Source organism: Catharus ustulatus, chromosome 3, assembly GCF_009819885.2.
Source record: "Catharus ustulatus isolate bCatUst1 chromosome 3, bCatUst1.pri.v2, whole genome shotgun sequence".
Lineage (NCBI taxonomy): Eukaryota > Metazoa > Chordata > Aves > Passeriformes > Turdidae > Catharus > Catharus ustulatus.
The window spans coordinates 40,377,150-40,449,238 of NC_046223.1; the positions used below are offsets into that span (position 1 = coordinate 40,377,150).

Consider the following 72,089-nt stretch of genomic DNA (forward strand, 5'->3'; position numbering starts at 1 on the left):
ATAGCATTGGTTTGAGGTGCCGGTGGCATCTATCCCAGCTAGGGAATATTGTGTTATATCTAGGGAGTGAAGGGAAGTACAGTCAAGGTCATTAATTCCATCAGATTTTGTATACAGGCTGTATAAAGTAGGCTTATTAGGACTGTGAAGTGCTGTATCACTGTTACCATTTCATCACAGTTCAACATCTTAAAACTGGAAATTTAGACCTGTCTCTGCATTATCCCTGGGGTCAGCACTGACATATTTATTCTCTTTTAATTAGTCACAGCCAGCTCCAGGCTGGGTCAGGGGAGGCTAGATGGGAGAATCTCAGAATGAACAGTTAAATCTTTCCTTACTGCAAGGGGATGAACAGAAGGGTATCTTTGACTCTCTGACCTCCAACACTGTGTGGACTCTCCTAAGCATGAATTCCCACTACAGCATTTGCTACAAAGGAATAGACACATATAACTCTCAGAGAGAGAAGGGCAGTCTGGGAGTGACAACAGATCATGTATGTATTTTTATTTTGGTTTCAGAAAAGATAGGCCAGGCAGGGTGTGGATACACTGCCCCTTCCCAATCCCACTATTTTCATGGGAGGCCCCCTCACACAGCCAGGCACAGTTCCACTCACAGATTTGTGCAGGTGCAGAGGTCTTGAGGCTCCTCTCAGTCAGTGCCACACAGCTCCCTCACCTCAACATGCCTGCAGTGAGGAACCACAGCACACACAGGACATGAAGGGGAGCAGTCTCTTCAGCTGGCACAGTAGGTGCTGAAAAGGCCATTTTACTTACATTATTGCATTCATTATAAGGTCATCCCCAATAATGATGTCATATGCAGCAGATTCACACTCTGGTGGAGGGGAAAGGACAGGGGAGCACATAAAAGATACTGAAATCCTCTATGAATTTCTGTTAGGTGTGGCAAGGAGGGAACTAAGTGGAAATTTCCCTCTGTGCTTTCCTCTGCACAGAGATAACTTTAAAAAAAAAATATAAATTATGCACTACAATGATTTGCAAAGGTAATTAGAACATGGTTTTGGTTTATGTCCTCAAAAAATAACTAGAATAGGAATTTTTCACCAGTTGGAGGAAGATGATAATGAACTATTGCAGTTGTCTGAAAAGAACTGACAAAGATTTTTTCAGTTTTTTTTAACTGACAGTGTTTCTGTCCATTTTATGTTTGCTGCTTATAAATATTCTGGCAGAAAAAATTACTGTCAAGAATGTACTTCAGTACAGTCAATATTTAAAGTTTTTACTGATAGCTGATTTCTTTCACAGACACATAATTATTCAGTAGAGGCACAGAAATACCATGTGACTACCACATTAAATCCAAACTGTTTTGATTGATTTATCTTTTTTTATTTATTTATGTATTTATTTATTATACATTTGAAAACCTCCAGAAAGATGCTCACAAACAACCAGCACTTTTTGGAAATTATTCTCAGAGTAAGTTAAAATGAAAAACAAGGAAGGAATATTCAAGCAGATTTGTGGACAGCAACGCAATGGACTACATATCGAAGTTAACTATTTAAATTTTTATTGCTGGAAATTTAGATACTAAATTTACTGATAACTGTAAATCCATCCATATACCAATGTGCTGTGTATTTTGAAATTATTCTTCCTAGTGTTTACCAGAGAGACTTTTTTCACTTAAAAAGAAATGTTATAAACAAATATAGGTGAAAAAAAATTAACCCCCATAACCATTTTAGTGACACTATTTTTTCATAATTTAGAACAGTGACTTCTAAGCTACACTTTTTCTATAGTTATGTTACCATTAAACCACCTTATCACTGCTATTCCACATGCACTGGACAGCCCACACTCTCTGTGGGTTTTCCCTGACCTTACGTGGCTTCCAGTGGTGCAGTTCTGTCATTAATCTCTTATCTCGTAACTGAGTGCAACTCACAATAGCAGTGCTTCCTTCAGCAAACTATTGATCATGTTCGTCTCTTCTCCCTTCCTCCCCATTCCCTTCATCTTTCTAACCTTTTTACCAACTTATTTGTTCCTTCTTTCTACTGTATTAAAACAAGGTTGAGCCATTGATTTCTCTTTCTTATTTTATGACTCTTCCTGTTGAGCCGGAAAGTCTTGACAATGTATGAAGAGCTACTTCAGGTGAAGAGAGGCTTCTGTGCATAATAGCACATCATGCCATTTGTGCCACAGAAGCTCTTTGGGCCCTCTGCAATGTAGCTTCTGACAGATTATGTAAAACAAACATGGCAAACAACATACAGAATTCTAAAACACATGTGGCTTGCACTTCAGTTAAATTAATTCACCTAAGTAAATTAATAATTGAAGCTGCGAATTTCAATAAATATTTAGAAATTTGAAAAATTAAAACATCAGTTTTAGCTTCCCACACATTTCATAAATGCAGGCACCTTTACACTTTATCATATGTATTGCATGCTACTTTTCTGGCAAATAGCCTGGAATTTAAAATAATTTGTGAGCTGCTAATTAATTTTAGGTACTACAGATCCATTTAGGGGATTGGCTATTGAAACACTGCTCTTATCCATCCAGTCTGTAACTAAACTGATTAGCTGTGTACAGTGCAGACAATGACAGCACTGAACACTATGAATTTAAAGAAGTAGCCTATTTCATAGCAAAAATTGTGGAAGTGAGCTGATACAGCTTTGGGATGGATAGCAGGAATTTATGTGATTTCTGGTCTGAAAATTTTTCTGACTATTGAAGTTCTTTGTGCTTTTCTGCAGGTTACCAAATCGACAAAAACTTCGAACAAAAGTTCATGCTCTGTTTGACTTCCTCTCTTAAAACAAGAAAACCAAACTTTTTTCAGTTTCACATTGTACTGCACACTTTGGTGTGAATTTGCCCCTCCCCACAGTCCTGTCCTTGTCTCTGTGTGATTTGGCCTGGGCGTGGAGGGGTTAGAGAAACAACTTGAAAAGAAAACCTTAGGTAAGCCAGAAAACATTGTACTGCCCCAAATAAATTCTGTGCCCCTTCTCCACAGAGACACATTGAAGGGCAGAAAAAGAAAAGTTTCTCCTGCTTTTCACAGGAAAGGATCATAGAATAATTTAGTTTAGAAAAGAACTTTACGATCATGGAGTCCAAGCACAAATGGAATACTGTCAAGTCTGTCACTAAACCATGTCTCAAAGGACCACACCTATATGTCTTTTAAATACCTCCAGGAATGGTGACTCAGCCACTTCCCAGGGAAGCCTGTTCCACTGCTTGACAACAATTTCAGTGAAGATTTTTTTTTCCTAATATCAAAACTAAATCTCCACAGGTGCAACTTGAGCTGTTTCTTCTCATTCTTTCGTTTGTCACTTAGCAGAAGAGATTGTCCCCCCTGACTACAACCTCCTTTCAGGCAGTTGCATGGTATGGCAAGACTTCCCTAAGCCTTCTTTTCTTCAGGCTAAACAGCCTTCGATTCCTCAGCCACACCTCATAAAAACTGTGCTCCAGATGCTTCTGCAGCTATGCTGCCCTCCTCTAGACTCACTCCAGAATCTCAATGTCTTTCTGGCAGTGAAGGATGCAAAATTGAACACAGAATTCAAGATGTGGCCTCACCAATGTTGAATACAGGGGGATGATCACTGCCCTGGTCCTGCTGGCCACACTGTTCTTGATACAGGCCAGGATGCCATTGGCTTCTTGGCCACCTGAACACCTTCTGGCTTATAGTCGGTGGCTGTCAATCAGCTCCTCCAGGTCCTTTTCCACCAGGCAGCTCTCTTCCTCAAGCCTATATTGCTGTACAGGGTTGTTGTGACCCAAAGTGTCTCATCTTACTGGACCTCATGCAATTGGCTTTGGCCCATTGATCCAGCCTATCCAGATCCCTCTGCAGAGCCTTCCTGCACTCCAGCTGATCAACGCTCCTAGTGCTATCTGCAAACTGGCTGAGGGCACACCTGATCCCCTCACCAAAATCACAGATCACAGATAAAAGTATTTAACAGTCATGGCTCCAGAAGGAGCCTGGGGAGCACCACCAGTGACTAGCTGGATTTAACCACATTTACCATAATTCTCTGGACCAGGCCATCCGGGCAGGGTTTTACTCAGAGAAGAATATACCCATCTAAACTATGAGCAGCCAGCTTTTCTGGGAGAATACTGTGGGAAACCATGGCAAAAGCTCTACTAAAGTCCAGGTAAACAAATCTTTCCCTCATTCAAGTGGGTTACCTTTTCATAGGAGACCAAGTTAGCCCAACAGGATCTGACTTTTTTCCTTCTCTCCAAAGTGGGTTGTTGCCTCTTGTCTTTTTGACAACAAAATTAATTAATTAATTAATTAATTAATTAATTCAGAGCCTGATCTCCTACCATATTGCAGGTAGGAATGAGAGCTCAAATACTTCCTAATTGTCCTCAATTGATCTCTGGTTCTCTTGTTGGAAAGCTTTTATTTCCATAGATAATGTTACGGTTGACTTACTCCTGCCACTAGTCCAAGGCTTCCACAATCTCCCGTGCCACAGAATTCAATAGGAGCTTTGCTATCAAATGAGCTGCAAGCCGGAGGCAATCTATAATTAGTGAACTCCAATTGCTACATGGAACTGAATTATTATTCTCTGCTAATCTGTATCTTACTAAAGACTCGGATAGAGTATTCCCAAACACTTCCTGATCCCAGGGAGGTTCATCAAATCACAATTGCTGCTTTTTTATGTTAGAAAAACCCACAAAACTTAGCTGAATACCAGGTCTAAAAAAGACAAAACCATGGATGGGTGTCTGCTGTGGCCAGCACAGAGTCAGTAGCACCAAGGCTATCCACACATTTAGCAAGAGGAGCAGCAGCAGCTCAGAACTCCTCCATACCCCCCTGCTGCCACAGCACTGTCTGATCACCTGCTGCCTGCATCACATCTGACTAACAGCCAGCTGCCTCAGCCCTGCGCTCAGAAACACTGGCCAAAAATTCATTTAAACCAAATGGGCCCTCATTACTCTTAGAGTCCTCTCGCTGCAGCACAGCATGACGCTGGGACTAGGTATTATTTTGTTTTAATCAGTGTTGCTGATATTTGAGAGAGAAGGAGAGAGAGCATGAGAGGATTTCACTGCAGCCTTTAATGTGGCTCTAGTGAGATGCTGTTATATATTGGGCTGTGTCTCAGTATAGGGGCTTGTTTGACAGGCCCTGTCATCATCTACCTCCAAGATTATCATTCATGCTGCTGGAAAGACAACTTTATTGGACTAAATATTGGCATACGTCTGTGTGGCCCACACAGGTAAAGACTCTCCCTGGGCCGTGTGTCTGAGTCACTGTGCGTGGGTGTAACAACTGCACTAGTTATTATTAATCTCTCTGAAACCTCTTTACAGTGATTAAGGGAGTACTGTATGAAAGCAATCTGCTTTGTGGGCTCTCGCCAAGGAAGACCCACTAAGCAGATTTTGTTGGATCCTTCAGCCAAACTGCTCTTTTCTTGGCAACTGAAATGTGCATCAACATAGATGTAATGTCAATTTCCAGCATTTTTGTAATGTACTTTATTCAGATTATTTGGATGCTACACAAACCACTAATTCAAATCACAGTATTTAACATTGCCAGTCACTTTTCTGATGTGCCAATGTATATAAATAAACCTGAGCAGGAGACAAAAGGTCATATTTAAAAGATATCTAGAAGGGGAATACAGTGTTTTCTTTTTGCCTCCAACCCCCTTTTTGTGAATAAGAGACTTGAGTGAGGGATTTCAACATGAGCTGAATGGCAGGTATATGTCAGCAGGTGATGGACTCCCTGCAAACCATGGCCAAAACAGCTCAGCAAATTGCCAGGGATCTGCTCAGCTTTTCTCCAAATGGAGCAACTGGGGATGAGACAAGCCAAGCTCTCACTGATAAAGCCATGAAGCTGAGATCATGTGACAATGGCCTGTAGCTGCATGGAAGTTCTGGTAATCCTGTTTTTGGATGAAAATAATGATGACTCAGAAAGCTTTAACTTAATGTACATTACTAAACATGAAAGACTCTAGTAGATATCACCTGACCCATTTTCTTTGAGCTGTGGAATCTTCTGTTTACTCCTGCAAAGAGTCATATATATACATATATGATATATATATTTCTTTTAGAAAAGCTCAACCTTTTTCTCTCTTTCCACATTCATTTCTAGCAATAGATCAAAGCCTGGGTTTACTATTCTACTATGCGCCTCATGATATCTTGAGCTCACATACCAGAAAGTGTCTGTCTCTAAAGCAACTAAGCAACTTTAAGAGGCTAAGCAAAGCAGAGTAAAATAACAGCAAACTGAAGTTTTTCTATCTTTGTTTGTCCCAGGAGGGTTAGGCTGAAGAAAACCAACTCTGAAGGAAGCAAAAAAACAAGAATGAAAAAGAAACCAGTCTCAAGAAGGGAGGGGAAAAAAGAATATAACCTTAAGAAGAATGTCAAATAGATATTTGGAGTTCAGAGTGCTACACCAACCTGACTATACTTAACTTTGACCAACTACAGCAGGTTTTATGTCATCAGCTTTTGTCATTAAGTAATGAATGTTGAGGTGATGTGCCATTTTCTTCCCCATAACTTGCATTCACTACACATCATATGGTCATAATTTCAGTTTCTGTTGCATTAAAGTACGTAACAGAAGTCAGTTCCTTTCTGACTTCATAAATTCAGTGTACATGGGTTGTGTTTTGGGTATTTTTGGGTTGGGTTTTTGGGTATTTCCAGAGAGCAAGTGATCCAAAATACCTAGGTAGCCTCTTAAACACATTTCTTCCATCCAGAAGACAAACAAGCTTACCCTTAAGAAAACCGGAAAGAACACACAGAAAACTCTTTACTAGCTTAATAAGCTCCATGTCATAGTATCACAGAATCATAGAATAACGGAATGGTTTGGGTTGGAAGAGACCTTAACCATCATCCTGTTCCAACCCTCCTGTCATGGACAGGGACAACTTCACTAGACCAGAGAGCCCCCTCCAACCTGACCTTAAACACTTGTTGGGATATTGGCAACTTCTCTGGGAAACCCATCCAGTGCCATGTTCTTGTAAACAGACACTCTCCTCCAGTCTTGTGGGCTCCCATCAGGTAGTGGAAGGCCACAGAGAGGTCACCCTGATAGGTCTCTTCTCCAGGCTGAGCAGTACAAATTCTTTTCCCCTTTCCTCACAGGAGAGGTGCTTCTTTCCTCTGGTCTTCTTAGTGGCCCTCTTCTGGATTCACTCCAACAAGTCAATGTCTGTCCTTGCTGAGAGCCCCAAAGCTGGGTGCAGCACTGCAGATGGGGTCTCATGAGAGCAGAGCAGAGAGACAAAATCCCCTCCCTGATTTTGATGCAGCCCAGGGTATGATTGGTTTTCTGGGCTGCAAGTGCACACTGCCAGGCCATGTCCAGCCTCTCATCCACCTTCTTGTCAGGCTCTTGATCTGTTCATCCCCAGTCTGTATTGATAGTGCAGGTTGCCCTGATCCATGTGCAGCACCTTCAACTTGGTCTTAAATCTCCTGAGATTCCCATGCAACCACTTCTGGAGCTTGTCCACGTCCCTCTGGATGGCATCTCATCCTTCAGGTGTGTAAACCATAGCACTCAACTTGGTGTCTGAGGGTGCACTTAGTGATGTCATATTCTTCTGCCTTTGTGTGCATAACCATAAAATGACACTGACTAAATACATTTACATAAGGAGGGGTATTTGGCCGTATAAAACTGTGCATCCTTGAGGGATTTTCAAAGGGAGTTAATGTAGGCAGATATCAGCCTGCATCTACAGCAGCAGAGGAGCTATCCTTGCTTTACCACATTTGATATGGTGCCAGTTATCCCGTTTTAGTTCCATCTGTTTTGTCAATCTGCATCAAGAGGCTGCCTGGTGAAGATCTTGCCCCTCTCTACTGCCCACAAAGTGATATATAATCATTGGTGCAGCAGGGTAAAACAGCTTGTCCATTGTGGCTCTGGTCCTTGCAATAGCAAGCAAAACAATTTTGGGCAAGCCTCCTTTCTTCCTCCTAGAACACCTGCAATGTCTAAAACCAGTAAGGTCTGTTACTGGAGCTTTGAGCTGATGATATTTAAATGAAAGACAATTTCTAAACTTCAAATACTGTTAAAGAAATAGATGATGAAGATTTGGCTGGAGGAAAAAGCCCAAATAGAGGTATGTGCATTAATGAAATAATAGAATCCAACACCAGACCTTGATGAGTTTGCCTGTTAATGGTGGAGGAGCAGGGGAAGTGTTAATGACCCCTCGACCTCCCCAGTAAATCCACACTTGAAAGGAAGAGGATTAAAATGTCTCAAAAATCATGTGCTAGAAACTGAGAGAGCTTAAAATTTTCCTTATGCTGATGTCAGATGACTTTCCCAACCCCTACATCAGTTATACATAACTCCATCAGGTTAAAACAAGTACATGAGTGCTGGTATGTTAAGGTAAGTGTTCTTGTCAAAAACTTTAGGTGTCTTGACTTGGCTTGGCTCCACCTTACTGCTTTGTCCACAGGACTGCTATGGAACACCTGAATTGTCTACACAGATTATCATGATCCTCTTCTCCATTTTCACCAATTTTCCTTTTTGTGAGAGTGGGAGCACATGAACATGTGATCATCCCAGTGGAGAAGGTCCTTCCAGCTTCACAGACCACTTGTACTGGGCTCAGTCCTGAAAATGCAGTAAGAATTCATCCAAATTACTGGCTCTGCTTAGCAGTATGAAAACAAAATTAAAAGAGGAAATACAGGCATAGCTGTAACCTACCTGGTGAAAAAGGAGAAATAGAAAACTCTACCAAAGAGCATAAAGAAAAAGAAGTTCAGTGTGGTAAAAAGGAGAAGATATAATAATCAAGATGCTAAAATTATAAGGAAATATTTTATAAGATTCAACAAAAATAAAATAAAAAATAGATGTTCAATTTATCTAAACCCATAATCTCTCAAGACCAAATCCTTTTGCATGTTAATAGCAAATGTCTTTGTGACACCAGTAAAACCTTGTCTGATATTACAATAAATATGAAGAGGAAAAAGCATTACCCCAAAACATCAGCAATCTGCCTCTGTTCCTGTAATAAAGTTATTACTTCTGTGACTAACACAAACGACTGAAGATTTTTACAGCCACTCTGTCTGCAGAACACTCAGCTGCAATGAAATTGCCTTCTTACTCTAGAGAGGCACAAAATTTAACTTGTAGCCATCTGAGAGCTGCTTGCACAGTGCCACATTTGTACTGGGGAGAAAACAAAAGAACCAAACCAGGCTCACATTTTTTGTTCACATGCTTTCAATTCTTGTAAAATTATATCCGCCAAAGCTTGGAATTGTAATATATATACACAAATATATATATATATATATGTATAATAATGATACTGTAGTTATTATATAAGTACAAATAAATTATAAAATTGATTGCTGGAGAAACCCCTCCATTACCATCCACTGAGTCTAAAACCAACTGCTGCTTTCTCACCAAACTGGAGGCAGATTCAAATCTTGGTTGCCCTAAACATATTTCCAAAGTAGCACTAACTACTCAAAAGCCTTTTGGGGAATCCATAGCACATGTTTCTCCCTTATGCTGTATACAATGGTATATCAGCCTGTGGGCTGTTATGGCTCACTGAATGGTACTTCTGCTGTCCGTAGTCACCTTGAATGGCATCTCACTGTATGAATATTCTCCTGATGGAAAAGCAACCACCTGGAGGCTCTGGAGCAGGTTTGCAGAAAACCAGCATGATTTCTTCCTGGTGGGGGACCTGAGCACTCAGCCACCATGGGTGCTCACCAGCACACTTAGAGGAGCACTTTTTGTTCAAAGCCTGGCTGCAGAGTTTGAACCAGAAAAGGCTATGGGGCTGAGGCTGCATTGTGAAAAACGACTGTGCATGTCAACAGCTTAGAAGACTAAACAAAAGCTGGTTATATTTTATGCTCAAACTTTTGAGTTTGCTTTAAAAGCTGTTTCGTTCAATTAGTCTATTTACTCTTTTTAGTGGGGGGTCAAAATATTTTCAATAGAAAAGTTAGCTTCCTAACAGAAAAGTTATTTATCCCTTTGATATCTACAAGGTGTTTGCACTTCTGAATAATGCACTATAATATATATGTCAGAAGCGGTACACGTCTCAGTAAAGCTTCAGTACAACAGGTGGATGAATTCTTCAAATCAATCTAGAGATCATTTTTAGGATGCTAAATATTTTTCCAGTTTGAAAACTCATTATGTTTTCCCATTTGTGCAAGGGAGATGAGGGACTAATAATGGTTTAATAGCCACATTTTTGACAAAAAGCCTTTATCAACAACAGGAAAAAAAGAAAAAAACAAACTATACAGCACCTTAAAGACTAGCACTACTGTAAACTGTACATTTAACAAAATGGAAAGTAATTGTGTCTCTTTGACAACCAGCCATTTCAGTATTAATAATTCTTGAAAAGTCATGCAGAAGTGGTTTATCTGCAATTCCTTTGAACCAATTCTCTACTGTCTTCCCACATAAAACTTGGCCCACTCTGCTATGAAAGCACAGAGCATCAGTGAGGAAATTGGTATTGCTTTCATTTCTTTGTGTGCTGACATCACTGCCTAGTGATAGTCTTCTCTTTACTCAAAGGCATATGCATCTTACTTCCCCAAAAAAATCATATTACAACAGGACTTAATTTAAATAAAACAAGACACCCTCTTTAACTGAGCAAAATGAAGCCCCATTTGGAAGGCACTCAAATGTCCAAAGATTTGAGGAGTGGCTCCTGCAGACTGTGTGAAGCTTGAAAGAGTGTCTTAGGGCAGCCTCTCTGAAAGAAGGATGGGGACAGCCCTGGAGCACTGGATTGTGTGCAGCCCAGAAGGCACCAGCTCCATTTCTTCCCCTGCTTGCTGGTGAGGAGGGAACAAGAGCACCCCACAGGTAAAGCAAAACATGACAGAGATGATGTTTTAATGCTGTGAGCACAGACAAGGCATGCAGAACCTCTTTATGCCCCATACCCTGCTCTACACTAGTGCCCAGATTCAGCTCCCTTTCACCTCTCCCTCTTGCAGCACACAGTAGCTGTGAGAAAAAGTGGAGGACCCTGCAGGATGTAAGCACCCCTGCTCCTAGTCTGGGTTATGAAAGCAGCCAGGAGTTGTTCTTTCCAACCTGAGGGAGATACAACATTGTATTGGAAAATAATTATAGAAGACCCTTCCAGCTACAAAATTTTAAAAAACCTCATAGGCCTTCCAACTGTTTTTGTTATTTATTTTCTCTGAATTTCTAGCTTTGTTCTCAGACTATTGCTATAATCCTATATAAAATAATCTGTTCAAGTCTCTTGCTGTATTTCATTTGCAGCTGTACAGTGTACATAGCAATTAGCTGCTGATGTATGCTGTTATCTGGTCTCTAGTCTTTAGCATTCTTTATTGTACTTTTCACTCTCCATATGCCATAGAAAGTCAGTCAAAGCCCTAATCCCCTCACACAAAACCCAGCTTTGAATTGTGGGGCCTAACACATACTGAAATGCCTGATGAACTTTCTGTGCACTTGTCTCTGGTGTGTGAGTGTTTGTGCATGTGTGCACGTGTGTGTGTGTGTGTGTGTGTGTGTGTGTGCCTGTGAGAGGTCAAGAGAGGGAAAGCACTCTTTCAAATCCACCTGAACAATACAGGAGAACATACTGTTAGACATTTTAGCAAATATACTAAAATATACTGAAGAAACAAATTTGGTTTGTATCTGCAAACAATTACCTCTTTCGGAAGGTGAGTTTTCATAATGAGTATGCATATCTTCCACAGCAATGTAAGCCAACACCAGCAGAGCCCCAGCCTTGCCTTAATTATTGTGATACGTTTTTGTGCCTTGTAAACAACTATTTACTGCCACGTTTAGATCAAGAAAGTGGTAACACAGAACTGTGACTTATTAAAAATTTCAAAAATTAGGAAAAAGTAATATTAGAATTTTAATAATGAAGAATATGGACAACAGAATGACTTTCATGAAAAAGGTTCTAGAGAAAAATATAATATTCAAACAGACACATGCTCAGTAATTTGGATGGACTCCTGATCTTGCTAAAGCAAGTAGTAAAATTAATTTTCTAAAGTGACATGTAAATAAATACAAGGAAGCTGCAGTGAAATATGTATTTGGACAATAATTTTTTTAAGAGGGTTTCAGTAAACTTAATGCTTTTTGGCAAAATTAAAACCTTTCTCTTACAACACAACCTGAAAATAGATAAAGGTTTGCTGGAATCCTAGATTTTCCTGTGTGATAGAGATGAATGTACAGTAATTTCACGATTACAAGCCGCACTGACTATAAGTCGCATCTCCAGGTGCCAGCAACTTTTCGTTCTTTGTCCATATATAAGCTGCACCTGATTATAAGCCGCACGTTACAATACAGAGTGTGATAAAAGGTATCTATTCTAACACCATCTGTTGAGGGTGGGGGCACTGATCCTTATCTCCGTGGGAGGTATTCTGCTAATGGGCCATCCATTGAAACCAGGCAGGGCATTGTTCTTTATCTTTTCACAACCCATCCTTCCTCCAGGGAGTCATTTTCTGCTAATGGCCATTGAGTCCTACTGTGGGACTGATAAAATTACTGCATCCCATTGGAAGTTGCTCCAGCCAGCGCAAAGAGCCCAACATTTCTTACCAAGATAAAAACAGAGGTTTTGGGACACTAAGGGAGCCCCTTTCTCCACTGGACTCCAGAGGAAAACCGGATTTCTCCACATCACCACTGGAACTCTGGAGGGAAACTGCACCTTCTGCAGGAGCACTGCTCCAACTGAATCACATCTGTCACTGCAGGAGGATGCAGCCACCATTTAATGGGACTGCTACCAACACCCTGCCTGACGGGGTGTCAGGTTGTACTCTGACTTTGTCAGGGTTTGGAGTTTGTTTCTTTGTAGTACTGTATTTCTATTTGAATTTCCCTAGAAAAGAACTGTTATTCCTAATTCCCATATTTTTGCCTGAAAGCCCCTTGATTTCAAAATTACAATAATTTGGAGGGAGGGGGTTTACATTCTCCATTTCAAAGAGAACCTCCTGCCTTTCTGAGCAGACACCTGTCCTCCAAACTAAAACAGCAACTTTTCATTCTTTGTCCATATATAAGCCGCACCTGATTATAAGCCACACTTCAAGTTTGGACCAAAATTTTAGTCAAAATGGTGCAGCTTATAATCGTGAAATTACTGTAAACAAAGTAAAGGAATTTCAATAAAAAGGAATTAAAAAGACATTTTGCATCAAACTGTCTTTCCATTTTCTCCCTTGTCAATAATTTCACAATGCCTTTACTTTCTGCTAGTGTATGACTGTGACTTCTCTTGAGGGACTGCAGCATCCAGATAGGCTGACATTTCAGTGCTGTGTTTTGTGCAACAAACCATCTACTTCATGCCCATGTTACTAACAATTCATGACAAAGATGAGGCAGTGGAGGTGCCCCCTGTGTTCCTCATGAGCAGAGGTGCCAGTGCCAGAGGAGCTCCTCCCTGGCAGCCTTTGGAGGGCAGCTCATCATGCTCACAGATTGATAAGCATTACCAAACTGTTGTCACCTCCCCATGTAGATGCCATGCAAGCATTACAGTATTTAGGTTTCACAACCTCTCTGGAAAAGGAAAATGTCTGTGCTACCTCAGGTTATAAAGGGTAAAATTTAAGGCAGGAATGGCTGCAGTACAGTTGATTTGGCTAAAGGAAGCTATCCATAATGGAGATGCCTACTACAAACATGGCCTCCCTGAGGTGGCCGGAAAGAAACTGCTCCTCTGAGAGGTTTTTTTCTCATCCTAAACCAGAAATGAAGTAAATCTGATGCACTGTGGTCTAGACATATTTTCTTCTCTTAATTTCTGGCTTCTGGAGGGAGACAGAAGTTACAGTCTCAGATATATAGTAGTCATCTGTGGGGAGGTGATCCTACATACTGAACTCATAGAAAGCTTGCACTCCAAGTGAGATTTGCATCAAGGTCATCCAAGTACAGACACAAGCTAACCAAAAGTAAATCTTTGTCTGATACTACAGGGCACAGGTGTGAACAGACCTCTGTATATGCAGTGTGGCATGTTAGGATAAAGAAGGACAATGGGAAGAGGGAAAAGAGAAGAATGCTATTTTAGCAGTAGGACTTCCCTCAGAAGGCTTCTCAACAGGGAAACTGAGTCTCCTCTTTCAGGCTCACACACAGGAGAATTCAGTGTGTACCACCTGGAAGCCAGGGCAAATTTACAGTAAAACTTCCTACAAAGGAGGAGAGAATTAAAACCTCCTGGCTGTTATCACAGCAGCTTAGTTTCAAAAACAGGGAGTGGAAGAAAATCAGGGAGCCAGTATTTAAAGGTCCTCTAGACTGTCTTCTGTCTCTGCAGCCCTCAAAACAAAATGGTAGGAGAGACTTTGTGTCAGGGAATTTGTGCTGGGCACAGCCCAGCCACTCCTCGCAGCACAACCAGGGAGTAGGGATGGTCCTGGGCTGGTCCATCCATGTCTAAAACCAGGCACAAGTTGGCACTGTTTTCAGCAGATAATCCAGTACCCAAAGTCTTTTCTCACCTCTAAATCAGTTTCCTGGCATTCAGCTGAGCTGTTAGCAGAAGATTGCCATGATGCTTCCTCCGCCAGTGGTGTCCAATGCCAGCAGTACTCAAGTGCCCTCAGGAGCATTACTGTTTCCATAAGCAATGAGAGGAGAGGGTGAGCTTTCTGAGCTGGATATTTTATTATTTTGTATCTGTAAGAAAGGTTGTTTGTCATACTCAGGTGAGGCAAACACAAGATGTTCCTTAGCTATGTGTCACAACATACGAATGCAACCAGACACACAAAAATGTAAGACCCAGCTTTGCCTTTGTTGCTACCCCCTCATCCCTTTACATTCTGATAATTTTTATGCAGATAACATTATTTTTTCTTACTGCCTTGCCTGTTGCCAAAAGAATGTTCAGTTTTGCAGATGGATAAAACCAATTTTCAATTGAGGACAAGGACAGGAAAAGTCTGCCATAGACCCATCCTTCCCCTTCCCAGCCAAAGAGAGCTGACAAAAAGTAGGAATCATCCCAATGTTTGTGTGGTCATGTCAAACCTACCTGGATTTGAGGCATGGCACAGAGTTTGTGCTTTGTTCTAATACTCCCTGGGCAATGAGGCAAAAGGCAATTAGACCAGCTTTGTCGCCATCTCACAGCCAGAGTGACAGACCATGGCTCCTGGGAGATATCAGCCTTGCCCTGTTTGGGGTCCCAGGAATGTTCATCACTCATTTGGGAGCAAGAGAAGGGTTGAGGAGACACCAAGGGCCACTCACCTCTGAGCTTTAGGTCCTTCCAGACACTCAAATTCCTTCTGATCTTGAAAGCTTTTCCTACCATCTTATCTGCCTGCCTTCCTGCCCTGTTTTTTCTTCTCTGCTCCTTTTCTTTCTCTTCTCGTGCACCCTTCCAGCACCTCCCTTCTCAGTAAAATGCAGCACAGGAAGGCAGAACAGTCTGGCAGTGGCCTTTCAATATATTTAAATACCAACAATTCACTGAGCTGGAAAATTGTAAATCTGCAATTTTATTGAAAAAGGTGGTCACCCCATTCTTTGGAGCCATGTTCAGAGACAGCAGCATAATTAATAGACCTCTATGCAACACAGAAGCAAAGAATGGCAAATTTATTAAGACTTGTAAGACAATATTTTTAATTTCTGAGAAACCTACTTTCCATATCTAGTTTTGTTTATTGTCACATGAAAAGAAAGGCTATTTAAACCATCCTGTGCAGGTGAAAACACTGTAACATATATTTTTTTTTTCCTTTGAACTAACACAGATGAGGACAGCAACTGGCACTGAGGGATTACTAATGTCTTCTAACAGTGTGCATGTGGTGCCTACTCTGCACCATGTCCAGACACCTTCCTAGCATTTCATGTAACAGCATTTCAAACCAAACCAGAGACAGACCAGTGCTGTCAGCACAGCTCAGTTTAGCTATAAAGGGCATGCTTACTTGGTGTGCTGCTGGGAAAGTTAAGCAAGGCACTCAAAGCCATAAAAAAGCTTTCAATTGGACAATAGAAAAAGGGAGGCACAAGCCACCAAAGTGGAAAATAAAGTGAAAGTTTTCAAAGGTAGGACAGGAGTCTCTTACATAGAGGGGGAGTATAAATGAAATGAAATGAAATGAAATGAAATGAAGCTTATCGTCATCTTTTTTACACAATGTGGGTGGGCTGACATAGCTGTAGTGAATTGTGACAGTGAATTATGTGTGCAAAGAGACAGATGACATAATCCCAATCTAGAGCATAAAAAGGCCACAGAGCTGTAGAAATGGCCACAGAAATATGGAAGGTATGATGAGAGATGAAGCATTATCTTCTTTGGGGAAACCCTTTTGAATTAAGGACATGATAAGAACTTAGAGTGGAGCACCTCCTCCAGAATATAGTTAAAAGTGCATATCTCATTATTCTGACTAGGAATACTTTCTCCAAATTAGCAAAGCCACTTTCACAGGAATGTGTCTTCCAGAATAAGCCCTGAAGCAACTAAACCCTGTGAGGAAATAAGCATTCTACAGAGAGGATGGGGAATATAGCAGTTTTAGAGCAAGCTCTTGGTTGCTGGTGGCCGCTTCCCTTTCCTAGATAATTAAGCCTTCCTAACACCTGATTGAAATGGTTGGATGGGGCCTGACACTTCAGTGGTCTTGGAAAGAGTTCTGCCAAGTAAAGATAACTGAAATGCCAGGTAAAAAATAGACTTCTTCCACCCTTTCTGTTCACCTTATTCTGGCAGTTCTGTCATTCAGTCTCTGTAACATATCCATCATTCAGGACCTGAGTCATGTGCTTAGTCCCTCATTTACACAGCTAGTGCTATCCGTCAAAAGAAACTATTGATTCAACCCTATGATGTTTAAAAATATCTAGATATTTAAAAATAGAAGAGCATTTCAATTTATTTCCCTACCTATATTGAGCTGCCTCATTTATGAATATAGCCTGTGGACTAAAACAAGATCATCTTCTGTGAGCTTGAAGAGCTAAATTATTTTTGTCTTTTATGATCTTTACATAAATATTTGGGAAGTTTATATAATCAGGTTATATTTTGTCAAGGATTCTCTCTCCTCTTAGCCCCACAGCCTCTTCAGGTTCTTATTTTCGGAGTTCTCAGTAGTTGCAGATGGTTATAGGAAATCAGGCCTGATGTACCACAGGCACTTTCACATTTGTTTCCATAGCTGGGTGCAGCCCTCAGTGAGAGGATCCACTCAGGCATATGGCCTGTAATGAGCTGAGCTCCAATGAGTTGGAACCTCCTGCTTCAACAGCTATTTGGCCATTTGTTTTCTTTCTGCAGCACTTTGATTCGTTTCCTCCCTTTAACAGAATGATGAAAGCAGCCAGAGGGTTTAGGTACCACCTCTACCAAATGTTACCCTCATTCCAGCAGTCAGGTAGAAAACAGGGAGATGATCAGGGAAAAGGTGCCCACCAACTCTGGAAGTCCTGAGGATTAAAAACACATATCCTGCTGGAAGAGAGACTAACTGACATGCAGTCAAAACTTGCCAAAACAGCTGTGGTGGCTTTTGGTGATCTTTCAACTGACGTTATCCATGTGGCAACTAGCAGTCTCATTTTTCTCTCTTACACCAAAACTGGGATAATTATTTTTAACAAGTATTTATCTTCAGTAATTATTACAGAATGTAGTTTAGAAGCATATCAGCATAAAGGTATTTGAATAGTTTAATCAATCTCAGTGAAAAATATCATTTACAGCAAACAGCAGACAAACCCCGTGCAATGACAGAATAGGAAATAAGGCTGGAATTTTTCAAACAAATGTGGGTAAAAAAATAGGTGTTTGAGCAATGCAAACATACAACAGAAGCAAGCAAGAAAACACTAAACCTTATCCCTGGCCTAAAGAGTGCCAAGTTCAATAATTTCTGAGGAGAGTTCAATGGAACTTCCAGTAAATTAGGCCTTGTTTCCTTCCTCTCATGCCTGTATCTTAAGCACACAAGCTGATCAAACGTTTATTGCTACTGAAGATACAGGATAAGAACTGTCTTGCCTTTTGAGGCCCAGGACAGCACAAAGAGAGTTCTACATTTGTCCTAATTGGAAGAAACTGAAAAGTTCTACATCCAAGTGTTTTGCAACAGAGAGGCGAGCTTTCAGTTGCAGTGAATTATTTATGAAATAGTTCTGCTTCCCACAGAACTTTTCAATTTTTCATTTAAAACCTGAGTAGGCAAACCAAGAAACTGCATGAAATACTTCAGTTCTGAAGAGCCATCACAGTACTCAAGAGATCATGTTCTGTTTCTTTGTTGGGGACTTTGCGTCTCCACCAAACTTCATTTCCCAAATACACTGGCCAGGTGTCAGTGCTGATGTATACCTTCCCAGCTACATGAGAAAGGAATGCTCTTAATTATGGAAGATGAAAAGAAGTCAAGGATTCATAACTGTGTGTTTATTTGCTGGGACTTGGAAACTTCTACCACCTAACTCAGTCATTGTTTCCACTGGATAGAGAGGAAAAATGCATGAAGAAATGGCAATGTGGAAGAAAAATGGGCATGGATCCTTCCAGCCTACTGCAGCAGCTAGTTTGTGTAGGAAGTGAAGCAGAGCTACAAGACCCTCCAAAAATGAACAGGAGAGCCACTGAAGTATGGGAAACCAACGAGCAGAAAAAGAGGCCACTCAGTCTTGTTCAGTGACAGCCATAGGATGTGTCAGACAGCTTTCATGGACATGTCAGCTCAGCACCCAGTCTAAAAGCAAGGTGTAAGTGCAAGTGAATGTGTGGTGTGAAGGTGAGCTTACACCCAAATTGGACCACAAAAAAGTACAAAGATTCAGAAGACAACTTTTTGACATCCTCAAACCAAAATGATGCATTGTCAAGAAAAGCAACTTAAAGTCAATTTCTAACTGTACTTTCTTTCTAGAACAAATTGCTTTTGATTTCTCCAACCAGAATCTCAACTGGTCTAATTTAGCTGATTTCTGTAAAATTCATGCCCATTTATATGTTGAGCCTCTTGACCTTAGAGAAGTGTCATATTATTTAAGGTGAAAAATACATCCTTTGGCTATGCTTAAACTTCTGTTCAAGCAGAAAATATCATGAGCTGGAAGCTTCAAAAGTGACAATGCTTCCTCTCAGCTATTAAAAAAAACAGAGGTAAGAAGTCAGTTTCACTCCTGGGATCAAAAAAACCTGGCATTTAATTTTGAAATGAAAAAGGAATCATCTGAAGCAAGGTGAAGACTAGGGATGTTAATTTAGGGGAAATCTTAAATGTATCCGTAAAAAGGATCAGAGATAAACATGCAAAAGAAGTTTGACATATTTCTTGGAGGGAGAAGTTATGAATGATTTTATATGTTTGAAACTTGGTGTGATGACTTTCAGAACCAAAAGATCAAGAGACTCTTGATCAAGGGAATTAGAAGAGGCAGAAAGAGAAACATGGGTGAAAGAATGTAAGCCCACAGCAAAATATCTTTCTCTCTGTGTTTCAGGCCCTTTTTCTCTGTAGTGGGAAGAAAAGGTCAGAAATATATGAGCACCTGTCTTTGAAAGCTGGGTAGCACCCACTGACAGCATCAGAAAAGGTTTGATTTGGGCTCTGTTTGAGGAACAAGTCCTGATCAATTCTCATCTGAGTGGTCCTCATGTACTCATCTTTCTGTACAAGGGAAACTAATTGGTTAGCTGATCAGATAAGGAAATGCCAAACAGGATACCCGATTATAGCAGAAAGCTGATCCATGGAATGAATTAGCTTCTTGATTATCTGAGTCCCATAGAAAACTGGAAAAAGTTAAAGAAAATTATTAGATGCTGACAAGGAATTCACAGGATTGTTTTGACTGCTCCCAAGGCACAAAGTTCAGCAGTGCTTCTAGGGCTGCTCCAGAAAAGCCTGGCATATTGTCTCCCCCTAGATTAGTGGGCAAGCTTGTCTGCAGAAAACATGGATGACTTGGTCACTGATAGGAGCTCAGTGACCATACACAGAGTAGCACAGAGATTCACAACTACCCTGCCTTTAACTATTCCCTCTCCCTCAGTACTGGTCATGCAGAAACTAGCTGTAACAGCAAAGAAGTGCCTAACATAGCTGGAAGGGCATGCACCATCTCCGTGTCTTCCTGAGGTCTCGTACGAGGCTGGTGTTGTGCGTGGGTGCTGCCTGCCTGGCTGACACCTGTTGGCTCTGTCTCCATGCCAGGGTTCACTGGCTCAGCTGCTGCAGCTGCCCACGGCCACTGCTGTGCTCATCTTTGGTCAGCTGAGCACAAAATACCAATTGCTATTGAGGCAGGCAGCAACATTTCTTTCTCCAAGACACAAGTGCTGGCAACTGTTTTAAAATTCCGTGCTGAGTATTTCCCTGTGCGTGTGTGTGCATTCTGTTACCTGCAGTATCTGCTTAGAAGCATTAAAGCAAAATGTCTTTGTCAGTGTTGTCTTTTTGTATTTGACAACTGCTGATGTCATTGCACTTTTGTTTGTAAATGGAAGCCTGTTTGCTGCTGAGTCATAGAAGGCAAGACACAATAAATATAGCTCCTAATCAACCCAGAAAGTTGTGGATCACTAGAATGACAATCAGAAAGTGAGTCTTTTCTTAAGCAGTGATAGCAAACCAGAAGGATCCTGTTTCCTGTGCAGAATTCTGTCATGTGCTATGACTGATGCAGGTTACATTCCCCAAAACACAAATGTGAGTATCAAGAGCCAGTAGCAGATACTGCCCTTTATATGGAAATAGGAATAGATGAAGCCCAGCATTCCCCATATAGGCCCACTAATGCTGCTGTCTACTGGAAGAAATGATAAAATGCAAATCAGGAAGCTGAAGCGCAGAATGATGACTTTCATATCTACGTTCTGATTCCCAAAGTGTTTATCCCTCATCCTCCATATTCCTGAGTCTTTCAAATGGCTTCACCAAGGCATGGCGTATTTGAACCCTTGTCTTAATTTTTAAGTTTTAAGAAAGCTGTACTGTTGCTAAGACCAGCATATTTCAGATCCACTGGGAGACAGCAGCATCACAGGAGCTGACTGCATATCCACATGATATTGAGTCATTGCTACCTGATTCTCTGAGACTGAGAAGACGTGTCCACACAGTGTGTGATGATGGAATTCATAGAAAATTGGCAGGCTATAGAGTCCACTGAGGCATATGACACCCTTGCAACCACAGAGTCAGATGAAGTAATAACTATAATGAGGACATTGAGCTAATAAATTAAAAAACCCCTTAGAGTAGGACCCTACTACACTGTCACTGTGGAAATTATGGGGCTGTCCAGCTGGTAGCTTGAGAGATGGAATGAGAGAACAAGATATTTCTTCCTCAATATGAATTAAAAGCTTTCTTGGACCTCTAGAATGAGAGAACAATACGATTTGGTGATCTCAGCCTTTATAGAGACACCATTTAAACCTTTCACTGTTCTTCACCAGCACAGTACAACAATATATCCTCAACTCTAATGGCTTAAAAACAGTTTAAACACAAAGTCCTGCATGATTTCACGAGAGAAGTGGTGTTCCTTAAGTTCTGTGGGGAATCGCAAGAGGGATTGTGGTGTGCTTCTGCAATAGGCTGGTCTCAAAAACCCTAGAGGTGGATCAAAGCACAAGATGTGCTCAAAATGCCCTGGAATTAAACTCTCACTACCAAGAGAAGTGTCTTCATGGGTGTTCTGGCTTGCAAACATTCTCTGTTTCTCATGGCCAGGTTTATTTTGCTGTAAAGGATTCACTGAAGCAGACAGCAAGGCAATGCACAGAGACTTCCCTCAGGTCACAAAGACAAGAAACTGTAGCTGGCCACTCTCCATGGTGGAAGGCTTTAGTGCTAATGTAAACTCTTTTGCATGCACAGACAGCAACATAGTGCCTTTGAGAGGCTTACAACACCTACTATTCTCAGCTTTCTCCTCTCTTTTTGAAGTTGCCTCACATACAATACAGTGCTGCTATTTCCAAAGTCCGTTCCCCTGAGGAAATCCAGAAAGTCATTCTGGTTTTCCCCATTTTATTTGCATCCACGGTAATTATTCAGGCAGTAATTGAAGGGACTTTGAATATTTATTAAAACTACATCAAAGGTAGCACTGTTTTCTCCTTCTGTATGACCTGCAAAGAAACAAAAAACCCCCAGATAATTCCATTCAAGTTCAGGGTTTTTAGTCCCATAGATTCCATCTGGTTTTTTATTTTTTTTTCTAAAGTGGTGATAGACTGGGGTTTGTTGTTCATGGCTAATTTAGTTCTCTGCATGTGTTTCAAGCATTTTGCTAAGAGGCCATATTGTTTGTAATGATGTTGATGGTGAAGTTTCTTCACCAACAGCCCCTGTCTGAGGTCCTACACTGTCTGAGGGGAATGATCCCAGACTCACAATTTCTTTGCAGGCCAAAAGGTACACTATAGCTCACTATCTCAGAGAAGAATTCCAGAAGGATTGAAATCTGCAAGTTTGCTCAATGTGAGCAGCAAAGAGAGGTGATCCCCTGCCAAGCAAGAAAGTTAAAGCTATGAGATCAGCACACTAAGCCACTTGATTGCAGACTGAGCAGGGATAAACCCATTTTATTCACTGCAACATGATAGCTTCAAATAGATATTCAAAATATATGTCTGAAATAATTTCTTCTACTCACACTCTAAAAAGGAGTCATTGCCTCAGTGCCAGTGGAGCATATTACATTATATGCATACCTTTTTCTTGGCAATGACATTAATGGAAGAATAAGAACAGTACTGACAGCTGATTTATCTATTTATTTAAGAAAAATCTATGCATTGATTAGAAAATCATTAGCAGCAACGGGCCTCATGGCTTTCTAACTCTTTATAATTCTTAAAAATATGCATAAGTTCTTTAAAAAAAAAGGAAGTATGGTTTTGTTGTTCAGTACGAGCTAGGATTTTCCTTTTTTATAGGTTATGGCAGCAAATTGAAATAGATGCCATTCTGAACTCAAAATGGAACTAAAATTCTAGCAATTGAAAGCTTTTCTGGTGTCTGGTTCATCAGGGACCTCAGCCTACCCTTGATATTTTGGTTATAGTTATATGGTTAAAAACCTTTTACCTTTCATGGCATATGAATGAGAGTTTAGCAGAAATGCCTACCGCTGTCTGTTTACACCTTTCTCAGTCTGGTGTTGGAGTATTTTATGGATTTATTTCCCTCCAACGCAACCACACATGAAAAACAGAGGACTTTGGGTACTTAGAGTACTGTTCTTTCCTTATGAGCATGAGTCTGGGTCATAAATGGGGTTCACTTCATGTTAGTGCAGATGTGGAAAAAGTAAGGATGTTTTATCCTTCGTATTTGCTTTTACTCCTTTGAGAGGACAGATCTGTCTGGTTAAGCTGTCTTCCAAATAGTTGGGATTCATTAACCTGTGGAGCTGTCTTTTGTGCTGGTGCCTCATCAGCCTCTAGAGCGCAAGGGATTAGATTTGACTAGACATTTAACTTTTTTAACAGTTGGGACTACTGGAGCTGAATCCCACTTAGGTAACATCCGGTTTTACTTGTCAGGACTGGTTCCAAGTCACTTTAGTACACTGTTCTTGCTCACCCTGCTGTCTGTTCTGTACACTTGCCACAACCAGTTAATTTTTTCTGCTGTTCCATACTCTATTTTTCATAGGTTTTGCTGCCTGCACCAACTGAAAACTATTAAAACCATAAAGTGCTTCAAAACAAGCAGGTGTCAAAAAGAAATCTCTCTTCTAACTATCCCACTTGCTGCTGGCAACTATTACTTGCAGTTACAAAGCAGATAATTTAAGCTGTGTCTAGATGTCTCCCACATTTCTAAACTACCTCCTTCCTGGTGCAGCTGTAACTTCTGCTGTCCTATTCTTCCACTCAGGGTATTTTTTTTTTCACATTACTCCTGTTAACGTATCTAGTCAAGTAATTACTCAGGGCCAAGGCATCTGGCAGAGGTCTGCTGCTGTCAATGCCTGTGTCCCAGCTGATTGGCACCTCCTTACAGAGGTTGCACAGGGCTAAACTGCTCTGTCTGCATTGCGGTCCTTGCTTGTCTGGATTGGGGAATGTTGTGTAAGACATTGCAAGCCTCCCCTTGAGGCTCCCTCCCAATTGTTGACTTGGATTTTTTGTTGTTGTTGTTGTTGCTGATTTTTCTTTTTTTTTTTTACTTTGGCTGGTTGTTTTGGGTTTTTAAAAGAGCCAATAAGAGGATGGCAAGTACTCAGATTTTGTCATAATGTTCAGAGAGCAATCAGAATTCAACCCAAGAATGGGATATTCTGGTGAAAAGTTATCTGTCCTATGGTGTAGAAACATTGTTGGGATTAAATATACAGACTGATATCAAGAGTCTTGTGACTCTATGATACAAAACTTTTGACTTTGTAATGAATGTTATCTAATGCAAATCCAAAAGGATTCTGTTGATGTTATTTCAGAGGGGTCATTATTAGATGCTGATTTTAAGTACAGTTGTGTTTTGACAATTTAGAGATAAATCTTATGCTTACAGAAATGATGGGTTTACACAGAGTAATGTAAATTACTTTGATGTACAGCAAACCTTAGTTGTTATTCTAATCAGGTTGCAGTAGATTTGATGAATAACTCCAGTCCTCCATTTACACCACAGCATATAAAATTGTCCTCATGTGTGTGAATATTTATACTTATAAATACCCATGTGCCCTAACCATGCATACAGGTATATTTATATGCACACAAAAATTTCATTTTATACACACAAGTATATATGAAAATATATCCATGTAAGCAAATATATATAAATCTGTGACCTCTAGTGACCTACAATAAAGAATTACAGATTGAGTAAAGGATAAATACAATTTTCTTTTTTTTTTTTCTTTTGATGGGTTACCCACCCTGTGAATGGAGCTCACAAAAAGCATAATTTGCAGCACAGAAAGGAAATGGTTTTGATGTTTATGAATCACTACTGTCAAATTTGTACATGTAAAATACAATAGACAGGGTATATATACACAGCAGCCCCCTTCATGTTTAAAACATTCTAGAGAGCTTAACAAGTGATAACCTAAGATAAAGCTGCTGTTGGGTCAAAGAATGAATTAAACAAGTGTTGCCTTTAGTCTTGACATGAAAGCATTTACAGAGCCAATGTTCTAAATCTCTGCTGGCAGAATATTCAGAGGTAGAAAACGATAGAGCACTTAAGATGCACAGACCCTTTCAGCTATGGATTTATAATGATATTTCTGTAGAGCATTTGTAGAACACAAAACCTGACTTGGGCAGTAAGGAAGTAATTCCTCAGCTGGATATGTAAAGCCTGGAAATTAGATGTGCAGCTGGAATTTTAAGAGCTAATGAAAGCCTGAGAACAATTCACCTTCTGGAGGACAAACAGAACCATTTGACTTTGTGAACCTTCCCTCCCCCTTGCTGCTTGCTTAAATTCACAACTCGAGCCTTTTTCCTGCTTATACTTTGCAGGTAAACTTCATGATTATGCAACTGCTAGGCTGAAAGCTCCTAAATAGGTATCACTGGTGCAATGGTTCAGTGACAGTTTGTTCAAGAAACTACTTCCTTCTATCCTTAGTGAATCAGCCCAAAGCAGAGGAGAGGGGAATTTCTCTGTGTCCAGTCACGGAATGTGGCTGAGCAGTTTGTTGTATTGCTGTCATTGTGTGGATGGACACCTGCCAGCCAAGATTTAGAAAACTGGAAAGATCTGGGTAGATGCCGCTTCCTGTACAGCATCAAAAGTCTGACAGATGGTTATGGCTTGCAGTTGTTCCCTGACTGATCCCAACAATCAATCCAGCTCTCTGGTGTGTGCCATACTCCGTTATCATATTGGTCTTACATTATATTAGAATGAACCATTTGTCTCTTCTTGAACCTCAAATGTACTTTTAAATAAATTGCATTCACTTTTAAAAACTCTGATTTATGTGTAAAAAGCCTCCACAGTGGATAACGACAAAGAGGAAACTCTGAGATTGCTTAGAATTAGCCAAGACTCAGGTCCCAGACAGAAGTTTTTCATCATTATAAATTTTTCATGTGAAGTGTAGAGCTATAAACTAAATTGTCCTTGACCTAAATTTGATTTTTTGAACAACATGTTTCAGGATCATTCCAATAAAGAATGAAAGTATATGAATTTGAAAGAAAGTGGACTTTAACTGTTTAACTCCAGACTTGCTATCCAGATCTCCTAGGTTGCCCACACTCCATCAGTGTCTTGACTTTTGTCTTCCTTTCTGTAAGCTCTATAAATGCCCAGGATTCTGTGTTCCTGACTGCACACAAAACCTCTTTCTGAGCATCTACAATCTTATGAGATTCTAAAAGCTATATGAACAAACACTTGTTATAGAGTACACCCTGCCATAGGGACAGGATCCGACACCAAACAAAACAGACAAGCACCTGTGTTTCCTACGAGACCCTGCTGGTTAGGAAGGGGCATGCACAGGGTCTGTGCCCTCGGCATCCTACCAGAGACCAAGCACGACTGAGTACTGTGCAAGGGGCCCTAACCTTGGCAGGACACGCTAGCCTAAGCACACGGTCTTTCCCCTGGGCTTACTATACCTGCACAGAAAAATGCAGTATGAGAGACCAACAAAATCAGACGAGGACCCAAGCAGTAAGGGCACTCACCTGCATTCCTGGAGATGTTGGGAGTTCAGGCCCTCTCACACAAAGGACAACCTTTGGACAAAAAGATGGAACTTTACAAATCTGTTCCTTTGTGTAGATCCTGGTTATAACCCCAAGATCTACGTAAGGTGTAGCAGCACCTTTACTTAATGCACTTTTTCATTTTACCTTTATAAATGGCTTTAAGGGAGTTTACCTGAAGAACAGGTTCTTCCTGAGGATTGGCAGCTGATGGCAGTAACTCATTAGCACTGTAGGTGAAGGGGCTGCACCACACCTCCTGCCAAAGAGATCACTTCTCCATGGTATAGAGCCAGTCACTCCATGACCGTGCTGCCCAGCATCACTAGCTGTAAAAACTGCTTAAAAGGCTGCTGCTAATATGTCCTGGAGGTTAATTGCAGGAGCTGGGAAAGCTGATGTTTGTCTGAAAACAAACACAATATACATTTGTAGTGGGAAGTTGTAAACAAGGAGGCATGCTGGGTAGGTAGCCTCAAGCTAGCAGAATTTTTTAAAAATCTTGAGACTTGTCTTTGCATTATTTATAGGCTGGAGAAGATTCATTGTTTGTGAAACAACAGGAAGCCTTTGTGCTACATCTATCGACAAACTGAAACCTTCTTGGAGTGAAATTTGCTTTGATATCCTGTAGAGATTTCCTTCTAAATTCTGAGTTTCTTAAATGTGCGGCTCTCAACACTGCTCCTCTCACATGCAGATTCTCTTGCTATGCCTTGTATGGTGTGTGCAGCATTTCACAGTGAACCAAACCCCATGTGGTGGGAGAGAATTATCAAGGGTGCATGGTATCTTTAAAGAGAAAATTAGTAAAACATTGATTCTTATTAACTCAAATAAAAGCAAATTTCATTAATGCACTAGCAAAGTGAAAAAACTGTTATGTACACAAAGTTGGTGTGTTCTCTGAAGAGCCCAGCATAAGCTAAAGATGCTACTTTTATAATATTATCAGAAAGAAGAGAACAAAGCAGGAAAGAGTACTGAAAGACTAATTCTTCCCCCAGGAAAACAAGACAAAACAACTGTGTACTGAGAGAATAGTCTGTACTCACTGTGATCCTTTTTCCTTCATGGCAATGCGAGAGCAGTCAGCAAAGGCTCAGTGGGCAATATTCCATTGCATGTAACTCTTCTGAAGTCCAAGACAGCACACCAGAGATTAACAGAGCCCATATCAGACTCAAAACTGGATTTGCAGTCTATTTATTGTGATTTATTGAACTGCAGTAGCCCCTAGAGGCTCTTAGTAGGACTGCTGTCCCATTGTGCTCCATGTGCCAACAGGAAAGGATAATGACAGAACACTTGGGCCCTCACTTGGACTTCACTGGGGTCTGGCACAAGCTCAGAAGTCTTCTGTATTTCCTTTCCAGAGACCAGCTTCGTGTCCTCTTTTGTATGTATCACAGAGTGAGGGACTCTGATAAGGACCCTCAAAGCTTGTGGAGTAACTATTACACACAGCTTGCTGTTTGCACCAACACATTGTCACCTGTTGCAAACAAAACCTCCTTTGCCAGACGGAAACAATGACCCTGCCATGTTGTAGATGGGCTTCACAGCAGAGATTCTGTTAGCCAATCCCAAGAGCTAAGGAAAAACAGTAAGAACAACAAAGGTAAGAAGGCAAAGCTAGCAGTACAGCTGTGAGAGAAGCACTGGGATAGTCAAACAGGCGCTTCAGTCATACCCTCTGGGCTGGGAAGAGAGATATCTTGTCATGTGGAGCTGTTAAGAGAAAAGTAATTAAAAATTAAGGGAAAAAAAAAGGAGACCACCAGGTGTAACCTCCTCAGAACATATGTTTTAAATTGATGCTTGTTTCTACATATGTGGGGAATTTTTATTTTTTGGGGGGTTTTTTTGAGGTGGGTGCTGATGTTTCTTCTTTTGCTTTGCCTAAGTCTTGAAGCTATAAAATCGCTCAAGAAAGGATCTTCACTACTAAATAGGCTTTATACAATATGAAAATACCACTACATACTGCAGGGACAGGCAAAGGATGGAAGTAGATATGACAGTAATGCTGGATCCCTGCCCATTAAATATATCTGAAAACAGCCTCTGGTGCAGCTGGCTCTGGCTAATAGTCAGTTTAACTTTCTCAGCACGCTGTTGAGTCCTAATTCCGCTTTGAGCACAGTAAATGGCTCTTCCCTCCACGGCATCCTGACGTGTTTTATGTAAGTAACATTTTCTTTTTGTACTAGATTTCTTCAAAGGATGTTAAATAGTTTAGAAAACTTTCCAAAACTCATTAATGTCTTGCAAAACCAGTAAATATATTTTTAAATTATGTTAAATGCAATCATTGAAAGCAGTATTGCTTCTATCACAGAGATTCATCCCAAGGTGTATTTGCTGTAGTACATTTAGAATCCAGAGGATGTCTGAAATTCTAAAACAGCACTACTCATTCAGTTGGGAAAGGATGTGCATGACAAAATCCCATGTATCAAAAGGACAGCAAAGAAGGCTCTTGTTTTCAGAAGATAATCTTCAAAAATAAGAATGACCTGCAAAAACAAGTCTTTCTGATGAATCAAGTTTGTCTGAAGCAAAGAATCAAGGATTTTTGGCAAGAATCATAATTCTCTTCATAAACCAAAGACAGAGCTTTTCAGTACATGGCTTTGTCCCAATCCAAGGGATTATGGCTTCCTAGTCACCTACCAACATCAGCTCTGCAGAGCTTTCCTCAGTGACTTCTTCTATTGCAAGTCTTTGCCTATCAACACTTACTGAGGCTGGATGGAGCTCGCACCTCAAAATATTCAGTTACAGCAATTTAGTGCCAATTTTTCTGCTGGCTGTGGCATGAGGTCCTCAGAGGGAGATGTAGAAGGCACCTCTTTGTATGTGTTTTTCTCAGTAGCAAGCCAAGACTGTTTCTGGTCCTCAAAGATAAGTACTCAAAGAAGAGGACATGACAAACAGGAATGAGCAGGAAAAATCATCCAAGCACATCCATGGGAAGGTCGTAGTTAATGAGTAGAAAGTGTGGAGGGCTTGAAGAGTAAAGTCTGATTTAGCAGTGTTAGTGTGTCGCTGCTGCAGACCTGGTATAGACGCATAGGAGATTAAGGACATAGAATATAATCCAATCACAACCGCTTTTTATGTAGCTATCTCTTCAGGTAAAGAAATCCAAATAAACTCACATTTCAACATTTTAGCTCTCTAGTAGAGCACAGCAGTGGAGGGAAGGCAGGGACCCCTGTCAGTCTGCTGGGTGCCAGACCAGATGCTAGATGTGGAAGGGAGCACACACGCACATTGCCTGGCAAGGATGCTCCTTGTGTACATGTTGCACAAAGCCCACTGCATGCTCATGGACCAGATTTCATACCTTGAACCATGGGCTCAGCCAGGTGTTTGTTCTGGCTGGGAATATGAATATTCAGCTTTTCTTTGGGTTTGATCTAAGGACTGCCTGCATGAAGATAGGGGCTCATGGCAAGAATGCTTAGAGGCTTCACTTATATAAAAACTGGGACAGAATATAAAATCACACAGAAGGTAAACAGTACAAATAATCATTTATCACATCAACATGTGAAATGGGTGTTATTAGTAGCATGCCTAATATTTTTGTTAACTCAGAAAAGATGCCCTGGAGTGGTATTACTAATGACAGCACTGCATTGTTATGTAGATGAAGATTTGAGCCAAAAAGTGGAGTGGTACTATTGATGCTACATTTTTGTCAAACTAAGACAAATCTAGCCTTGCTTTTAGCATCCCTATAGGACAATCTTGTTATCCATAAGATCAGGAACAACTGGGGCTACCCTTCTGCTGGGTATGACCAATATAAATTTAGCAAGAGCAGTTGCGATGTACTTAGAGATGCAGGCAACCTTATGATCCAGCCTCTCTGGATCCATTCTCATCTGCCAACCACGGAAGGAAATCTATCTTGACATAGTTTTTGCACATAAACTGAGCAAATCCTAAATATTACAGTTGTACCCCCATACCCCCACCAGTACCCTAGTGCCTCTACTAAACTCCTTAAATATAGTTATTTCAGAGAAATGCTGTCAATAGGAGCAGAAACCATTTCCTGTAGTGTGTACTTAGAACTAGCCCAGAGCTAACAAATATTTCCAGCACCGGGTGAGCACCTGCATAGTTTCCAGCTCAGAGGGAATTCACAGAGCTCCAAGACTGTGGCAATTGATTTGGAGGGCCACTGCAACTTGAAGTTGAGAGCAGCCCTGCAGTATGTAATATAATTATGTGTTTTCCTTGGGAGTTTAAATTTTCCTTCAGCCCAGGCGCTGTAGCTAGTTTGTACAATGCAATTAGCAGAATTTGTTGCTGCAATTGGAGTTTGCAGTACTGCTTCAATCAGGATATGTGAGGCACAATCGAATCTAATTCATTTTTTCCTGACTGTATGGACTCCTCAATGCTAGTGCGAGTAAAGGATTGTAAAAATCCATTTTTTGTTGCCACAGCAAAAGCTTTGCCTACGAATACATACACAAAGCATGCCAGGTGTAAAAACAGCAGCCATTTTATACAGTCACTTCTAGAAAAGCATTTAACTTCACAGAGTGAGAGAATTCAACATGGAACAGTTGTGGATTTAATTCAGGTGAATATCTTCTGTGATAAAGCAGTGGGTGTAATCCTTAGGGAGGGTTTCTGTAATTTTAATCACTGCAGTAGAGTGGTAGGACTCTGTGTGTAGGCACGCGATACAACAAATTCTGAGAGCCTGTTCTGAGCTATCACATTCCTGTTTTCTCACTTTATACTTCTTTTTGCAGCCCTCCACGAATTAGGATAAGTTATAATGTTAATTTAGATGACGGCAGAATTTGCAGGCGGGGCATGCGGAGAGATTTTGGGTGGGTGCTCTGTAGCTCAGATCCATTCCTTCACTTCTGACTTGTAAATAGCAAAAACATTTGTTATTCAGTTTTCAAAGACAGCATGTGTTGGTCTATCACACTCTGTAAGCTGGCTGTCAATAGGAACTTCTGAAACAGCCCACCCCTTCATGGCTGGAAAATACTAAATAGCAACTACCAAAATGTAAATGCTTGCCTTTTGTGTTTTACAGGAAACAAGAAAGAACAAAAAAATTTTAACGTTGCCTTTTCCAATAGAGATTCTTTTATGTGCTGACACTTACAAACTTTTTGAATATTACCACCTTCTAGCTTCATTCACTCTATCACCATTAGCTTTGTGCTGTGAATAGCACGGTTAAATTATTGTGAGCACTCTAGTTAAATTTTTAATGTTGCCTTGGTTGCTAATCCAGTGTTGACTGCTTGTTCCTTTGGATTGTGTGGCTGGCTACAGCTCATTGCCTTTTGTCCCTGTCTTCCCAGGGTACCATCTCTAACCAATTACCTAGTCTGATGCTTTCTTCTTATTCTTGCTAGCTTTTCCTTTGGCATCACAGCAGTAGTGCTAATAAAACCTGGATTGGACCTGGAATAGGGAAGCTACATTTTTATCCATAGAGCAAGCCCAGCTCAGTCTGGAGCGCAGCAGGCTTTCCTGCTTTGCCATGTCAGACCTTGGCAGAAATACTGAAGTGGACTAATTTATGCTATTTCTGTTACTGTCACCTACACCCAGGAAGGTAAACTCATACCGCATGGCTGAGGTCATGCTATCGACAATTCATTGAACCCATGCAGGCCCTCTGGATTTGAACCAGCAACCCACAACTGAATCTATAGCCTGCAAAAATTCCTAGAGCTATCTAACGACTCTGCCATGGATTGTTTCAGCAATGTCCAAAATAAGTCACTTAAACCAGTGGAAAGATCCAGCTGGGAACAGAATTTTTTCTGGTGGACTATTTTTGTTCACAGTTAGAATAAAAATTATTCCTGAAATAACAATTTCCTACAATTGCCAAGTCTTAAAAAAAAAAAAAAAGTCAGTAATGGATAATTTAAAAGTATTTTCCTCTGAATCCTTTAATTTTGTTTTTTTTAATGACATTCAGTGTTGTAGTTGTACATATTTAACATATTTAGTATACCCAATATATTATACATAGACAATATATAGGAATAATTTACAATGCTTTAAACAATCCATCAAAATTAAATGCCCCAGCATTGTATTTTGAATTTTCTCTGTAAAAAGTTTAAAAATTGAACTTTTTAAAAATGCTCTGATTTATGTAAAACAACATGTTTGATGGAGAGTTGGTATTCATCTAATGCTACCAATAGCTAGAGGCACTACTGTGATACATTTAGTTGGCATATCATAACACACTTGGATGTTGATTTTGTTAGAAATAGCAGTTAGTCTTAGTTAACATTCAAAGGTTAACCTGACATACCCAGACCATCAAAGGCTACTTAGTCAGTGGGTCTGGATCATCTCTCTTTTCTATGGTATCCTCAGGCTTGATTTGACTGTTCTCTGGCTGTGCTGGATCACAGAATCATAGAATGTTAAGGGGTTGGAATGGTCTTAGAGATTACCTAGTCCCAACCCCCCTTCCATGGGCAGGGGCACCTTCCACTAGACCAGGCTGATCAAGGTCTCATCCAATCTGGCTGTGACCACTGCCAGGGTTGGGACATCTACAACCTCCCTGGGCAGCCTGTTCAGTGTCTAACCACCCACACCATAAAGAATTTCTCCCTATTATCTAAGCTAAATTTTCCCCCCTTTCAGCTTGTACTCGTTATTCCTTGTCCTTTCACTACAGTTCCTGAAGAAGAGCCACTTTCCAGCTTCCTTGTAGGCCCCCTTCAGACACTAGAAGGTTGCTATGAGGTCTCCACACAACCTCCTCTTCCCCAGGCTGAACAGCCCCAACCCTGGGATTAGCTCAGTTGGTTAGAGCATGGCACTAATAGTGTCAAGGTTGTGGCTTTAAACCCTGTTCAGGCAATGCCTGCCCTTGGAGTTTGACTCAAAGATCCGTGTGGATCCCTTCTAACTTAAAATATTTTGTGATTCTTTCCCAGCCTGTCATTGTAGATGACATGCTCCAATCCTCTTACCAATTTCATGGCCCTCCTCTGAATTTGCTCCATGTTCTTCTTATGTTGAAGGTACCAGAACTGTGTGCAGTAGTCGGGGTGGAGTCTCACAAGAGCCAAGCAGAGGGGCAGAATCCCCTCACTTGACCTCCTGGTCATGTTGCTTTTGATGCAACCCAGGATGTGATTGTCTTTCTGGGCTATGAGCACACTGCTGGCTGATAGTGAATTTTTCATCAACCATCACCAAGCCTTTCTCCTTAGGGCTGCTATCAATCACTTCTCTGCCCAGCCGTAGATGTGTTTGTGATTACACCAGGGACACCATTGTATTTAGATGCTTTTGACCATATTTGAAGAAAAAGATGTTATAATGAAATACTAAACTGTCTTATTTGCTTTCCTAGATAAGGATATTATTCCTTGGTATAATTGGGAAATAAAAATTAGCAGTGTTTGTCCAACTGAGGGAACACAAGGCTGCCTATCACCACCATCTCTGCTTGCATAGAAAGCCACTCTAAAGCAGCCCATACCAGCCCAGCAGAGGCAGCACTCTCTCCTCACCAGCCTGCTTGCAATCCCTCTGGGGAGAGTTGATCTCCTGTCCACTCTTGGCAGCAACCTCAGCAGGGCAAGCTTTTGTACCAAGTGTGTTGAGCAAGCCAGGCTGCTCGATTTCTGAGTTTGACCTAAAAAGAAAATTAGCAAAAGGCAGCAGACAGATGTATTGCCTCCAGCTACTATCAAAGATCCCCTGCTTGACATCTGTGTCCATACAAAGGTCTTTGCTGTAGACATTGAAGCAGATGCCAGGCCTTCTTGGATCTTTTGCAAGATAGAAGACCTTTAAACTTGACTGCCTGCTATGTCTTAGATGCACTTCTTTATCATCTTGTCTCTGTAACAATTTGCTACTTATAAAGTATGATAGCACCAGTAAGTCAAGTAGCTCTTTGCTTTGGCTTTCTTGTGGAACATCTGTCATGTGAAGCCCATTGCTTTCAGCAATCTTGTCAGAACAACTTTCTGTGTTGGGAGAGAGTAAGGACAACATTTACTTGTAGAGAGGCAGGAGCAGGGATTCATCCCAGAGGGAATATTTGTTTTGCCTACACCACAGAGAAAAGCCGTTCTTGAAAAAAATGGCTTACAAGGAATATTGAATTAATGGTGGCCTAAGTTTTCTTCAGACGGAAAAAAGCAAATTATATTTGTTATATCTTAGTCAATGTGTTTTGCCATCTGGTAGTAAAGAGTTCATTCCCATCTGTACTGACAGTCCAGGTGTCATCCTGATCTCTGCAGCAAAAGCCATGAAGAGCTTCTCATTGGTGTCAATGAGAGCTCTGAACTGAGGCTCCTCAGTAGCCCATTATATGCCAGGTCAGCTCAGGACAGGCCAAACAAAAGATCTGCTTTGGAACCAGAGGAGGGAGGAACATTTCTTTGACTCTCTGTTTCTTAAAAAAGAGCAGATGGAACGTTATGACAGAAGGAAAGGAACGAAGAAAAAAAAAATCACTAGTACATAGCATTCACTTATATTTTGGCTAAATTTTATGAGAAATTTGATGCAAAACTGAAACACCAAGGGCCACCAATGAAAAAAAAACAATCAGTGAAAACTGATAATTTAAAGAATCACGAGTGCTGCTTGCATACCGGTTTGTGTCTTGCTTCCTCAAATTTTTATCTCTTGCCTAAGTGAAAGATACGGATTCCTCAGAAATAATGAAAGCTCTGCAGATTTCTTGGCTATCTTCAGAACAGACTTTGGAAGGCTGAGCAGAAAGAGTGAGACCCTGTCAGTGGCTCTGTGGAGAAGAGACAGCAATGAACATTCACCCATTTACACATCAAAGTGTTCATGCAAGAAATAAACACTTTAAAATGTTCCAGCACTTAGGGATTTTCCATCAGAGCTCTAAACAACCACAAATTCAAATCCATAGGAAAACCAACACACTATATCAACAGCTTACAGAACGGCTTTTCCTGTTTTCATTACACTTTTTTTCTTTCCATCCCTAAATGTATTACAAAAATGAAATGTATATAATGTCCCATTTTCACAACCTTTTTCTTTCTTTCTTGCTTGCTTGCCTCATTCCTCTCTTTCTTTCTCTACTCATAGTTTTTCAAAACTCAGCCCAGGAACAAGTGAAAAAAAAAGATCATGAAGGTCTGTCACCAGTGCTTGCTAATTTTTCTGAAAGCAAGGATTGCCTTGACAAAAAAGACAGTAAAAACTGAGATTTGATGTACAGGGAAATTTTTTTTAGAGTAGGAAAAAGATAAAATTTCTAAGAGAAAGGAAAAAACTCTTTCTTTCTGAAACATTCATATGAATTCCCTGACATGAAAGTAATTGATAATTTCTCTGTTTTGATGTTTCAGGCAACATGACTGAAAGGTCCAAGAAACTTGGTCATTAAGTGAAGGGCTCATTTCATATTCAAATGCAAAAACATCCCCTACAGTATATTTCCTGTGATAGGTTGCTCTTTTTACACATATAGTTATCAGTGACACCTGAAATATGTGACTACAGCTTTCAGTCCCTGAAGGCAGTTTGTTACAAGTATGCATGTTGATAATGGCTGATATGTATTTATATTTTACTTCCAAGTGCCCAAAAGGCACCTTAGTGCTTCCCTATAAACAGCACTTAAATACAGTTAATAGATGCTAGCAGCTGCTTTGCCATTAACTTCTCTTGGGCCAAGAAGCCAATGCAGACTTTAATTATGCAGGTCATTGTGGAAAGCATTCCCAGAGCCCAGCAAGATATGTCTTACTTATTGGAACTGGTGTGTTTTCACATATCTGAATATGAGCCAGGCTTTTTTCCCCTTGCTATGAGGATGGGTCATTCACATTTGGGCCAAGGCATGGACTGGGATGTTTAATTAATAGTACATCCAACTCCTGTTTTTCTGTTCTTCTGAGTATTGCTTTTTCTTCCTTCCTTTTTTCTTTTTCTTAGGGAATATCTTTTGTCTTAAAAATAACCTCAGTTTTCCAAGACCAGCTAATCTGGGTAGCTTGGTGAGTTTATTTTCTAGAAAACAACGAAATGCAGAGCGCAAATGGAATTGCTTTAACAGCTAGCAGGACAGAATCTATGTGAAATTTCCCCCCACTGTCTCAGCTGTTCTCACTATATGCCAAATCACAGTTTCAGATGGCTGAAATAGATTAATCTCTCCAGTCTTTGACTTGGTTGCTACAAACACCGTACTTCACAAAAAGAAAAGATCCTTCCACAGTCTTACACAAATTCCAGAGAATTTGGATTTACAGATTAAAAGCATACAAAGTTTCAGAAAGCAAGGGTATATATGATCAAAAAACAGTCCTATGCGAACTAATACGGCTTCTGTCAAGAAGTGATTTTTTGGGAAAACAGAGAGCATGATCCCATGGCTGACTCAGAAGTCCCCTTACTTTGATTTTGCACTGATGGGGAAAGAAGAAAAAAAAAAGTATAAATTTAAATCCCTTAGTGTCAGGTATAAGCAGTTCATTGGTCCAATCTGAGTACATTTCAGCCCTATATATTTTATTTCTAAAGCACATCTCCTGGTAGCCTGCTGAAGTGCTGACTGACATGTGATGCCCTGTATGTGCCTTTCCACTCACATGGCCTCCTCTGCACCCTTCCTTTGGGATAACTTAAATACTGCAAACCACGGGGGCACTGGGACCTCCCAGTTCCCTCTTGTAGTCTGAAACTCCAGACTGGTGATGGACAGCAGCAGTCCTCACACCTCAGCATGGTGTCACCCCTGACACTCAGGAAGCCGAGAGGATAAAGTATGCTCTGTCATTACCAGCCTGTGGAGGATAGCTGGGCATTTGAGAGCTCCCAGAGCCTGGGACTTTAGCAACCTCCTCCAGAGGAGTGAGGAGGACTGGTGTTCCATGGGCCCACCTAGACAGAAACTAGAGCACCAGGCAAGAGCTGTGATTGCAGGGGAGTAGTATGGACTCGCAGTGGTGTGTAACCTTTGGTTCAGGAAGCATCACAAGTGATTCTCTCTGCAGACCCTGCTTTCACAAGCTTAGAAGTGCATCCCTTGAGTGATGGATATGTACCAGTTTAACTTCAGCAACTACAAGCAGCCCAAAGCCAGCTCCAGTCTGAAGTTTGTTTACTGGCTATGAAGCATGTGATTTTTCCAGATATTCCAGGTTTTGGGGTGGCTTGTTTTGCAGTGTCCCTTCACCAGTTCCATTTCAAAAGGTTCATCTCAGTGCCCTCAAGTAACAGTGACTTCTAATTACTATCTATCCATACTGGATTTGAACCAGTGACCCAGATATTGGATTTGAACCAGTGACAAAGAGATTAAAGGAACCATTCCTGATCCCATGACCCATCTCCTGAGTCCAGCAGTCCCTGAAGAATGCGATTCATTAACTGAACTGCTTTTGCTGACTGTATTTTTCCAGTGCCTCATAACCTACAAGAAATTACAATATTTTTCCCATTCTCACTATGTGTATGTCAGATACTTACTTACTCCAGTTATTTTCCCAGCTAGCCTCATAGGAGTTGTATAAATGGCATTATCAAAATTGCATCTCCCTGATTCATTATTTCCAATTTTATAAAATAGCTGAGTTAGTAAAGACACTATCAAAGGGGTTTTTAAATAAACATGCTTAATCTTCCGAAGATTAAAAGAGATAGTATGGGTGACATATAATGATTATTTTACCCCAAAGCTATCAGAAATACAACGTACAAGAAAAACACATCAAACAAATAGGCACAATAGAGAGCATTTCAATGAGAAGATAATCACACTTCAGGATTTGCTTCAACTCGGTGGCCTAAATATTGCCCTATATGTATAATAACATGAAAAAGGAATACTAAAAACCTCTAGATTTATAGTCACAGTCTGATTAAAAAAATGAACTGCAACTAATATCTATACTCATTTACTTTCAAATTAATTCTTAGGAGTTCAATCTGTCCAACAGGCAAAAATAAAAACAATTTAGGAAGCTAGAAAATAAAATTTAGTCATGATGCAAATTTTGATTGATAAGAATAAAATGATTAATGTGTCTCCAACCAGATATCAAGAAAATTACACTGTCTGTCTGATTATCTTAATATTTTTCACAGAAAATGTATGATATGAAGAAGAAACACATGGCCTGCCAGTGTAGAAACTCATGGGAGGCAGCATAGATTCAACTTTGTAGAGAAGGAGTTCATTTAATAAATCACAAATCCTTATGCTATTCATCCTGGCTGCAAAGGGATGGCTGATACAGAAAAATGCAGCTTTCATACACCCGTGCTGGACTATTAGATATAGAGATGCTATTTGGTTCTGTCCAGATCCTCTGTTAGTGCAACTGGCATAAATCAACTGAAGTTAATTGAGCTATGCAGATTTATCCCAGTAGCTGGGAGAAAATCACATATTCATTTACAGCATGCCTGAGAAGCTAGGAGAAGGGTGTTCTTTGAAGTTAGGGACCTGATTAACTCTTTCCAGTCCACACAGCCACTTTGGGACTAAGGGCTTTCCCACTGACTACATATGTGGACTCATATTCCATAGGGCCCAAGCTTCCTGCCAGATTTTCACTGAGACAAGATCTCATTTCTACTGTGTAATTATTCTGTTAATTAAATTTTCACACATTTCAGTCATGTGTACTGTGGCATTTCATCTGCCCCCAAATCATTCTACGAGTGCAAAGAGACAAAGTCGGAAAAAAAAAATAAGAAATTATATCTGTCTATATAATTACAGTAAAAATTGTAGATCAAAGCTCTTGCCAGCTTATTGTCCATATTGCCACCTGACTAGCACATAGTCTTAGTAAGACCCAATGTTTTCCAAACAGCTGAATCCAATGGCCCAAAATTGCCATGGATTACACAGAGTGCTTGGGAAGAGAAAGGTTTTTTCCAATTCCTCCGAAAGAATGAGTTAAAAACCACTTTGTCAGTCCCTCTCTTCCCAATCATTTTGCTTTAATATATTTTTTTGAGACAGCTTCAAGCACTGTAATTTCAAACCCACCCCTCTAATAATGTTTGCTTACCTGGTGTTACAATAAAAACCTCACCTCAGATACTCTTAGAAGTCACACGAATGAACAGTATAAGCTGTGTTCATATCAGCATCAGGCAAGAAGTTAAATAGTTACCTTCCTTCTACTTGTAGCTTCAGACAAAAGATTTTTACTCTGACTTCTTTCAGCCCAGGCTGTAGGACAAATGCATTGCACATCAGCAGTGGGCAGGCTCGCAGCTGCTGCTGGAAGAGCAGTGGTTACTGAGACTGTTTCACTCTGGGCCAATGCTCAGGTTTGTTTAACAGCTGAGAACATCAAGATGCATCACTGCATTTAGGGCTGCAAGAGTTTCTCTTGTAATCAAGCACAATATTGACACTGAGAGAGTGTTGGGTCAGAGCCCTAAATATCCAGTTGTATATTTAGGCTTAATTACAGGGAGGACACAGGAATATTACTTGGTTTAGTTCAAAATAATATAAATATTCAATTTTGCTCTTGTTCTGTACCTGTATAGTACCAATAGTTCTTCTCAGAAGTAGTAAAATTCATCATACTCTTGTTGGCCTGAAAAAATATAAAAAAATGAAGCCAGAAAGAATACCAGTTGTTTGATATTCAAACACAACAGTCACATATTTGCATTGACATGAATGAGCAAGGTTTCTCAGTCATTGCAATGGGAGCTTGCATTGAGATCTAAAGGTTTATTCTACTGCCTTGTAAAATGACTGCCTGCAAGGTACTGAGGTTTTTTTTTAAGCTTATCAATATGTATTTTGGAATTTCTTACTTTTATGTTTAACACATCTTTTTTAAAGGGGAGCACAATCACTTTCTAAGGATGCTACTTAGATATACAGTGGTACAAAAAGGCAGCCACAGACTGGGAGGAAAGCTTTTGAAAGCCCATGGGAAGTGACAGGGAAGGAAATTAGGTCTTTCTGGAGCAAGTCAGTCTCTGGTACCATCCCATTATACCCAGAAGGAGCTTATTGTGGCCTTTCACAGGTGCCAGGTCGTGTCCTGGACTAGGATAGATCAGTGCTAAGGACAAGCCCAACATTGTATAGTATTACAGTCACTCATCAAAATGAGTGCTCTGAGGTCTGTTTTACCCTTCAGAAAGCACTTGAGTTCATTTATCCCACCTTTTAATCAGGTACCACTTCTCTTTTGACTATAGCTTAACCGAAGGGAAAATCTGAGTACAAGCTGAGGAAAAGAATCCTACCTTTTTGTCAAAGAAGAGAGGTTTGTTCTTGATTTCAAGCATGAGGCAGTTTGATCTTAATATTGTGCTATAACCTCCTCTCAAATTAGGACATTAAGAATTCTTCCACTTTTTTTTCTGCAGGTCTTCAGCAGGCGGTTCTGGTTTGAAATATGATTAGCAATCTGTACAAAACCACGGAGCTAGGAATAAAAGAGGCAATTAGGGTTACATTCAGGTGAGCACACCACTCTAAAATAGTAAGGATTTTGATAATTATACAGTTCAAGGATAATACATATCAGTGTTTCCCTTGAGAATCTTCAGTTCATCTCCTGGTCTTTATTTCTAATTAATCCTTGAATTCTTTTGTAGGTTAATGCAATTAACAATAGGGATAAACTTGCTGTAGTGTATAGCCAATTAGATTTATAGAACTTGCTTTTCTTTGCTATGACCATCAGGGGTCTGAGGAAACCCTCTTACATCAGTCTTAATTTCAGCATTATTCAATGACATGCATGCGCAAACACTTCCTTTTAACCATGCCAAGGGTACCAAAGAGACAAAATCAGTTTTTCTCAATAGTCTTTCAAAAGACTACTACAGAAACCAACATTTGCCACCCCTGAACGCTTGCTATATTCTGATTGCACTGTGACTATCCAAAAGTCAGCATGTCCTTAAAAACACAGACTAATCTTACAAAAACTCAGGCTTGGATATAAACCCGAAAATTAAAACATTAAAATAATGTTTTCCTCACAGAAAGTGAAGAAAGAATGGCTCTGTAGGGTCAAACTGTATTTGGTATGACATTGATTTATTTTCTCTTTGCTTTTCACCCTTATTCTCACTCAGGCTGCTGCTGGATGTGAACCAAAACACGTGGGTGCTGCTCCCACTGCTGCAATTTAGATTTTCCTTTTAATCACCTGCAAATGTATATTGAAATAAAATTTAAAAAAAAATTAAGACAGCAAAATGAGATGAGCTATTCTTATCAAAAGAATTGGTTATGCAATATAATTACTGAAAACTGAGAAACAAAAGAGTAATTTTTAAAGGGTTTTTTTTATTAAATTTAGAGTCCCTCTACCTCTGTTGCTCTGTGTCCATGCCTTCTTTTCTTCTCTCCTCTATTTTCAAAAACATCTGTAAAGCTGTGAGGGACTTAAGAGGAAAACATTTTCATCTGTGTGGTTATACATTCAAAATGTGTGACTGCAGAGTGGAAGCCTGAAATGAAAGGGCCTATTAATAACATTTTTTATTCATACAGCAGTGAGAAAAGGCTTCGCTTGTTCATCCCTTGATTGTCTTTTTCTTTTCAATTACCTCTTCTAAAAGGAAGTTTAATGTAATTTCTGGATTCCAGCAGGTCTCCTGTTAAAAAGAAAATAAGACAAAATACTTTAAACTTCAGAAAGTTTTCAGGTAGATTTTCCTCTGACTTTTTCCCTATCATGTTATCTATTTGTTAATGAGGCAGCTGGTATGCACTAACTTGGATTGAGAAAAGCTAATTTTTGTGTGGGCCAGTAAAGCTCATGTCTCATATCCCTGGTGCCAATCCCCCACCCTGGGCTGCCTAATACCAGGATCTCCTTCTGACCTAAGGCACCAGGGGGACCTTGCATCTGGCCTCACCAGCAGGGAAAGCTGTCCCTTCTGGGCTCTCCTGCAGCCCTGCTCTTCGGTGTGTCCCCCTGCGGTGCTTGCCCAGGTGTGGGGCTGTGCCCTGCTGCCCTCACCAGGCTGCCTCAGTGTTAGGGGTGCAGCAGGAGGGCACATAGGAGCTCAGTGTGATGCTGTGGGGCAGGCTTGACCCTGCTCTAGGGGGTCTTTTCACCATTCTCTGTGGTGCTGCTCCTCCCAATGTTTATGCCCCCTAAGTCCACAGCAGCGTTCTCTGTTTTTTTTCTCCAAGACCCCAGTATGTTCCTACAACACTGACTGTTGTGATCAAAGAAGCAGATCTGATTGAAGAGATCACTGATTGTCCCTTTTCCTTCTGAGACAGGATGCAACATCCCAGATTTTGTGAGGCTGTCACAGTGAAATGAGGGCTTCTAAGCTGAGACAAGCCACTATTGAAATAGGAATGCAAATTCCTACAAGAATCTAGCAGAAGAGCAGCAAAGAAAGGAATACATTCCACCTAAATAAGTCTTCTTTCCAGTCACTCTTTGTGAAGGACTGCCCTATGAAAATGGTTCAGATTATTTAAAACATCTTGCAGTGAAGTAGGTCATGCACTTCAGGACCCATTGAAAATGTATGGTGCTCCAAAATCTAAAATAAATGAATACCAAATCTTTCTATGATTCTTAGGCCTAGGCTAGTGTCAGAAAGCAGATGAGTAGAAAAAGAGGAATGCTTCCTGATAGTTTTGTATAGATGGTAAATGATTTTTAGCCCACCATTTCAAACTGAGCATGCAGCCCAGGACAGAACTTTCTGGCTATTCAAAGAAAGGCTTTCCCTTTTACTGTAACATTGGAGCAGATCACCAACATTAATTAATTTATCTTTGCAGTATTTCTTGTCTTGCTCTAGTGTTTACATGACACTGACACTAATACCAGTTTACACATGTATTACAGGAGATCGTCTGTATTTCAGTTTGGGGACAATATTTCTGGTAGCTGCATTTGCTGAATGCTAATTAACACTAGCATAAAACACTTTTTAAAAAAATGTTCAATAATATGGTGTTTGGCTGGTATAAGAGTAAATGGCACTATTCTTTACAATCATGACTATTGGTAAACCGGTTGTCAAACAGAAGATTCTTAAATGCACTTCCAGGAAAGCAAACATAAAAGAGAGAAAAAATTACAACTACTGACTCTAAAAAGCAGCAATCATTCAAGTGGTGCCATAAGCTCTTCAAAGGCAACTTACCTTTTCCTTGTTAGAGAGCTGTAAATGATCTCCTGGGATCCTGGATCTTTGCTGAGATTATTCAAGACTTCTTGGAGAGACTTTGCCCTAGAAAAAGGAATATTTGTTTTGCTATGCAAAATATATTGTTTCTTGTCAGAAGAAGGAACATTCCATTTGGAGAAGAACCATATGTAGCTGGATGTTTTCAGTAGATCTCAATGTCTTGCTGCTCTTTATCCAAAATATAACTCTACACTTGTCTGGCTTGCCAAGGTTGCACTTTTCTCACCTCTCCCAGAAATCTCCATGATCAGTCTTTAAAATGTCCTGAGGAACAAATAATGGGACTGGAAAAAAAGCATAAAACCAGCTGATTTGTGAAGGGTTATTTTGTTCCTCTTTGATTTTGCTTTGTAGAGTTGTTAAAGGGTCTGTTGTGGGAGAGCTTTTGGCAACTGCTTGGCATTACAGAGACAGTCCAGTTTTTCTCAACTATGGAATTTTGCAGTAGATTTGTACCTTGAAGTAGGGGAATGAGTGATTAAGCAGCTATTTTCATGGCTCTGTAATTTTATCTCACCTTTTCTTCCTGTGATTTTTCTTAAGTCCAATACTTTAACAAGTAACTCACCTCCTCCTTGCAACTCAGAGAGCTGTTATTTTTTAACAAAGCCATCTGATTACTGCCAGCCTCCTGTTTAGTGGCTATTTCAAGTATTTATCCCAACATGTAACATAGTCTGTAAAGAAAGATGTGGCTGCACACGGAGCAGGTCTGTGTCATTGCCTGCTCTCTCTGCAGCTTTGTTTGATACTCCCTTCCTCTTGAGTCTGGTGTGCTAAGGAAACCCAGATTCAACCTTTTGTTCCAGCAGAGATCTGACATGTCCGACATGAGAAAGAATATCCTTCTTGTCATCAAGCCATGGGCTAGGCTGGGCCAGACCACCCTCTGCTTGTCCTTTTTCATACAGACCAGGAGGGCAAACACAAGAACAGCAATGCCATAGAAGGGAGTGCTACTATCCCTCTACCTTAGTTGCTCATTTCCAAATTTTCCCATGTGTTAGCACAGTGCTTATCCTGACACATAAAGATGCTGAATGAATCCGGTTAATAACTGATATACTATAAAATGAATAAAACTGGGTAGATTTTCAACCAGTCTATTGTTAATGAGCAGTACTTAAACAGAATATTTGTTATGGGTTGACCCTGGCAAGGCAATGGGTCTATCACTTCCCACCTCAGCTGGACAAGAGGAGAGAGAACATACCAGAAAGCTTCATGGGTCAAGGTGACCACAGAGATGACTCGCCAATTACTGTCATGGGCAAAACAGACTTAGCTTGGGGAAAAAATTACCTACTACCAATCAAATTAGAATAGGATAAGGAGAAATAAAAGCAAATCTTAAAACACTTTCCCCCTACCTCTCCCTTCTTACCAGCCTTAGCTGTATTCCTGACTAGGGAATGGGGCCTGCAGTCAGTTCATCGCAACTTGTGTTTGTCACTCCATCCTCCTCAGGGATGGGACTCCTCACAATCTTGCTCTACTCCAGCAAGGGATGCCTCCCACAGAAGACAATCTTCCACTAACTTCTCCAAAGTGAGTCCTTGCCACAGTTCCTTATGATCTGCTCCAGCATGGGTCTTTTCCATGGAGTGCATTCCTTCAGGATCAGGCTGCTTCACTGTGGGTCCCTGTGGGGTTACAAGACCTGCCAGCAAACTTGCTCCAGCACAGGCTCCTCTCTCCATGGATCCACAGGATCTGCCAGGAGCCTGCTCTAGCACAGGTTTCTTCTTTGGGCGTCCATCTGGTCCTGCATGGGGTCCTCCAGAGGCTGCAGGTGGATCTCCACTCCCCATGGAACTCCATGGGCTGTCTCACCATGGTCTGCGCCACAGGTTGCAGGGAAATCTCTGCTCCAGCACCTGGAAGAAGCCCTCCCTCTCCTTATTCACTGAGCTTGGTGTCTTCAGTGTTGGTTCTCACATACTCTCACTCCTTTCTTCTTTGGCTGCATTGTTGTTTGTAGGTTTTTTTACCCCCTTCTTAAGTACCAGAGAGACACTACCACCATTACTGACAAGCTCAGCCTTGGCTACTGGCAAGTTTGTCCTGAATTCAAGACTGGCAAGTCTGTCCAGCTGGAATTGACTCTGCCAGACACAGGAAGCCTTAAGCATCTTCTGGCACCCCAGCGGCTAAAAACTTGCCACCCCAACAGAATATAAATAATTTGTATGCTTAAAATGACCTTTAAATTTTTGTAAGTAGCTTATTTGAATACTATTTATATGAGATGTGGTCCTGTGGTTAAGTGCCAGAAGGACTGAAAACTGAACCTTGTGAGTAAAGACTGCTTAAAGAAGCTACTCAGAGAATGATCATATCACCAAAAAATTCCAGCACCTACTTGTTGCTTGACATTGTGTGTCATTGGAGCTGTGTGTTTACTTCACTATGTTGGAACAGAGATAAATGACACTGAAACATCAAATTAATTGGTTTGTAGTCAACAATCTATCTGCTAGATGTATTGGATTACTCATTAGCTGACCACCATTTCTAGAAGACGTTTCTTTCTAAATTACATTCAATTAGTTGCAATTATCCTAATTTGAACCCAAGACCCCCTCTCCTTAAGGTATTATCCACTAAAAGAAAAGAAATTTTGACACTAATCTCCATACATTTTTTTTAATGCACTACTTCTGCATAATTCAAGCAAGAGTACGTCATGACACTAATCTCAGACTCATAATACTAATTTCAGACACACAAATCTGAATCTACATTGAATGAGGAGGTAAGATTTGTGTGTCTCATTACCACACATAAACCCTTCTGCAAGGTTTTTTTACACTTGGGCAGTTAAAGGGGCAACCTTTTTAAAAGGAAAACAATTTAAATACCAATCAAAGAATTTGACATAATGCAGTTTGAATATCTTGGCAAGATCATCAAAAATGGAATTAGTTGCTGAGTGATAGCACAAATGTGGTACTCTGAAAGATTCAACATTTCTGAAGCTTATCTCATGCTCCACTGAAATTCCTTAATGTATCTGCACTGAATACTGTTATTTCAGAGAAACAAAAATTAAGATTTTGCATGCCTATTTACTTGCAAATTATTGCAAAGAAATTGAATTACCAATTCTTCCAAAAAATTAATTTTGGCCAGATGCTCCTGAGCAAGTTAAATAACTATACCTATGATGTGTTCTATACAAAACCAAGGGAGATTTATATTAGAGATTTTCCAGAAAACTCAGATTATTACCTTAAATCTCAAGGTAAAGGGACTTCTATGGAAAGGATTAAAAACCCATAATAGATCTTGGTGGTTAAAAATTAGGCATGACTGCATTTATATTTCAAATACCAGATTCCAACAGTCTGTCTGGACTCTGTAGGGGGGATTAGAAAGTAGCAGCGAACTAAAATCACGGAATCTTCTCTTGCTGTGGCACTATGCCCCAGCAGCGAAGGAGGACATTCTGTTTGGAGCCTGTTCCTGAAGCACAGTCTTTTTTTTCCAGAATTTATTCATGTCTCTGGCCATTCATTCATTTAATGCCATTCATTCATTTAATGACTGGCAAAAGAAAAAAAAGGTGTTTAGGTAAGAGTGGTGGTGATGACAGTGGCACATATTGGTCACTTTAACACAAAATATAGAAACATTCTACAGAGTAAGCACTGATGTCCCCTTTCACTGATGTCCCCCTTTTCTCAACTCTAGCATTATGTCTCTATTTTTCCATGCCTTTCTCTCTGTCTTTAACTCTCCATAAATTTCCTACGTTTCTCCTTTCTGCAGGAAAATGATTTCAATATGACATGCAGAAAGTACATCTTACTCTCATACAGGATATTTAGGACACCTTCCTTAGAAGTGGCAAATGTAGTTTTTAATGTCCTCTGATCCAGGAGGGAGACAAAGCCAATTCTCAGTTCTATCCATGAGATGCTACCTTCTCACCATTGAAATTAAGATGTAGTTTGTGTTTTGGGTGAGCCCAACACTCCCAGTATACCCTAAATGAATTATGAGGCTTTCTATTGGTCAGAACCACTGAGAATGTTGAGATAAAGTTTGGAGTTTCCCTCATAGATATTCCTATTTTCCTTCTACCTCTGAGACACATTCACATCCCAACTATCACACTATACTGCTATCTTTTGAAAAGCCACCAGTTCATTAACAATTTCTAATTAACATTGTAGAAGACCAAAAATCATTTAAGGATGGGGAACACATTGCCAAAGGAAATAATGACACAGATTTTTTTTCCCCTGAGCTGTTTACAAACAAATAACAGTAAAAATGAAGCACTATTGCACACTGTGTTTCACCTCAGAGTGGATGGAAATCCGGATAAATGAAATCGCTTGAGTACACTCACAGGAAGTACAAGTCAAAATTGGAAAATTCAGCCAAAGTTGAAGTCCCCGGTAGTGCCTTGGCCCCCAACCCTTGTCTCATCTTTTCTGAGCCAAAGAAAAATTTTCCAATGCTGAGTCAAAGATTGTAAAAATTAGCCTAGGTATAGAGAGACCCTACCTCTAGAATCCATTTCCAGTTTCAGGCATAGTTGTGGTGGGTGCTGAAAGATCAAGTGCAGTCTAGGACTCAAATTCTAGCTTTTCCCTATTTCAAGAGTAGGGAAATTACAGTAATTTCACGATTATAAGCCGCACCATTTTGACCAAAATTTTGCTCCCACACTGGAAATGCGGCTTACACTCAGGAGCGGCTAATATGTGAATAATTTTCTGACATTTCCATCCCCGGAAGTGCAAACTGAGTCAGTGCAAACTGCCAAGTCGAGCACCTGCCAGTAAAACCCGGCATTTATGGGGTTGTTACAAATTGATTACTCTGTTGCGCGGCGGGTGGAGCCGCTCTGTGCAGGCAGCGCGGGGTGGGGAGAGGTGGGGGAGCTTCCTCCTGCTGGCCCCGCGGCTCGGGGGGAGGCAGGGGGCTCCCGTCCCTGCGTGCTGCCACTGCAGGAGTGGGGAGGGCTCCATCCCTGCCTCCCACCACCGCTGCGGGTGCCGGCAGGCTCTGTGCCCCAGCTGCCACCGTGGCGCAGCGCCGGGCCGAGGTGAGCGAGCCAAGCGGCGGCCGGTCCCGAGCGGCCCCGCTGAGTGGCAGCACCAAGCTGGGCCACCCAGTCCTGCCAGCAGCCCCGAGCCCTCATGGCCCGAGCCGAACCAATAAACCCCGCCATACCGCGATTCTGTTGCTATTTGGCAACTTTGTTGCACGCGGGTCCTCCCTGCGAACGACAGAGCGGCTTATAATTGGGTGCGGCTTGTGTATGGACAAAGAACGAAATGTTTGCCAACACCCAGCGATGCGGCTTATAGTCAGTGCGGCTTGTAATCGTGAAATTACTGTAGTCAAGACTAGACTTCGCCTGGCTAACATGACCCAGTTGGGGTGGCTGGTGGTGTGAGGGGGAGTGATGTATTCAGTGCTGCCCATGCTCTATCCCACCCTCTGTGTGCACCTGTGTGGGAAATGACACCCAGTAGTGACCCTCTAAGTCATCTCTGCTTGTACACTCACCACATTAGGAATGAATACACTGGAAATGCTGCTTGCTACATTACACCCTCTCCCTTCCTTTGTTTGTGCTTCACTTTTCCCTTTCCTGTAGAGCATGGAAGAATCCCTCAGATTGATGCTGACATATATGAGATTATATAAACTTTATAATCTCTAACACTGAGATATCTATACATACACATATACACATATATATGTTCTTATCATCAAAGTGTTTTTATTTATTCCACTTAATATTTCTTTTGCATAGTACAGGTTTCTAAATCTATTCTCAAATGTTTTTTACCTAAGCCTCAATGTCACCTTAAATTCAAATATCTGTGTATTTGTCCAGGCCTACTTGCAGAACCAGCCAGCTGAGAAATGGAGCACGAATTCATTAGCAAATCATACCTACCAGAACTGACCTTACAACCTGCATGAATCAAAATGAAAGTCTTGGCTGACTTCTGTGAAAAAGCAGAAGCTAACCAGCACAGTCAAAGAGAGCAAGATTCCCAAAGCACAAAATGTTGTTATCAATCATGTAACATCAAATCAAAAACAATGAAAAGAAAAAAAATACAGAAATAACTCTCTGAGACTATTTCAGTGAATTTGATGGTTGTTTACTAGATAAAAAAAATAAAGGCAGAGGTAGCCTTTATCAGTGTGGAATTGCAGAGTCACATAATGACAGCCTACGCGTTTTCACTCTAGAGAAGTAAACATTTTACAGCATGAAAGAAATTGCTGTAGTGACCCAGGGGAGCTACCAGTGTTTCTTGGATGAGGACAATTAACCAAACCAATATAGTTAATTTTGCCACAGGTTTTAAACGATCTAGAAAGCAGACTACACGCTTCGCCTTAGAAGACTTAACTTAGGTACTGCAACAGAAGAAAATTTCAGTAAAACCCCACAGCAACCAGGGCTGTAAATGAAAGTCAGGAATATATTTGCATGGATCTTAACACCACCACTAAATTTCTGTTACCTGGGTTCAGCAGGGACCAGCCTAGCCCAGTGCAGGCCAGCACTGCAATACAATGCAGTTGGCACCTCTGTCACCACTAGAGCTGTGGAGAGCCAGATACAGCTGTAATCACCTACATGCAGTGCCTTCCCTCCCTGGAAGGGTCTCCTGATGTACACATCTGCATCAAAACAGGCTGTACCTTAAGTAAATATTAGTAAAAATTAATTATAAGTAAAAATTAAGTAAATATCCATACCACAGATTAGGAAGTAGAGGTCTATGGCTTATCCCTTTTTCTACAACAGGACATTCATGCAACAAGTCCTCAAAAACAGTCCCTACTGAATCTTGATTCCCACACAGCTGTGCTTACAATGGTTTTAGAGATGACCATCTTTGTGAACCACTCACCCTCAGAAGTAGTGAAGGAGGAGAAACACCCATGGCTGCCCTTCATTCAGGCAGGTGGCACTCTGAATCTGTGCCATAGTGGCCGAGACATGAGCACACCCAAGCTGGTTATAATGGTGGTTTAGGCACATGACTGTGCCAGGGAACTGCTGCCTGCTCTGCCCTGTGCAGTGAGGACAAGGCTGTGATGGATGCACACACCCCATGCTAGCCAGCCAGCACACAGCAGAGCTACAGCAGCAAAACACCACTTGCACAGAGCCTGTGCCTTTGTCAGGAGCATTTCTTTCCTCCTTTTTAACTAGATGACAGGGACCAATTAAACTAATGAGCCTCACAAAGTATTTCCCCTGGCTAACAACAGCCTGTATTAATGTTTGCAGAAGTGCAGCATTTGGGCCGTAAGCTTTCTTATTAGATGTTAACGCTTTGCAAGATGCTTAAACACCCTAAGAAATTCTCCATCTCTTAGACTAGAACCTTTGTCAGGTGTAACAGCCCCTCTCATTTCCCCTAGCTGACTGTATCCCAGCACCCTATAGGTGTGGGCACCAAGCAGCACAGCTGTTCCTGCTCAACACCCAGTTTCTCATAGAATAGCCATAGACGACTATATGGATCCCAGCCAGGCATTTTCTCTTCTGTGAAAAGAACCCAATTTTGCAATTGTGTCATCTAATGGTTTTGTTTGTGGAGGGGTTTTTTTTCCTTTGTTTTTTGTTTTTTTTTGGGGTTTTTTTGGTTTTTTTTTGTGGGGAAAACTTAAATTAAAAATATAATCCATTTCAGTTTAATCTCCCTCAACCTCCTCAATCAGGTTTGGAATGAAAGATGCAGGTTTACTCTTTCAATATAGCCTGTTTTTTATAACTTTTGTAATAAAGTATAGTGAAGACAATTTCTCTGTTGAACTTGACAGACTTCTGCTTAGAAGAGAAAAAAATAGGTAACTATTGACTTTGGCTTGGATTCTTTCAGCTTGCTCTAATTACCAGTCATATTATATTCCTGGAAAATGCTAGACTTTCAAATGTGTTGTAAATGCAAACAGTGAAGAGAAATTAAACATGGCTATAACACCAGAAAAAAAAAAGAATTTATTAACTTTTTCAGTTCCTATTTCAGTGCTCCATCAAGCATGTACCATATTGCAATGGATACAGGCCCTGGAATTTAGATCTGGATCTGAATCTGCTTGCCTTCCAAATCAGGGCCTTTCTAGAACTGTGGCTGCCCCCCAGGCCCATTGCTGAAGCCAAAACCAAAGTACCATTGCACATTCTAGACTCAATATTTGTAACTTGTGGGCAATTTTTAACATTTTTTTGCCCCTTATTAAACTCGGAGTGATGAGCAATCATCACTGAGGTTGCAAGACTGTGACAGATTAAGTACCTCTCCAAGTAGACCTGTGCAGTAACTTTTCTAGGTATGACTTGGATCTCTGTGTCATTATTACAATGTGTTTTGGTCAACATTGCTGCCAGGGGAAACTGCCTGGCCATTTTGGTGGAAAATTAGTACAACCATGATCCAAGGCCCCGCCTTGGTCCTTGTTTGAGGACCATGTGAGAACCTGGGTGGACAAAAAAGCAGACACACAAGCAGAGCTCTCTATTTGTGTGGAAGGAAAGCACAGAGCATTTTCACAAAAACCTAGCACTTTATGCAAGAAAACCAAGCTAAAGAGAAAAAAGAGCTCAGCATATCCTTGGATATGGGCACAACCACAAACTTCCAAAAGGGCTATGATCAGACTGAAGGTAGAATAAGACAGGATTTTTGCTCTTTTGATGAGGCTTGTATCTTATGCATTTAATAGACTAGAATCAACACACTTCAGAGCAGGAACTTCCAACTCTGGAAGAAAATAGTTGACTGAAATCATGTTTCAGACTCCAAGGATGCAAAAGCAATATGAACAAGTCACCTTAGCAAATTTAAGAACTGCACTAATCACTCTGCTTTTCATCTCACCTTAAGGTGCAAAAGTAATCCTCTGTTAATCACCATCCTTTCCTTGTTTCACTACTACTCAGCTTTAGACAGAGACTTCTAAGCACTTTGAGAGATTGCTGCTGGCAAAACACTACACTGGAATGTTCCCCAGTTGTCCCCACCTTGCAAAGAAAGGGAGCTAGGACTTACACAGAAAGTGCTCAGCTCATAACCAAATAGATCATTTAGAAGTCAATAAAAACATCTAAACCAGACAACTGGTAAGCCAGATGTCTTTCACACCTGAAATGATATATCAGTATCACAACAAACCCTTGCATTTACGTATCACTTAATCTCTAAGCACAGCAGAACATGTAAAATTATTTAACTATATAGTATCTACATTAGGTCATGTGTGTTAAAGATGAAGATATTTACAAAGATCCTGGACCTTCAAGGAGTTGCCCAGATGACATTACCCTGACACCAATGGCAAGAGTGTCTGCCATTTTGGCAAGACTTTAGCAAGACTGATAATGTTAAAGACACAGAGATCAGTGATCAGAATAAAAATTTTAATTCCTAAAAGCAGCTTCATTCAAGACATGTCCTTAAATCTGAGCATTTGCTTTTCGGTTCCAGGAACAGGATAAAGGGTTCCTGATTACTAGTTATTTGCTCAAAACATTACTCATGTAATTAAATATAACATTAAAAACTTGATGGCAATAGTTCTTTCAGCTCATTCTAAAGATTGATTTTATTTTGCATTTTTGGTATCGCTGTTGAAATCAGTGAGAGTTGTACCATTAATTTTAGTATGATAAAGATCAAGCTCTTAATACACATACTAAACTTTAATTGACTAAGGTAGAAGAATTGGGCTATTGTTTGCTTTGCACTCACCTGAGTTTTTTGAAAAACAATGCCTTTCATTCTACTTCAGTGACTACCAACTGTTCTGAACAGTGTGTGCTTTTCCATCTAAAAGCTAAATATAATGTCAATTACAAAAACTCTCCAAAGGCATTTGCCAGGCTTGAGACTTTCTTTAACAGACAGTCAGAAACAGTTTCAAGTTGCTCACAACACTCTGAAACCAGCTACAGGCAATGATTGCTTTTATTGAAGAAAATAAAATGATCACAATTATATTATACTGCATTCTCTTATATTTGGAACTTGAAATTGGAACTGTGCTGAAAGGAACAGATAGTGCACAAACTGATTTAATATACACCAATATTTGAAATAAAAACCCACAATTGACACCCATCATCTTTATTTACACATTGGTCACTTAATAACTTTTAAAGATCATGCCAAGGGAAGACAACTACATGGCAGACATTACAGTCCTGTAGTGCTATAGTCCTGTCCCAAATACCAATTCTGGTAAATAATACTCCACATGTGTTTTGATACAACATACTGCTTTTTTCACTTACATGCTGTTGATAAGCATTATTGAATACTTGGAGATCCTGTCCTCACATCATAACTGTTGATGTCCTCCTTAAAGTAAAGTAACACCACATTGCTGCTGTCTAGGTAGCTACACTCAGCACCTTCAGGCTGAAAATTTGACTCACTGGACTTATGAAATGCTGGATATATAAAATACTGAATCTGGTGTGATGCAGTAAGAGCAAACAAATGACAAAAAAACCCCACAAATCATGCTTTCATAGTTAGTCTTGCTGAAAATCACTACAAAGAAGATGTGTTCCAGGTGTTTTTGGGAAGGCAAGCATTAAGAACTTGATTGCAATGCCAGTTTGGTAGTTTGGTAGCTAGTCACACTAGAAATCACAGCTTTAGCAGAAACTTGGCGGAGAAAGCTTTTTCAAACAAAAATTATATATCATATATATTTGAGCTGTCATCCTTAGAGCTCACTAGCATATGAACTCCCTGAAAGATGGATCCATTTTGGAGCAAGCCTACACAAGCCCCTGCAACTCTGCAGGGTATAGAACACTTTCTGCATGACCCAAGGGGGTACTAAAGGCACCAATCACCCTGCAGGCGTGTTCTATATTAGGGCATAATGAAATGGTGTACAGGAGACTCTACTTCAAGCAAATCACTATACCACAATCCAGTCTAAACCTTCCTCAACCTGTGTATCTCTGCACACACACACACAAACTTGTAAGCTCTTGTCAGCACGCTGAGGCACGGATCTACAGCATTTATCTTTTTGTATTGCAGAACATTGTATAGCATACAAAGGATTTTTGATTATATTCCCTCTCTGCTTAACTCAGCTCTCTCAAAGGTAAATTTATGCCAAAACTTATGCTTCTTAGCACATTTCTATCTATCTAAGAAATTAAAAAAAAAAAAAAAAAATCCCACACCCCAAATGAACCCCAAAACCCCAGGAAGACAAAGCCCCAAATACACAAAAGGAAAGCAAACAAACCCCCAATTTGTTTTAAACAGTTGATTTGATTGAAAGTGAGGTAGGAGAGACGTGAGAGCAACAAACAAATCCCCTCCGTTTCAGAATGAAATACAATGAAAAATGAAACCTACAAATTAAGAGATGATTCTCTGCTGTGTTCTCTGATGCATTTGTCTGATATCCTGCCATTCCTAGTGCTCCTCCATATTGTCCCTACTGTCAGTGGGGATAAAGAGGCAGCAACCAGAAAAAAAACACCTCATCTACTTTAGAAATTTGTGCCATAGAAAAGGATTAATTGATTTTTAAAGGTGCCTGGCTCTCTCTACTGGTCACTGAGGGAGATGAGATAATTTGCTTTGATGATCAACAGTCAACTTTTACCAAGTTGCTGAGGAAAGACCCACCCCTAAAACACTTTCTAAAAGGTCACTGTTTAGATGAGCCGAAGTTTCTTCCAAAAGGTGGTGGATAGGTGTATTATATGCAACAGCACACAGTCAGCACCACCCCTCCGCTCTGCTTTCTCCCTTTGTGGCTGTGCTTGAGAAGGGAAGCCCAGTAAGATTCCTTGGTCCAGATAATATTTCAGTACCTTTCCCATGAGGCTGGGTCCTTCAGAAGATCAGAATGTTGAAAAGAGCCTGTTTGCATTGTTTCATGAAGAAAGGATGCAGAAAGGAACAATCCTCAATATGTGTTTGTACCTTAAAATAAGACTTGTAGGAAGGCCTTGCCTGCATAATTGATAGACTGAGCTATCAAAGGTGAAAATTGCACTCTGGGTTCCCTTTCAACACCTTTAGAGGGAGGCAGGAGAGGAAGCCTTCAGAATACATTGGCAGTGGAACTCCAATGAAGTAAATTTATATTATTATTAAATTTTCTGTATAACTTACTGGTTTGGGGTATATACACTTAGCCACTGCTTGGAAAAGAGCAAATAGTATATGGGGTCAACGAGGAAGAAATGGCTTGTATAATGTTGTTTGCTTTGATTTCCTGCAGAATCCCTCAAATCTCCCTCTTCAAAGGTATCATTTGCTATTGATCTCTGCTCCAGCAGAAAGCATATCCTAGCACGTGTGTTCAAAAAAAGATGAAAATTAGAGCAGGGTGGTAAACAGGAATTTTCTTTTGAAAATCAGGCTGAAATTTTGCCATTCAAACTTAGTATCTATCCAGTAAAAGAAAGAGAGGAGAAATCCCATCAGGAAATGTTTAAAACCTGCATCTGAGATGCACAAAAGCCAGCCTGAAGTTTCTAGCTGACCTGCCCACAGTAGCTTTCTGAACCTGTCTATTGCATACTTTTGCTTGCAAATCTCTAATTCCCATTAAATCTGTTATGGATTCAAACACTCTCAATGCCTCCCATTACAACTTTTCCACTTCATATAAAAAATTGACTACTTCTTGGCCCAGACACAGCACTTGAATTAGGTTTTTCATCTTCCAAATCACAGGTAAGAGGCTGAATCCCCTGGCTGTGTTTAGTGCAAACTCCAGAAGAGATTAAGAGAAAGGCTGAATACAGATTGCTGGATAAAGATACTATTTGGTCTCAGGAAGTTCCAGGTTACAAAGTGCCTTTTGTTTTAGTATTTTGATGCCATTTTATTACGTTTCAGAACGTAAACACTGAAGTCCTGATAATGTTGGAGTGCGTCCATATCTCTAGGTAAGCCTCTAGGACCACACTGAAAAATGTCCTGCTATGTTTTTCAATGCTTGTTCAAAGTTGAAGAGAACATGAAATTAAAATTTTGTGAGCCATCTTAGTGCAGTTTTGAGTAGCCTCTTCTGGCAAATAGCATATTTATAAATGTTTGCATAGAGCAATACATTGTGAATTTATTAGCAAATAGTAAAAATTCCATCAGTCCCAGGATTTACATATATGTCACTCTTCTGTGTCCAGCCTTTAAGAATGTTTGAGGGAGCCAAAGACATTGTGAAAGGAGCTACTCAGTTTATCCATGTCTGAAGTCAAAAAGCAAATATCATCTGCTGGTGCGGTTTGTTTTGGGAGGAATTTTTTGAGCTGAGCTAGGCTGAAGACAGACAAAGACAGGAAAAAATACCCATAGTAACTTCAAATCCTGACAAAGTGCCTTGGGGAACTTTTGTACCTTGATGAGCAGCATGAATTTTAGAAGGTTTTGTGTTTGTTGTTTGTCTTGTTCAAGATCCCTTTGGATTCTGGTGGCTGTGGTTTTATTAAAACCTACCCTATTGTTGTGAGGGCTCCTGTGCTGATGGCCTTGGGTTGAATGCATGCCTTTACAAGTGGCTTGAAATCACTCACTGTCACACTGACTCCTCTGTTTCATTTTCTGCTTACTGAGCACAGAGCGGAGATGGATGCTTTCACTGGGTCTGTCACCTGCAAAGCCTTCGAGGGAGGGCCCAGAAATAAACACGGTGATTTTTCTTTCTGTCCTACTAATACCAGTGGAAGTCAGCATTTTCCAAATCCCCCTAGAATAGTCTGTGGTTAAAGGAAAGGGTTCATCTCACCTACCTTTTTGCACGTCAACAGCACATGCATACTTTTTCAGTAAAGCTACAGTACAGAGATGGCTCTTTCACTTGAAGGTAGCCAGAAGAGAGGCACATTTTGCCATTTCCCATGTCACTCCAGTGTTTTCCCCCACACTGCACTTCCAGAATAGTTCACATCCATCCCTCTGACAGTGGGAACAGAGCCTCACTCAGTGCTACCTTTCCTTTAGTTCCTATTATTTTCCTTTGAATCTGCGTGATGCCAGTGATCAAAGCTGGCTCCTTTTCTTCCTCTGCATGACACCCTATCAGTGAATGACCCTAGGGGTGTGCAGCTGGCAGAGCACTCACCCATCGGGTGGCTCTGTGAAACCCAGAAAAGCCAAGCAACTTCTTTAGCAGACTTTCATCAGAGGGCTGTTAAGTTCTAAAACAAACGGAGAACAGCAGCTTTGATTTTCTCTGGGTATGTGCAGTTAAAGATCTGAAAGTCTGCAAAGAAAATAAAAAGTGGGAGAGCTCTTCAAAGATGGAAAGAAATGGGAGAACAAAGATGATTTCTCTTAAAAATGTCAAGTGAATAACCTGTTGCTCTGGATAAGACCTGGTTGGAAAAGAGCCACTCTTTACTCTGACATGCTCCTTACCAAAAAGTGCTGAATCCATGATACCAGAGGTGGTGCTACCTGAGGTTTTGCCCTCACTGCTGAGTGGTGAAGTAAAAACTCTTTGAATTTTTAAGTATAAAATTCAGTCAGAGGGGCAAATCTCCCTCAGGTTTAGGATTGCCTTTTCCCATGTATTCCAATCCACAGAAATTCTAGATGTTTCCTTCATAACAATTCCTGTTTCTGATTTAGTTTTTTTTTAATTTCTTATTTAAAAAAAAAAATAATGAATTGTAAGATCTTAAGTCCAAGGTAAGTTGAATTCTGTCTGACCAAAAAAACCCCCAAACCCTTCACATCAGACCTTAATAAAAAAAGAAGGTAGCTTATTTTCTAATTTGTTATTTTTCTTCTTCAATATACCATGTCCTTCTGGGGTGGTTGCTACTGATTGCTACAGGTTTTGTTAATTTAGGGATTCCTTTTTGGTGATGTATTTTTTAATTAAGATTAAGATAAAAGCCAAGAAATACTTTCACAGTAATCATCAGGTAGTTTCCCAGTCTCTTCCCACCTGAGACACCATTTAGAAGCAAAAAACCCTACAAATCTTATGTCATACAAACTTCTGTGTCCCCTAGATACAGCTGGTGCTAATAGCACTGTTTTAAAGCTGGTCTTAGTCACAGCAACTGCATAACTGATCATCTCTTACAGCAAAGGTTTTGACCTTTGTCACAGAAGAAGTTTTTACATAGGGAAAAAGCTCATAGAATTTAAATTATAAATTAAGTAATTGGGTAATACCCAACATTTTTTTTTCTTTAGTGAAGGAAAAATTGCTCTCAAAATTAGTCATCAAGGATCAGTGACATGTACATCTTTTCAGACTAAAGAATGCAGCTTGCTGAAGTTCTGGAAAATTTGAGAGAACACTAATTGGTATTCAGACAGAGGAATGAGAATCATAGAATCACAGAATAATTTAGGTTGGAAAAGACTTTTAAGATGACCAAGTCCAACCATAAACACAATGATGACAAGTCCACCACTAAATTATGTCCCTAAATAACATCTACACACTTTTAACATACCTTCAGGAATGGGGACTCAACCATATTCCTCACTGCAACCTTTTTCAATACCTAACAAACCTTTTGTGGAAGAAGTTTTTTCCTAATATCCATTTTAAACCTCCCCATGCACAGCTTGAGGCCATTTCCTTCCTGTCACTTGGTACTTAGGAGAAAAGACTTATCCATGTTTGGCTACAACCCTCTTTAGACAGCTCTAGAGAGTGACAAGGTCTCCCCCTGAGTTTCCTTTTTTCCAGGCTAAACCATCCCAGCTTCCTCAGCTGCTCCTCATCAGAATTGTGTTCCAGACCCTTCAGAGTTGCCATTTTCTGAACTAGCTCCAGCACCTCAATGTCTTCCTAGTTTTAAGGGGCACAGAACTGAAGACCAGGCTCAAGAGGTGGCCTCACCAGTGCCAAGTACAGAAGGGCAATCATTGCCCTACTGGCCACAGTGCAGAAGCCAAAAATTATGGCCATTGCGACTATGAAGTGAGAATACAGATAGAATAGAATGAAAAGTTGTTGCAGGAGATATTTCTTAGTCACATCATATGTAGAGCAAGAGAATGGTCCACATGGAATTTTGTGACCATTTATAAATCAAACTCTGCATACCAATACTTTAAATAGTTCCAATATTTTCACTTCTATGTAGTCACCTGTTACCTGCTTCAGTTACAAGAAAATAAAGAAAAGCTCCTGCTTCAGTTCCTACCATAGCTCTACTGTAGCTGTGGAAGAGCAACTATAGTCTCTCTTCCTGCATGTATCACTGACAGAGCTGTCAGCTGAGTCCCCAGCTGCAGATTCTTTATTGGTGGTGATAATGTGAGAAGCAGAAGGGAACACAGCTTGACCTGCAGCATCCAGGCTATTGGGTTCCTAGGCTATATGAATTCCTATCTGGAAAAAAATCCCTTTATTCATAATCTGAGCAAAACTGATAATGAGACAATAAAAAACCAATGGGAAGCCCCTGCAGTCAACCATAAGGGGTTTCATCTGACTCCACAGGGTATGCAGTAAGGAGCAAAGAGATAAAAGGAGAGTTTAGTGTGATCAAATCCAATGGGATTGCATAGCAGGTGTGTACTTCCTATATGGAAAAATATTACAGAAAACTGTGGAAAATCATCAATTATTAGTGTGAAGTTGGTATGAGAAAAAGAAAGATTGGACACAGATGAGATATTCTGCCTTGCTACTCAGCTCAAAAGATTCCATTCTCTGGACATTCTAGAAAAGTAAAATACCCTTCATGTAGTGAGGTGCCCAAAACTGGACACAGCACTCAAGGTGAGGCCACACCAGTACTGAAAATCCTATTTTCAGAGATTTATAAGTCATTATGTCACAATTGTTTCCCTCTGCATAAAATACTATATAACCTAAATAACAACTTGCACTCTAAGGGAAAGTATTCAGGAAGCACACACTCTAAAGAGGTATCAGAAGTCCTGAGTGATTTCTGGTGTGTCTACATTAGCATTTTCATTTGTTTTAGCAAAACTTAGCGTGTTTTGTTTCACACTGCAGAGCTGTTCTGGCTCTGAATCCCCTGCAGAGGAAACTTAATCAGCTGCTGGAAGACCCCCATGTTCATAGACTGTGAGGGCAAATAGCCTAGTTTCTCCTTTTTTGGGGGAGTCCCTCCCCAGAGGCACCAGCTTGAAATATCATTCTGCTGCTGCACCATGATAAAATCAAAGTATGAGACTCTGCTGTGGGAAATCTGTGGTCACGCCATTAAAGAAACCTGGCCTGACTGTGTGAGAGTGAAGTGTGTAGGGAATCAAGTGGGGCAGCCGTTGGCTTACTGGATCCGCTTGCTCAGAAGTGGGTTCAATCCCTGCAGCTAAAGCCACTGGTGGTGGGAGTGTGACTGCCAGAGTGCCTTCTAAATGGTCACACAGGGAAGTTTCTTAACAGTTCTTATCAAGGATGCTGTTAAAGACCACAAACATGCCTTAATTTGCAGTATAAACATGCCAAGAACATTTACAACCATAATTTGTTCCTTATGCCTGTTCCACATTTTTTCTAGTCTTCCTTAGACTAATACAGAGGAAAATCCCAAACACTTTAATGTCACTTCCTTACTGCAAGCATAGGTAACTCAGAGGGTTTTTTTTAAACTGAATGTTTGGGAAAATGGATTTTATGTTCATAGTTTTCTGTGGTTTGGGCAAACCACAAAAATTCTATGCATCCTTTTTCCAGCTCTTTAAAATAAAGATAATCTTTCTTCTAAATCTCTGTAAAGCAACGATAAACTACCATAGCAATATTAAAGTAGAATAGTATCCCAAAGACTTGAAGTTTCCCCATGAAAAAGTTAACAGATATTACATCTTCCTAGTTCTGTACAAAAACTACTGGTAACGATAAATCCATATTTTCAGTACTGAAAGCTTTGCCCTTGCTGAAAGACAAAAACACAAAATTGTGCCGAAGTGAAAAGTATTTCAGGCTCTAATAAAATAACTTTTGGTTTTCCCATGAACATTATGTAGGGCTACTTTTTTCCCATTTAATCCATACAGTTTTCCCATTTCTCTGTCAGTACCGATACACACAAGATCAATTCATATCTGCGCAGGATCTTTCTACCCACTGTGTTTAATTTTTCTGGGTAAGTCATAATTTAAATACATAAATAAACCCCTTTCTTCTTTCATCTATGTTCCAAATAACAACTGCTTTTATTAATAAGAGTATAGGTTTTTCTGGGTAGCTTGCAACTTTAAACCTAGAAATTAATTACAGGTAGTCACTCCTGCTGTCAAGCCACCCTTCGTTTCCCCAGCTGAAGCCCAAATCACACAAAATCCAGTTAGAGGCTATTATAAAGCCATGTTTTCATCTCCTCATTGGTGAATGTTGTTTATCTTTTTCAGCTTCAACCAAGTCCTTTATCATTTTGAATGTCTGTGTAAGTCACCTTGAAATCTTCCCTTTTGCAGAGAAAAATCCATCAGCATTTGCCTTTCCTCTCTTCATTTCCCCTGAACAAATATTACTCATTTATCTCAAACTGCCTTTTTCCAACAAGTCTCACAAAAAGTCACTTGAAAAAGTATAGCACAGCTGTTCCACAGGAAAATCTTTGTTCAAAGATTTTTTACTTCCTTCTCATATTCTGAACTTTCCCAGAGCTATTTTGAGGGTTGAGGTTCTGTAGGGATACGTGTGTATATATATGTATGTATATTAATTGTATCATAAATCTTTAAGTAGGTTCTTGAATGAATTCAGTGGAGATTTCTCCCAGTGACTGGCCCTAAGCATTTGTCATTCATTACGTTTTCACTGCCATAACCTGCTAGAAACCTTCCAAGTTAGTTAAGACTTAGCTTAAGGCTCCTTTCACCCATGGCTGTCTCCAAACAAATTATGCATTTTGAACTGCAAGGTGTTTCCTCCCTGCAGCCATGCAAATTGTTTCTAATGCTATAACTGCAATTTGGTAGTTAGGAAAATACTCCATAATTGTTGCTTGTGATCTCCTTTTGCAGACAGTGAGCAAGTAACACTTTCAGACAGTAAAAGTCTGACACATATTTGGAAACTTTCAAAAATTTCTCTTGAGAGTTTTGCTAAATTACATTCTCTCTCTTCTTCCAGCGGAGCAATTTGTGCACCATAAACATAGTCATCACTGCTCACTGGAGCTGGAACATGGAGTAGAAGCAGGAGCTTCTTGCACCTGTGTTTTTCCTGTTTAATTCCCACACAAGAAGCACATGAACATTGCTATGCTTGCATGTGGACACATACATGCATACACACCACACTACAGGTACCATTTGAAAAACCAGCATTTGGATACTGACTGCAACAACCCTCTGTGTATAGTGCAGATATTTGTTGCTTTTAACATCACTGTGTGGCAAGGATGCCACATTCTAAATGACCACCACCATATATACAAGCACAAAACAAACTGGATTTAATTGTAAATGTCTATGTACAATTAACACTATTTTGACTTCAGGTTATTCCATTTCAAGAGCTTGAAATTATATTACTAACACTTTACAGGTAAGAAATAAAGGCAAACCTTAGCAGATGATACACAGTTTTGCTGGCATCTCGTTTAGAAGCATGAGACTACTCCTTCCTGAAGTTTCCCAAAGCGGTTGGGTAGCAGTAATGCAGAATGGGGCTGTGTCACACGTCACTCAGATGTGTCACCTCTCTAAAGATTTCTTCAAACTTCCACCACATGCCTGTGGGGACAATGGTGCCCACCACTGCAGCTGGAGGGAGACCTTTGTACACTGCCCCAAATCACAGATACCCAAGCTGCAAGCTAAGAATAGCTCTTGTCGCTGATGACTTGCTGAGCTCTTTATGGAAGATTGTCCTGGAAGGAACCATTAATCTTCACATAATTTCCGTTCTGGAAATGGAAACCTATTCTGAAAAAGCTGGTCATATAATTTTTCATCATATGGCTCACTTCAGTCCCTTCCATTGAAACATAACTGGTTCTTAATGCTTTATTTTTTCCTACTTTTTGGCTTCTTTACTGTATGCACAGCCTTTAACCAAGTTAAAAGATTTTCATATTCCTTAAATTTGAAAAGAAAAAAAACTCTCTATTTCTTCTTTTCTCTGATACTGTCTTTTAAGGAGATAATCTCGTCATCTAAGTTGCTTGTTCAGACAGCTGTCCATTTTTATATGTCCAAAAAGACTTGTGATTTTGTAAATTGCAATTTAAAAAATGGCAAAAGGAAGAATCCTTTAAATAACTACAGAAATGTGTTCTCCTCTTTAGAGCGCTCATAGTTATTATCATGAGCAATGTCCAAGTCATTAAACCCCATCTGAGATCAAAGCTCTCACCTCACACTTCTTTTATCTCTAAAGATCTTTCTCATATACATGTCCTAAGTGCTCTGGGGAGGTATAGAGGAGTCTCAGCATAGCCTGACTACATTAATTACCTTGAATTTCCACCAACGTATCTACACTGGGGAGGGAGCAAAATTTCATAACTCCTTTCACCTTGCAAATCTCATTATGTATTAGGAGAGCAAAGCAGGCTTTAGTTATAGATCATATTTACTTCTCAGCATATCTTAAAAGTTCTTTGCAATGAGAAGTAGAATGGGGATCACCCAGAATCCATGGCAGCAGATTATTTAGAAATTCAGTCTCTGGCTAATGTCTGGTAGCAATGGCTGTATGAGATTCTCAGACCCTAGACAAAAAGTTTTTACTACAAACAATATTTGCCACAATATTTTTCCAATATTCTTCTTTTCACAGTTTTTTTTAACAGATGTGTACAGAAGACACTTAGAAATGAAATCAATTTAGGTACAACTGAGAAGATGCCATCTTTAGCTGAATAGTATTCATTATCTGTGTTTTTTTGGTACTACCACCTAACGGTGAATCTGGGTCCTAGGATAAAAAAATGAAGTCATGAATCTTCTGGACAGGAAGACATCAGTACACAAACCATAGATTCTATGATTCTATGATTAAAGCAGGACATGGCACAGCATCTAATCATGTCTGGCATTCCAGTCATAACAATCTTATCTCAATCTTATTGAAAACAGATCCTGAAGAGCAACTAGATCATGAGCACAGCAACCATAGTTTGATATAAGAGAACAGTTTTGCTTCTCCCTATTGACTTCTCATTGGTTTACCTTCTAATAATTTCCTACAATGCTACCCATTGAATACTTTACCAATATCTCTGAATTATCTCTAAAGTAATCATTACTTTCCCCCTTAGATATTGGAATGCTGAATTAAAATTTGATACACTGAATTAAAATCCCAGTTGGACAAGTATGTCTCTGTTTCTACTTGCTGTGATTTAAGTTTCCTCTCTCAACTGTTGATAGATCCATGTACCATAATGCAGTAGGATATTGAAAAGGTACAGTAATTTCACGACTATAAGGTGCACCAGATTATAAAGCGCACCCCCAGAAGTCAGCAAATTTTGCAACTATGTACATTATATAAGGCGCACCGGACTATAAGGCGCACTTTTTTTTGCAGCGAGGATCGTGCGCAATAAAGTAACGAATTAGTAATGGAATCTGTGGCTCGTGGCTCCCTCCCTCCTCACATGGCTCCTGCTGGCCATGGCCGCCCACTCCTGCCCCCCTCGCAACTCGTCGCTCCCTCGGCACCACTCCCCCATTGCGGCTCGCACTTCCGGGTTGGCAAATTTCACAACTTTGTCCATTATATAAGGTGCAGCGGACTATAAGGCGCACTTCCGGGCTCGGGCAAAAATTTTAGTCAAAAGGGTGCACCTTATAGTCATGAAATTACTGTAATTCTTTTTCTTTCTCCTCTTTAAATACCTTAGCTTTTTTTGAGGATCATCTAACTCAAGTGGTTCTTCTGTATTTCTTTATGAGCTTGCAGCATGCCTTTTTAAGCATGACATGGCAACATAGCTTAAACAAGAACATGATCTTAAAGGCCTTTTCCAATCTCAACAAGTCTATGATTCTCAGAAAAAGACTTTAAAAAAGACTAATCAACCATTTATTCTAGTTTACCCTTTCTGGTTATAATTTGGGGTCTCTGTTTTGGTGGTTTTTTGTTTTTTGTTTTTTTGGGGTTTTTTTGTGGTTTTTTTTGGTTTTTTGTTTTGTTTTTTTTTTTTCTTTAAGCACCAACATTTGGACTGATTTTCCCTTTCTGGTAATAGGGTATTTTTTGATGTTGGTTGCTTTTTTTTGGTGTGCTTGTTTTTTGTTTTTGTTTTAAGCAGGCAAATAGCAAAATTATTTAGGAAATTTCTAGAAAAACAACAATTCAAATAACTAGAACTCATATCATGCCTATAAAAAAATTCTAGAATGGTTAGGTTGATGTTCATATCCTAAAATAAAGTGAATTTCAAGTGAGAGGGAGAATTCAGTTTCATTTAGTCACTAGTTTGATTTCTACTAAAGAGAGTTTGATAAATCTCATACTCTCCTCCTCTTCCATCAGGAGAATGTGAGATACAAACTAGTGGGGGTCCACTATTGCCGTCCATGCTGGGTCACTAGTTTACCCCTGTGCTTTGTGGAAGCAAAATTCTCTCTTTGTTGTCGTGTCATCAGCTCACCATGACAGTGCATAACATGCTAGGCTCATAGATGGAGCTATCCAAAATCATGGGCAATGCTGGATCAGTCTCTGCAGTGGTTTCCATTTGCATCAACAATTCTCTGACATAAAAGTGCAATGGCTGCCTTAGACTTGATTTGAGGTGAACGGATCTTCATCAGAGAGACTTTACTAGAGATTGGAAATGCCAACAGCAATTTGTTTCTAGGTCTACAGATCATTTGCAAAGAGTTTGTACCACTGACTCCCCATTTACAGTTCATACTTCAACACTTTGTTCCACAATTCAACCTCTTTCTTTCTGGATGATTTGCATAATTCTTCATCCCAGCACAAAGTCTAAATAGGATATTTTACACTACACGAAGTATTCTCCTGGTAAACTTTTGTGCATTTCAGGCTGATGTTTGCTTTAAACAGTAATAGAAGACCTCAAGCACTCAAATAATTGTGAAAGGCAGACACAAATAGCTTGCAATCAAAACCATTAAATCTGAATTCGTAATCAAATATGAATAACTATTCCCAGAAAAACTGATCCTAATCTTCACTGAGTACTCACTAATTGATGTTTGGGAGGTGTATTTGCTCATGGTCCTTTCTTGCCATGGCATGATTTTGAAAAACACCTTGCTTTTCTTCCACTTCTGCTTCTTATCATTTATGCAGACAAGCTCACTAACAATAGCTGTAGGTTTGCCCCACGTTGCTCCTATCCCCTTATTTCCCACTCAGAGACCTTAGGTGTGCCATAGCCTGAACTGTCAACACAAAAGGAAAGAGAAACAGACAAATACATGCGTAGACCTATGTAAAATTTATCTAAACTACTGAGTGATGATTAGGTGGTGAATGTTCTTCTTACTTTAATTGACATTAACAGAAGCTGCTAAATGATCTCTGCAAACTTAAGCCTAACTTTAGGTATCTATTTTTGACATACTTTGGCCAAACTCTCCATGAAGAGAGAGAATCAGCGTGAACTGAAAAATGTGTTGGGAACAACTGATGCATTATAAAAACAACAGTAACAAGTTCACAATAGGCAGGAAGATTTCTCTATATGTTAGGGCTTATGAAAAAAAAAAAGAGACAGAAGGACACTTCTTTCATTATTATGCTTCTCAGAATAAAAGTTTCAGAGGGCATTTTTAGAAGGCTTTTACTGTGTACTCACTAATCAATGTTTGTTAATGTCAGTTACATGACATTATTAGCAATGTTGACTGAGATCATTAAGTTGAACTAACTAGACTAACTAAATGTGAATTGACACATTTTTTTGTGATTTCTTCCCGTAAAGCATAATAACCATGTAGATCAACAGCACTTCCAGGGAAACAGTGAATAAACCACATTTGATATTGGCTGCATATTCACAGATGATGTTCAAGTACTGTCCTGGACTATCTAAGTGTTTGACAGCACGACTGAACCAGAAATAGCTTTAGGTTAGCATGGCTTGTACAATTTCACATTTCCCTCTTTCTGGTAGTTTTGCAAGTAACCTGTTTCTTTTCATTGCTTATTGAAAACAATGAGATTTACACCTTCCTTTAAGTTAGAAAGAGCCCTAGAGTGAGCCTTCTCCTTAATATTTGGGCACTTGCATTTCTGTTCTTGATACAAAATAGGAATTATAGACATGTCTTTACAGAGGAAATCATAGGGATAATTTGCATTTTGGAGATTCAGAAAAGCTGGATCCTGGAAGGTGATTGTATCTGGGCTAACAATCCCTTATTGAGAGAACACAGGTAAAGAGGAGACATCATTTTGCAGTTCTGTTATTACCTGTAAAAGCTACCTTTAGTATTTACATAGCCAAGTTCAGCTTTTCAAACAGATAGAAGTCTAATTGTAATTTACAGCTCCATCCTGGTGGGACTGAACCATGCACTAAGTCAGTCTGTGCACAGATGGGACTTCTGTCTTGCATCAGCTGCTGGAAAAATATACTTACTTTCTGTAATAACTTTACCTTTTTCCTGAGTCCCCACAAGAGAGTGAAGAAATTGCATCTCAGACACTGATCTTGCTGTGTGAACAAGTCCTGAGTCTCCCATATCGCAGACGAAGTCCCATGAATTCTACAAACACTGGAACTAAATTCTCTGGACAGATTACCCTGTTATTCTTCCTCATGGCAATGTGCTGTACTTTGCTTCACATCCCTGCTATGCCCGCAGGTGTGGGCACTCCTGATTTTAGGCAGTTTTGCCTTGCAAATTGAAAAGACCAAATACCTGTTCTCCCATTCTTCTCTTGGCTTTTTGTCTTTTTTTTTTTTTTTTCCTCAGTGCAACCGTACTTCATCTGCTCAATTCATCAAAGGAAGAGGGAAAGAGAAGAACAGAAGCAATTAATCCATTGAAAAGGTAAAGGAGGAGTTTTATCAAAAACACTTTAAACTTTTTTTAAACTTAAAAATAGAAGGGGAAAAAGACTGAAGGGAAAATGTAAATCTAAATCACATAAAAACCTCATCGAGGTAGGTAAAGTATAACTTATTTCTAGAATTCACTGCTTCAGGAAGTCCTCACCTTTAAAGATTAGTTATTTTGAATTTGAGAGCTTCTCTGGAATGAGTCACGTTCGCTTCTATGCAAGTTCACACTGGGAAAAGAAAATAAAAAATCAATGATAAATCAGTAGTCATGAATATGAGCTTTAAGACATTCTACAGAGTTGATTTTTGAGGCACATTGTGTGTAGATCTATTTCAGATCCTGTACCATTTTGCAGATAAAGGAATTATGACCTCTTTTCTTATCAGTTTAGCTGCTAGTATTGTGTGCTTATTTCACATGCTAAAAAATCCTAAGAATGTTTTAAGTGAGTATAATAATACAGTAATGTAGGCACAGTAACTGTTTTTTATACTGCAGGAAAAAATATGCCTAAATTAATTTTATGAAAACAGTACCAGGTATCAAACTTTATTAAACTAATCACACATTTGCATTATCATTCAAATTCACTTTAAGTTATGCAAATATAATTTTAACACCCTAATCTATATTGCCCTATTTTAATGCATTTATTTATGTAATCAGACACATGGAGGAGGCTTAGAGTTTAAGATTTCATAGCTGGGTACATTTCTTTCTTACTGTGTAAAGAAAAAAATCCTAGGGTTTTTTTCTTTCTTTCTTTCTTTGTCAATCACTTTCATATACTACTCCCTTTAAAACAGTACATGATCTTCCCTTCCTTTTAGACTCAGAATAATTTTTTCTCTGTCTTGATCTGATCTGGGTTTCCTTGTGTGTGAATACATGGCAAGCAGGCTACACACTTTTCCCTGGTACAAGAGGAGAGACAAAAACCTGAACTGGCATCATGGTCAGTTCTCCTTCAGGTCCAGAGGGAGAAAACAGGCCAGAAAAACTTTCATTGCAGGTGTCTACACTGTATGCTTTTGTAGATGAATTTAAGGTAGCCTTTTAGGTGCTCAGTATTTAATTGCTTCATGGATAACTATTTGAAAGGAAAGATGATCCATCTTTTAAAAAAAATATATTCTTAGTAAGAATTTCCATGCTTTGCTAAGAATAATATATTGAAGAGAATTGAACAAAATGCAAGGCAAAAGCCTTCTTGGTAAGAGATTGAAATGATACTTAAAATAAAGCAATGGAAAGGATGAGACCACTTTCATTTTTGCATTGTAATTACTTCTCCCCCAGTTCCTTTAAATTCTTCTGGAAGAGACTGGAAAGTTCCCATACAAATAGAACTTAGTCCAAAGAACTTTTCCTAATAGTATTTTACTATATTTTGGGTCATGTCACTGCCTTCTATGGCTCAACATTTATGATGAAAACAAAATCCAATATTTTAACCAAGTCCAGACGCCCAAAACATCAAAGTTTAGAGAGGCTTCTTAATGGGTTTTTTGTGCCCTTGCTCTTTATTTATAAGGAGTAAGAAGCTGCAGACTTTGTACTCTAGCTTGTGTTATTCAAGCCACCAAAGATGGCAGATGTTTTTAAAGCTTCAGTTAGAAAGACAGCATAGATTGAAATGCTTTTTTTTAATTATTATTGTATTTGATGCACACAAATCCTTTAAGAAGAATTTTAGCAATTCTTCTATTACTGTATTTCCCCTCTCCCCTTTTGATGAATTATTCATATGTTGTTGTCATAGCAATCCTCCCTCTCTCTGAAATGTTTAATAACCAGTTTTGACTCCCAACTAGACAACGAAGGTGTAACAGAAGCTTTATTAACTAATGTGCTTGTGGCAGAATATATTGTTTATCTTCCATCTGCACTTACCTTGAGCTGTTGTCAGTCCAGTCCAGTGCTATTAGTGATGACAGCAAAGATGCCTGTAAGGAATGCCCTTTACATAAGCTGGTTTCTTGGATAGCATCCATCTCCTTTGCAGAGTGATGAATGTCTACTTTTTCTCTACTTTTTCCAAAGCAGTGGCAGGCAGACTCAGCTCTCTGCAGCAGACACCTCACTGTGACAGATGAGATGTGGGATTTAGTGGACATTAAGAATCACATAAAGCATCAAGTCTTTAAAGGGAAAAGGGTGACAGTGGCATTTTCACTGTTTTAAGCCTGTGTCTACATTACTCACCTATGCTGACTTACTCTTTAACTGTGTCCCACAGTGCAGACCAATTAGATGTTGATCTTACTGATCTATTTGTCCCAACCATTATCATGATTGGCATGACTGATATTTTGCATCTGAGCTCAGTGTTGAAGAACATCACAACATTTCCATCTACCATACTCTGAGGAGGAAAAACCTGAGTGCAAGAAAGTATTCAGAGAATATGCAGATCTGAACTTTTTTACCATTTTTACAACAGTGCCTTCGGGGAATATTACACAGACAAAATAAACACCCCCTTTAACTTTTAATTTTCCTAGCAAAAAAATGTCTGCTTCCTCAACAATCACAGTATGGGTCAGGTTGGAAGGGACCACAGTGGTCATTTGGTTCAACCTCCCTGCTCAAGCAGGGTCATCCTAGAGCACATTGCACGGATTGTGTCCTGGTGGTTCTTGAATATCTCCAGTGAGAGAGACCACATCCTGTCTGGGCAATCTGTTCCAGTGTTCGGTCACCTGAACAGTAAAGAAGTTCTTCCTCATAGATGGAACTTCCTGTGCATTAGTTTAATCCCATTGCCTCTTGTCCTGTCGCTTGGCACTGGCAAGAAGAGCCTGGCTGCATCCTCTTGGCACCCCACCTTCAGATACTTAGAGACACCAATAAGATCCTCTCATCTCTTCTTGAGGCTGAGCAGGCCCAGCTCCCTCAGCCCTATAAGAGAGAGGCTCCAGTCCCTTGATCGATTTTGTAGCCCTCCATTGGACCCACTCCAGAAGCTTCATGTCTCTCTTGCACAGAGGAGCCCCAACAGTGGTGTCACCTCATCACTGAAGACCTAAAGTCACATTAGAGAAGGCATTTTCCCTATTCTTTTTGGAATGTTGGAAAGCTGACTTGGGTGATGGCCAGCAGCTGGGGGTGATGCTCAGCTGAAAGATGGAAGAGAGGAGAGAGGGAAAGCTGGAGTGACTGCCTCCTCACCT

The 72,089-nt window shown here is 40.1% G+C and overlaps 1 long non-coding RNA gene across 5 annotated transcripts; it reads right to left on the bottom strand.

Annotated features, from left to right (window-relative positions):
* Positions 1-7,380: 7,380 nt before the first annotated feature.
* On the bottom strand, positions 7,381-55,446 carry LOC116993512. Of its 5 annotated transcripts, none has more exons than XR_004417314.1 (14): positions 55,366-55,446; positions 43,943-44,029; positions 42,374-42,421; positions 42,135-42,274; positions 41,057-41,238; positions 40,332-40,389; positions 39,955-40,061; positions 35,437-35,588; positions 27,850-28,387; positions 26,970-27,200; positions 26,774-26,824; positions 15,370-15,689; positions 14,616-14,728; positions 7,381-8,685 (listed from the first exon to the last, which is right to left on the bottom strand). It is a non-coding gene; the product is annotated as an uncharacterized LOC116993512 (long non-coding RNA). The 5 variants fall into 5 exon arrangements; XR_004417310.1 differs by having other exon boundaries at positions 14,616-14,793; XR_004417311.1 differs by lacking the exon at positions 42,135-42,274 and having other exon boundaries at positions 14,616-14,793.
* Positions 55,447-72,089: the final 16,643 nt, after the last annotated feature.